Raw genomic sequence first — 72,089 nt, 5'->3', positions numbered from 1 at the left:
GCTCCAGTTGGACTTTCTTATTTTCTTCGCCTTGGTGAGTGTGTTGCATGGGTTGGATTGCATGCATGCGCACAATGACATGCATGATGTTGAATCCCTTGCATGTGATCACCAACACTGCTCACCATGTCTACTCCGTGGTAGCTGATGGGATGGATATTTAACTTGTACGAGCGCATTTTCATCCGTGAGTGCACGATGTGCCCACTACTGTTCATGTTCATATTGTAACTCATTCGTCTGTCTTTGCAACTTCATGTTCTTCTTGAGTTGCTACTTCAACACATGCAACTCCTTCTTTGTTCCATCTTCTGCCTTCACGTGATTTTCATGTCACGCTGTCACTTCATAGCAGAGTCTCCAAAGCTTCTTTCATCATCAATGGACTTGCTTGAGCTTGCAACCTTGTTCCACCTCTGTGTTTTCAACAAACTTCCTCTTGCATTCGTTGCATTCAGTATGTTTCCTTCAACTGTTGTTCATGATGCTTCTATTTGATGTCCTTGTCTACGAACAACTTGATGTCTTTGTGGGTATGCAAGTCCATGGACACTTCATAGACTGCATTCCCAAGTGTGCTCTGAACAATGTCTTCGTCTCTGCTCTCTTGGAAACCATTGTACATGTACTGCTAAGAGGTAGATGAACACCTAGTATACCTAAAGACATGGCAACACTCACGGCAAGCAATATGTCAGTCGATAACCAAAATGAACATGAGAATTGACTTGAAACATACATGGTTACATGATCATGATGGTTGCGCAATTTCGGCCGGGAGGTCAGGAGACCGCTGCCAAGACTGCACAAGGCATAGTCTGGGATGTTGGTAGATTGATTGACTGTTGGAAATACGCAATCCATAGTCCATTATACCTGCTGACTGTTGGGATTGCGCAATGCACAATTCCAGCTGGGAAGGATTGCTTGGCCTAGGGATAGATTTGCACAATTTCTTGGGCCAAGAAGCCACTATCCTCTAGAAATGCAAAGAATAGTCTTGGAGGCCATTGTTGGGAAGGAATGCGTAAATATAGAGAGGAAGGTGAGCCTTCCTTTCCCAGATTGTGCAATGCAGCATTGGTGAAGGCAGAGCCCGGGCCAAGGTTGGTCCGTCTCGTTGACGGGCAACTGAAATCAAGTAATTCAGTGAATGCATGGCAACACTAAGTGGTAGTAGAAGTGATTAACAGTGCATTCAAAACATGAATGAAAGATTCATCAAACAGATCAACATGCATGTGGGTGAGGCAGTTCATCGGTTGGGTGAACGTCTGTGCAAAACAGTTTCATGCATGCGGCAGGGAGATAGCAACGAAAACTAAAACAAAGCTAGGACAAGCTAGTATACATGTAAACGATAGCAAGAATTCAAAGAAATCAATAAAAAATTACTCCCAAAGGTGAAAACACGAAAAGAAACAAAAATACAACATAAGCCATGGGAAGCGGGCTTACCCAAAAATAGCTAAGTTGAATGTGCCAATTGCTCCTAGATGTGATGTGGGATGTCAGAGCTGCAAGGTTGACATGAGGAATGAGCTTTGCAGTGTCTGATTGATGATTTTTAATAACGTCGAGGCTATGACGCGCATGCCACAAATCTAGGGGAAGCGACACTTGGTGGGAGGTTTCAGAATTGCTCCTTGGATGTAACCTCCAACTGCTAAACATAGATCCCTGGAACAAGGGATGCCTTTTCATGCTGCCTTGGGAGAAGCAACCCATGCATGCAAGTCTCTCTTTCTCAATCCTGAAGGAAAGCGGTCAACTCACCTGCACATGCAAGAGACTGCTCGAGAAAAATGCGCATTTCTAGCTGGGAGCTGGGCTGGCTTCCATGGAGATTTGCACAATTACTAGGCAGAACAACCTCCTTTTGGGAAAATTTGCGCAAATATTGTTCGCAAGGTAGGCTGGAAAGATTGCGCAATCGTGGAACCCAGTAGGCTGTTAGAGAGGATTGCACAATTCCTAGAGGGAAGGCTGGTTGCCCTCCAGAAATGCACAATTTTCAAGGGGAAGCTGCTCAGCCTGCAGCTAGACCAAGTCCGGGTAAGCAGCTTGTGAGGAGAATGGATCAACAGCGATTGATAGGCTGCCTTTATGCAAGGAAAACATTGAAGCTTGAGTACTTGACGAAGCAAGACAAAGTGTTTTGTAAGGTTGGTAGGGAGGCTCCAAAACAGGCTAAGGAAACATTTTGGAGGGTGATTGTAGCCGCTACAACACTTCATTTGAAAATGAGATCTTAGATTAATTTTAAGGTATTATAGACTCATGTGCATGGATTTTCCTATACTACTTAGTGCAACGGATCGATAAGATTGCAAATAATATAGACAATGAGCAGTTAGAGAAACATAATAGTCAAACACACATAAATACAACAAGTTTAATATGGGTTTCACCCAAAACTCTTGGGCTACGTCTCCTGGTCTAGCCTTCAGTGGTGACCTCTCTATTATGTCTTCAAGAGCAGATTTTTACAAAGTGTGAGCTCAAATTGAGTCTCAACACAACATATATGAAATAGCAGGAGTTTTGCTTGAATCCCTCAAGCCTCTCTGAGTACATAGTCTCTTTCTCTCACTCTGTGTCTCTGGTTTCTCTCTGTCTCAGCACTGCCTATCTCTGTCTCTGTCATTCTATGGATTTTAAGCCAATCGGAGCTATCTGTTCATTTCCTCTTCTGGGCTCTCTGGCTCTCGGCCTTTGTCCACTCGAATCCCCCTCTGAGTTTTAAGCAATCATTACCAATGTCTTCAGGGATGGTGGCCACCTGTTCTGTAATGGAAGGGACCATCGGTGCCTTTGAAATCCAAAAAATGGTCATTCTCTGATTACACAGAGAAAGACTCTAAAACATGGGAAAATCGACCAATTTTTCGTTTATCAGATCTGAAATATCATTAAATCTGCCCTATATTCCATCGGGTCTGCCTTTAAGTCACGATCGCAAGTCGTATAGGCGCGGGTTCCTTTGTATTTTGGTTTATTGTTAAAAATCCCAAATACAAAGAAAATCCTGAAAAATGGCTCCTATCAGACTTGAAATGTTATATATTCACATCTATAAGTTCCATCGGGTCCGGCTATATCGCATTCGGGCGCATTTCCTTTGTATTTCGTTTATTTAATGAAATTGCGAAATACAAAGAAAAGCCCTATTTCTGGAATTCAAAATATATTAAATTTGGTCCATAACCCCGTTGGGTCTAGCTATCGCAAGTCACATTCATATCGGCGCCACTCCTTTGTATTGCTCTGATGCGATATTGCGATGTGATTCATCGCAATCACATATCGCATAGTCCCCGGGCCGTTGGTAAGCGCTCCCTTGTAATTTGCCGATGCGATATTGCAGGTTAACTTGGGCCTTTAATCTGCGCGCTTAATCGACGGTCCTCAGTGACCCACGTCGATCGTTGTCGCAACATTTGTGTGGTAGCCTCCGATAGCATCCACCGATTGCGATATGCCGATCGGATCTGGACCGTTGATTGGCCAGATCCAACGGCTCCTGTGCATCACTATCCAAGCCTCCGATAACTCTGTTTTTGGCCATTTCTTCATGTTCTTCACTCCCAATAGTGTAATCCGCCTTTTGTGAAGGTTTTCCTTATGCGATAGTTTTTTGGTTTTGAAGACTTAGAGGGTGTTTTGGATCCATTTTGGATCATGCCTTCCCACTGAAAAAGATTTTGGACCACCAAAAGTTGGTTTTTAAGCATCAATCAAGTGAGGATACAACTTCCTCACTTGTCCAATCTCTATCCATCGTGCACTTCTTGGTTTTGAACCTTTGAGTCTGATTCTGAGGTACTCAACATCCCCTTTGTGCATATTTCTCACCTTCCTGTCTAGAACTGTACCTTCCTGCAACTCATTGAGATATTCAGGCAACAGATCATCAAGAGAAGGCAACTGACTTTGCTCTTCGGGATCTTCAATCAATGAAGGTTCAAAGAGTCTCAAGTTCTTTGCATTAACTACTAAATAGATGTGCATGTAAGTTGTAAAATCAAGGCGAAAAGCATTCTCACCAATTTTCTGAAGTATCTTGAAAGGCCCATACCTTATTGGCTTCAGATTCTTACCTTCACCTTGCATTATGTCTTTTTTGATGTATAGCCAGACTTGATCACCAACTTGGAAGCTACGCTCAATTCGATTCTTGTCATGCCTTGCCTTGTACTTGGCTTGGCTCTTTTCCAACTGTTCATGTACTACCTGGTGAATTTCTTGGATCTGTTCAATGAACTTGGTTGCTTTGTCCACATCACTATGTCCATCAACTACTATGTCTTTTCCAAAGACAAAATCCAAGGGAGACTTTGGTGTAAAACCAAAACAAGTCTCAAAAGGAGATCTCTGAGTAGAAGAGTGCTTAGAACAGTTGTAAGCATGTTGCACATAACACAAATGTTCATCCCAAAGCTTGGGATGCTTGCTGCAATAGCCCTTGAGCAACTGGATCACTTTCCTGTTGACCACCTTTGTTTGGCCATCTGTTTGTGGATGAAAAGTTGTGCTCTTCTTCAGTCTGGTGTCCATCAATTCCCACAGACTTGACCAAAACTTCCCAACAAATCAGGAATATCGATCAAATACAATGGAAGTGGGTAACCCAAAATGAACCCATACATGCTGAAAGAACAACTTCGTTATTTGTTCAGCTATAATCTGCTAGTTACAAGGTATTAAAATAGACATTTTGCTGAACCTGTCCACAATAACATATAAATAGTCAAGACCTTTTCTAGATTTTGGCAATCCCCCAACAAAGTCCATGGAAACACTTTCCCAAGGACGAGAAGGAACTTGAAGTGGAGTGTAAAAGCCTATTTTCTATTGTTGGGCTTGGTTTTAGCACACTTGGTACACCCTTTAATATATCTAGAAACTATTTCATGCATTCTTGGCCAATAACAAAACCTTTGCAGTTGTACAATTGTTTTACTTACACCAAAATGACCAGATATAAGAGAAATATGTTCTTCTCGGATTATGTTAACTCTTTCAGTTTGTGGAATGCATAACTTTCCCAAATGATACAAGAGTTGGTCCTTAACATAATAATCCAATTCTTCTACTTGTTTGCCATGACTTAAGGTTGCATATACATCTTTAAAATCTACATCTTGAGCATATTGTTCAATATAGCTTTCATGCATTACTGAGTTATGCTTAAGTATAGTAGATGCATTTATGATTGGTCTGGATAACATATCTGCAACCTTATTGTGTATTCCCTTCTTATATCTGATGACAAGATGAAACTGTTGTAGAAAACCCATCCACCTATAGTGTCTTGATTGCTGCAATTTAGTTTTTGAGTGCAAATATTGAAGTGGCTGATAATCTGTATGGATGATTGTTTCTTTTCCCATTAAGTAATGTTTCCACTTTTTCACACTCTGCACTAATGCATACAATTCTTTATCATATGTGGGATAATTAAGTACTACAGAATTACATGTCTCGGAATGATAGCATATGGGTTTACCGTGTTGCATCAACACTGCTCCCATGGCATAGTCACTGGCATCTGTTTCAATCTCAAATGGTCGTTGAAGATCTGGCAGTGCTAGTAATAGTGTTGTACTAATTTTTTCTTTCAAGGTGTCGAAGGCTTTCTGCTGTTTGCCTCCCCACTGAAATACCTTGTTCAATCGTGTTAAAGCATATAAGGGAGATGCAATCAAGGAAAAGTTAGCAATAAACTTTCTCCAATATTGTGCTGCTCCTAGGAAGCTCCTAACTTCTGTAGCAGAATTTGGTTTAGGCCAGTTCACAATGACTTCAACCTTAGAGGGATCTATCTTCAATTCACCACCCGCTACAATATGACCCAAATAATTTAAATATGTTTTGCCAAATTCACATTTTGATAACTTCACATAGAGATTTTCTCTTTTCAAAACATCTAGAGTCTTCTTTACATGCTTCAAATGTTCTTCCCATGTTTTACTGAAAACAAGAATGTCATCTAAATATACAATTACAAAATCATCAATAAAAGGTCTGAGTACATCATTCATAACTCTCATGAAAGTGGCAAGAGCATTAGTTAAGCTAAAAGGCATAACTAGCCATTCATACAGCCCTTGCTTTGTTTTGAAAGCAGTCTTCCATGCATCTTGTTCTGCTACTCTGACCTGATGATAGCCACTACGCAAGTCCAACTTGGAAAATTAAACTGCTTCTTTCAGCTGATCTAATAGATCATCAATGCGAGGAAGAGGATAACGATTCTTGATTGTTATTTTATTCAGTGCTCTATAATCAATTCACATCCTCCACGAACCATCTTTCTTTCTCACCAACAAGATTGGAGATCCGCATGGTGATGTGCTTAGTATTATAAACCCTTTCTCGAGCAGCTCCTGTACCTGCTTCTTGATCTCTGCATTCTCTAAAGCATATAATCTGTACATTCCGATGTTAGGCAATGGAGCATCTTGCTGCAAATGAATATCATGTACTATTTCCCTTTTGGGTGGCAGACCTTTAGGTTCTTGAAATAGGATATCATATTCTGAAACAACTTTTTCTAAATCAACGTTCTGTTTAGCATCACAGCCCTCAAATACATTGGTTTTATCAGGTTCTTTTCCTTTACAACCATTAGTAAAATTTGCTTGCATGAATTTACAATTATTTTCATTTGCCCTGAGTTTATGAGAGAGTAGTTATTTTTGAGTTTATGAGCTTTTACAGTATATTCTATTCCATCTTTAGTGAGCTGATACTTATTTTCAGCTCTATAGAAAATGGCTTTTCTATCATACAAGTAAGGACTTCCTAAAACAATTCCACATATATCCAAGGGAACTATGTCTAACTCAACCTCATCTACAAATGTTGACCCAATAACAAACCTAAGTTTACATTGTCTATTCACTTGTAGCTTTGCTTTATCACATACCCAACCTAATGGATATGGCTTCTTGTGAGGTGTTGTTAGTAATCCAAACTTTGTCACAATTGCTTCAGAAATCAAGTTTACTTGTGATCCACTATCAAATAAAGTATCTATCTTTTGATGCTTGGAAATAACTCTAATATGAAAAAGCTCATGTCTTTTCCTCTCATTTTCTCCATTATCAATAGATTGTGCAGAATTACTTGTAGATGCTTCAGAATTTTTACCTTTTATACATGTAGCTGTGACTCTTGTTTCATCACCTAAGTCTGACCCCAAATCTTTTTGAATAGCAGCAGCAGTGTTCTTCTTCTTACCACCGAACTTCTTGGGTTTCAGCTCCAGATGCAAAGACCAGCTGTGTTCATCATTGTGTCCATCCTTCTTGCAGTGAGTGCATGAAGGTTTGTCTTTCTGTACAACATTTGTCTTCCTCTCCTTCCATTTTAGCTTCTTCTTTTCCTTGTTCTTGCTTACAGAGGGTTTTGGTGACCCCCCAATCTCTAGGTTCACATTCTTGCCTCTAGCCTCTAGATGTGTAGCCTGAACTGACACATCATCTACGCTGTGGGGTTAAACATGAGAATGGTGTGCCTCAAATAGCTATGCTGACCACCTACATACTTCAGCAATGTTTTAGGCAAGTCTAGAGAATTGCTTAGAGTTAACGCTCCTTTTCTAAATTCCTGGGTATAGCTTTGTACACTTTGCCCCTTTAATTGGCGAAGAGTTTGCCAACTCATCATTTCTTGTTGCATATAAGCTAGTGGATAGAATTTTTTTTTAATGGCAGAAACAAATTCACTCTAGGTAGAAAGAATTTTAACATGCTTCTTCAAATCAGCTTGTGTCCTCCCTTCCCACCACACTAGGGTAGTTCCTCCAAGGCGAAGGCTAGCCAGCTAAATATTTCTCCTTTCCGAATCGATACTCTACACCTTGCAATATACATCAAATGGAGGTGATGGTGGAGGAGGCTTCTCCCCTTTCCCTTTGCCCTCTGGGGCATCTAGAGAAGGTTCTTCTGCTCCTTTATCTTGTTTGGAGGTTGAAGTACTGGAGGTTGGAGGTTTGTTAAGGTTATCTACCTTAAAAAATAAAAAACCAAAGCTCTGATACCACTTGATCTGAAAATGAGATATTATATTACTTTTAAGGTATTATAGACTCATGTGCATGGATTTGCCTATACTACTTAGTGCAACGGATCAATAAGATTGAGAATAATATAGACAATGAGCAGTTAGAGAATCATAATAGACAAACACACATAAACACAACAAACTTAATATGGATTCCACCCAAAACTCTTGGGCTACGTTTCCTGGTCTAGCCTTCAGTGGTGACCTCTCTACTATGTCTTCAAGAGTAGAGTTTTACAAAGTGTGAGCTCAAATTGAGTCTCAACACACCAGATACAAAATAGCAGGAGTTTTTCTTGAATCCATCAAGCCTCTCTGAGTACACAGACTCTTTTTCTCACTCTTTGTCTCTGTTTTCTCTCTATCTCAGCACTGCCTATCTCTATCTCTGTCATTCTGTGGCTTTTAAGCCAATCGACACTGTCCGTTCGTTTCCTCTTCTGGGCTCTCTGGCTCCGAGCCTCTATCCGCTCGAATCCCCCTCTAAGCATTAAGCAATCATTGCCAATGTCTTCAGGGATGGTGGCCACCTGTTCTGTAACGGAAGGGACCATCGGTGCCTTTGAAATCCCAAAAATGGTCGTTCTCTGTTTACATAGAGAAATACTATAAAACACGGGAAAATCCGCCAATTTGTCATTTATCAGATCTGAAATATCATTTAATCTGCCCTATATTCCATCGGGTTTGCCTTTAAGTCATTATCGCAAGTCGCATAGGTGCGGGTTCCTTTGTATTTTGGTTTATTGTTAAAAAACCCAAATACAAAGAAAATCCCAAAAAATGGCTCCTATCGGACTTGAAATGTTATATATTCGCATCTATAAGTTCCATCGGGTACAACTATATCACAATCGGGCACATTTCCTTTGTATTTTGTTTATTTAATGAAATTGCAAAATATAAAGAAAAGCCATGTTTCCGAAATTCAAAATATATTAAATTTGGTCCATAACCTTGTCGGGTCCAGCTATCGCAAGTCGCATTCATATCGGCCTCGCTCCTTTGTATTGCTCCGACGCAATATTGCGATGCGATTCATCGTAATCGCATATCGCATAGTCCCCGGGCCATTGGTAAGCGCTCCCTTGTAATTTGCTGATGCGATATTGTGGGTTAACCTAGGCTGTCGATCTGCACGCTTGTCGACGGTCCTCATTGACCCGCGCTGATTGTTGTCGCAACATTTATGTGGTAGCCTCCGATAGCCTCCGCTGATTGCGATATGCCGATCGGATCTAGACTGTTGATTGGCCAGATCCGATGGCTCCTGTGCATTGCTGTCCAAGCCTCTGATAACTTTGATTTTGGCCATTTCTTCATGTTTTTCATTCCTGATAGTGTAATCCGCCTTTTGTGAAGGTTTTCCTTATGCGATAGTTTTGGTTTTGAAAACTTAGAGGGTGTTTTGGATCCATTTTGGATCAACACTTGACAACACATTGGTAGAACTCTAGCTCTCTGAATGGACCTTAACTCTAGCTCTCTGAATGGACCTTGTTTGTGAAAAGAAAGTCTAACACCTCTGGAAGTATTGTTCAATTTTCAGCTCATCTTGGTTTCACACTAACTTGATTATAAGATGTAGCATCTTCCAAGCCCTTGGTCGATTGACACACATTTCATGCCAAGGCAACACAGTTTCTTCGATTGGGGTTGAGGGTATATAGGTGCACAAGCAGTATAGTCGTTAGAGTCTTAGTTTCATCTCTGGTGTTGCTCCACTACCAGCAGGCCTGGACAATACCCTAGTGCAGTCACATAGGAACACAAGCATGGATCCACTGCCAGCAAACCTGGTCAGTACCTCGACGGAGTCAATTGCATCACCTCCCTTTGCAAGAAGCCTTTCTCTTCTTTTACCTCATTCATTTTTCATTTTGAATTTTTGACTTTTCATTTTTTTTTATTTTTCACTATGCATAGCACTTATTCATTCCAGAGGTGAAAGAGGGATCCTGACTTATTGAGAGCAGAAGAGGTTGTTCCAGGGCAGAATAAGTTAATTGTATCTCTTATGTTCCTGTTAAGTTTTCCTCCTTACCTTACTCTACTTGGCTGAGCTGACAAGGGTTAACCCAAAAACAATTGACTAGAGAAGGTGACACTAGTTAGTGTGCAAGTGTTGTGTTTACACCAAGGTTCACTTCGAACAATACGTACTTTCCTTTGACGTATCATGGAATAAAAGTAACAAGCTCATCATACAGAGGTAAGATGACAGATAACCAAGTAGTGATAGTTGTACAAGCCCTCTTGTACTCTATCCAGCTTGCTTCAAGAGTCATACATGGTTTCATGCAAAACTAACTTATGAATGAAACAAGTGAATGAACTAACAATCAACAAAGCAAAGAAGGAGCAGAAGAAAAATGAAAGTGAAGCAAGTAAACAAACAAGCAAACAAAGCACGTAAGAAAAGAAGCATGCAAGAAAGAAAATGAAAGCAAACACTACTCCTACTCCTACACTAATGGTACATGGGCTTGATCACGTGAAGTGATACTTCCAATGCAGCCACCAGCGCATTGGTAGACCCATGTTGGTGAAGGCTTCGTCAACGAGAAACCCAACTGTGCGAACCAGCAAGAAAGAAAGATATAATAATGAAGACAACCACACTTCGTGATTCAAAGTGCCCATGGGACATAAGTGAGTGCATGTGCATGACGGGCAGTTCACGGACTTATCATGGTGTTGTGTGACACTACGTGCAACTTTGAAGCATAAGCACACTCTTGACTATGACATGCAAGCAAAAAAAAGAAACAAAGATAACTTGTGTCGCGCATGAGTCCTTGCAATGTAAGACTCCTCCAATGCATGAGTAATGGGATCGTTTATTTCGAGAGGAGGAAGTAAAATATGAGTGTTGGATTGATCTTGAGTGCATACAGATGAGTTATGAGGAGCCTTGAGTGTTTGAAAAATTTCTTGATCGAAAGCGAAACCAACCTCAAGACAGCGAGGTCCTGAAATAACCATCAGCTCAGGCTGAAGTGCCTCGGCGGTCTGTGGGTTTCGACTTTGTTGATAGATGGATTTTCGTAGACCAGTGGTTTAGATGGATTAATAATGAGTGAATCAACATCGTGATCGGATGATGAGGTGAAGAGATCATGACAACCAAGATCATAAAATTCAAGATGTTGGTCAACATCCTCATGGCTGGATGAATCACACAGAGGGGTAGATGAAAAGAAAACAAGCTCATCCTCTGTGTTTCCGGAAAAGACAGATGAAGGATCAAGTGGATTTTCAATGAGTAACTTATCCTCTCCGTTTTCGAATGATGGACTAACATTCGGTGAGTGCTGCTAGAGATCAACAATGGGTGCATCCGTGGATGAAGATACACATGCAAAATCATGGATGACAGGTTCACCAAAGAGGTTAGGAAATAACGGAGGGGACTCAAACAGAAGGGAGTCATCCTTCACCGAGTGTTTATGTTCAAGATCCCACTCATGTGCTTCATGAATGACATCGCATGTTGGTTGTGAAACACCAACTCCGTCAGTGGGTTTTTCCTCATTCACAACAAGTGAAGAGTCTGAGTGGATGAACACAAGACAACATCATTCGAAGGAACACCTGAGTGTGAAGCTGGAGTTCGAATATGGGAACTTGAAGGACTCACAACCACATCTGTGCGAAAATTGAGTAGAGTGGTGTTGGGAGAGTGTGGAGGATGAAAAGGTGTACAAACATGATCCTTAGCATCACTAGATGATGGTGGAACTGTTGAATGAGAGGGAGGTGAACATTCCGTTGAGAGAGTGCCTGCTCCCACATGAGATTGCGCGGTTCCATCAACGAAGAAGGTTGAGCGAGGCTTGCTATCAAGCCTTCTCTTGGGACGAGCTGATTTATTAAGATAGTACTCGAATCAGTACCAAAGATAATGAAACTTCATCTGGCTCCTCGGAGCTTGAAACTGCAAGTCACGGGAGCAAAACCAAAAATCAATAACGGATTCATGCGGAGCCCTCCGTTGTTGTAACAGTTTCTGATCAAGATAGTCTGGATCATAATGATAGAACGTGTCTTCAATGAGATCACATAAGTGCTCAAATGAGTGCATGGTTTCAGCCAGTAGGCTGAGCAACCAACGAAATGGAGATTCACGAGGTGTGTATGAAAGCCACAAACCAGCCTGTTCGTCAGAAAACTCATCTTCCTCATAAATCATGAAAAGAAAGTTATATAAGTTCTCAGGCCAGGCCACTTCGCCTTCACCATCATACGTGTGAGTGGATAAGAGATCGAAAAGCTTTCCCAAGATAGAGACATCTTCACGATTCAAAAAACACCTTGGGGGAAGAAGAGTGCAAGACTCCATGAAACATATGGAAAGATTCAAAACTGGATGAGAGGACATTGCTTGCCATCAGGCCCTCCTTCTAGCGCCAGAAATATTGACGGTGTTGGACCCGCCAACATGTCAAGGGGATCTCCTCGGTAAGAATTCCCAATTAGACTTCAGCCTGTTTGTTGTAGGAGTCCCAACAGTGGGCCGTAAGGTAATGTCGCACAGAGGCAAGTAGAACAACTCTGTCAGCAACAAGGGTGTGACTCATGCAGTGAGTCAAGGAAGGTGTATGAGAGGTTCCAACACTTCGAAACGGGAAGGAGGTGAAAGTGAGTTCCAGGTTGAAAGGGATCAGTCCCAACTCGGCTAGGAACACACAACACAAAGGACATACACAACTTCCACGGAGCAGTCCACTCGGATGTGACAATCACATCATACAAGGTAAGATAGCATGTACAACATTCACGGATCAGTCTGAGACGAGTGTGACTATTGTTATATCAAGGTTCAAGTGAAAGGTTTGTCTTATGTGCAACAAAGCAGTTGACACGAATGGTGACAACATTAACAACATATGCAACACATTAACAACAAGATTCATATAATTGGATGTGAATCAGTTCATACAGAAGTATGTAAGTTAAACAACACATATCATTAAAGCAACCAGAGGAGTCCAACTAGAATAACAACATATGCATGAAAATGTGTTGGCTATTATTATATAAAGAAATGTAAGTGACAATCATATAATACATCCATGTAAACCTGCTAGCCCCAACATTGGAACGTTACAACCACATCTGCCTACCCATCCAAAGAGATGTACTATCTCCCTGCAGTGGAGAAGCCAAGGCGTGTTACAATACTGTCCATGCCTTCTTCAAAATAGTCTTAGTAGAAGCTTGGCTGACCAAAAGCCTATACAATGAGTTATAAGGGAATATTTATAGAAAAGGGTGGGGTGACCCTTGACATTCCCCTTTGTGACAGTTGAACTACCCTCATGACTCTTCACCTACTCTAGGATTGTTACATCCAACCATTGACACTTGACTTACACTTGACATGACTCAACATTACAATGCACATGTAGTCATGTGAGACATCATGGCTTGAGCAAGCCTTGCGAAACATCACTGACACTCGGCCGTTGTGGTGAGACCAACTCTTTGACATGCCTGTGATGGTGAAGCTGGTGAGTTGATGCCAAGCTTGGTCGTCCGTGATGGTGTGTATGCACCTCATGGTGACATCTTGCTTAAGCGAACTCTTGCCTTTGTTGCAACCGATGCATTGGTTTGGCCCCTTCATCCAACTCCTCTGCTAACATGTGCATGGTCTTCTTGGGTGCAGCTGAACCGGCAACACACTGATGTATATTTCTGTGCCGATCTTCAACTCTGTGCTGGTGGTCATGCGCATCAACTTGTCGAAGTACATGTTCAGCTCTAGTTGGACTTGCTTCTTGTCTTCGCCTTGGTGAGTGTTACAGATCCATTTGGGCACATCAATCCCATCATCCAGATGAGTGTTTTAGGGCTCATCAAACCCTAATTTCAGTTGCTACATGCCCTAAACAAGTCAACCTATTGAATGCCTCCTTCCCAGAGAGTTTCATGGCCTGAAGACATCCTAAAATGACTCCTTGAAGGACCAGTGTTGGTAGGCCTATGTAAGGGTGCTATGCAGAGCACTTAGGCCCATGCAAGGGTGCTCTGTAGAGCACTTAGCCCCACTTTTACCTACGTAGGGTGAGATTCAGCGAAATTTGCATAGGGTTCTCGGAATATTCCTTGGTTCTAGATCATTCTAAAAGGATCCCACCTCTTATCCCCTCCTATGAGCTCAAAGTTGGATAGGCTAAGGATCCATTAACCTCCTATCCTCTCATCCCTTCCTCCATGGAAACTAACTCTATGTTTGGAAGGCCATTCAATGCCCTCATTTATGACAAACCTCCTCCATCTTCCTATAAGTTGAGCACTCATATAAGTGACCAAGGGGCTAGACTTTGATGATTGTAAGGAGAACATGTTAGTTTGAGAATTGAGACTACTGTAAGTGTCATTATGTTGCTAGATTGTCATGCTTATGATGTGATGTGGATGGAACCAAAGCTGGAGGAGTGACTTTGAACTAGGCTTCATGGTTGTAATTCCTTCTTCTATTTCAATAAGTATTTGAACCTTTTTCCATATGCTTATCTTGTTATATGATGCTTATATGTGTGAATGTATCTAATTCCATTTACTTGTATTCAATAGATCTTTTGCTTTGATCGGTTCTTTGTCTTATGTTCGGGTTTGCTGGTACTTCTCAAGCATGTTAAGTATGGGAAGGAGCGACAGGATCGATACAAGGGAGACAAGAGGAAAGAGGAACTACAAGTAGGTCTTCTCATCTTCTTTGTCTTATCTATTGCTTATAGGAAAAGGCTAAAGTGCTTTAAACTGTTGTTCTAGATATGGCTACTTATCTAGGGAATTAGTATTTATCCGTAGATACCAAATTCTCCAAAACAAATTGGCGACTCCGCTAGGGAACGATCATTGTTCCAAGTAGCTTATCCACATTCTAGGACACTCTAGCAGACCTTACTTCCTTTCATTGATTGTATTTCAGCCTTGTTGAAGTGTTATTTGGTCAAAAATTGAGGTTGGATGACTCTTGAGTAGCTTCTCAAGTATCAGCACAGGCTTGGTCAGGGGACAGTGCTCTGCAAAGCACCCTTGAGTGAGAGATAATTCTCTGAAGTGCAGTTAGGCCCTCTTTGACTTGCGCTGATCCACCTTAGGGAAAATTTTCACCTTTGGATTGGGTTTTTTCTCCAAATTTCCTTCTGTTTATGCTTGCTGAAAGATCAATGATTGTAGTATGTCTCTGAAATCAACTTGTATTTCCTCTTTCCAGCCCTACTTTGACTTGATTGATTAATGTTTCTTAAATGTTTTCTTTGTCATTATCAATCCATAGTCAAAGTTAGATTATAGTCGATTAATCTTTGTTCGAAAGAAAGTGTCGTAAAAGTCTTCTTTTCCTTCGAAACAGAATTGTCGTAAAGTCTTCATTCTTGTTAAAGGTTGATTGATTGTATGTGCATTAGTTTCCTTTTTTGTTCATCATAACATTAAGGGAATCGAAAAGAAAAACTTGCATCATTCATATTGTAGTTTGTGAATGCTTGAAAAGAATAGTTAGGGAAATTGCATTGGATGTGCTCTTTGCTCTTTGTCAAAGATCTGATTGCTCTATCCCTACTAGCTAAGGTTTCATTGTTCAATTGAATAAAAATAATGCTTATCATATTAGTTTCATTTTAGGAATTGCAAACATACATCACGTGGTGAACCTTGAAAGGAAAATTCTAAAGAAGATCAACTTAAAATTTATCTGAATTTACCTAATGGAGCATTGTCACCTAACGAATAACATTTAGTGGTTCTAGGCTAGAGACGTGTTCCAGCGTCGTAAAACAAAGCAGTTGCCACTAACTTGTCTGCAATACATCTCGAGTATGATACCTCATTCCATGTACGTGACAAGGGTCTATGAGGACAGTTCTTGGTCTTGTGTCAACCTCGTTAAAAAAGGAAAAAGGTTATATGAGGATATTTCTTTTACTGTGTCGACCTCATTAAAAAATTAAACAAGGAATCTGAGCAGAGTTCCTTGTCTTGTATCAAGCTCATTAAAAAATGAAACAAGGTCCCCTAGAGCAAAGTTCCAAGTCGATTATTTGAGTAGATCTTGTAAAATCTTAGTCGAGTCTTTCACTTGATCTCGTATATGAACCTTTATTCCATCCACCTGATAGCTGCAATAAGTCTACTTAGGTGAATGTAATGAATCTTGGGGGGCATGCACCTAATGGTAAAGTTAAGTTTCCCTGTAGGTTATGTGAAGGGAATCACCCCATTCACCTTTGTCCCTATCTGGACGAAGCCAAAAAGGTCTTGGATAATCATCTTGCTTCACCGTAGCGACTTCCATCTAGTTACAGGAGACTCTCCCTTTCATCATGCTAGGGGCATGTAAACCAATCTCAAGCATAGTTCTTCGTTTCAAGCTTGTGTAAAAACAAAACTAAATTTAAGCATAGTTTTTTGTTTCAAGCTTGTGAAAAAATGAAACTGAATCCAAACATAGTTTGTCGTTTCAAGCTTGTGTAAACATGAAACTGAATCCAAGCATAGTTCCCTATGGTTCAAGATTGTGTAAAAATGAACCCATCTCCATTTTAACCCTCATGATTTCCATTCTATCAGCCTTTTCCGTCAAATGAGCTTTGGTTTTTATCCTTCCATCGTCACTATCTGCTTGGCTAATCATACGCTTTCACTTGGTTGTTTTACCCTTCTTGAGGAACAATTGCAATGAGTGGTCTTATTAGCCAGCCTCTTCACATAAATCAACATGTTTTGAGAAGTTCCAACATCACTGAAACCAGTTGCTATCCTAGACACCACTCGTTCCTCAAAGTGGAGTCCTCTTTAAGCTCTTTTCAAACTCTCGAAATATGAAAAAAATGCTGAGCACTTGTCCTTTTCAGCTCGTTAACGGATTGGAAATGACATCTACTTAGTATAAGTTTAACCCTTTTCTGGACTGAGATAGATTACTTATGAAAAATGAATACGTTGATTGAACATGGTCAATAGGTTCTGTCTCGTATTGTTTTACGATTTTTTGAGCTTAAGAGGAAAATCTACGAAAAAGAACTTGTGGAGTTTTCTTTTTGTCCCTTTTCAAACTCTCTAAATATGAAAAGGACCGAGTTACATTTGTCGTTAAACTCATTAAAACATCAAATAGCGACAAACTTTTCCATCTAGATAAGACCGAGTTTCACCTTCGCTAGACTCGTTAAAACATCACATAGCGATGGATTCACCCGAAGGGTGAAATTATACAACAAGCATATGTTATCGTCCTCAAGCTTGATAAAAATAAAGAGGTACTGGTCAGCAATGACTGGGGAAAATGGGAAAAAGGGAAAAACCACTTTATGGTAGTAGGTCGCTCTTAAACATGACACTTTCACTTCATCTCCGTGACTATTTGGGTTGGGTTATCTGCTTGACATTTATCATAACTATGGTCTATCACACCATCCATCACTTTTGGTTTTGGGTCAATTCTGCCAATTCATTCAGACTATTTGGGTTGGGTTATCTTCTTGATGGTTATCATACTTATGGTCTATCACACCATCCATTACTTTGGTTTTGGGTCAATGCTGCTAATTCATTCAGTGTCACTGATATGTTCAACAGAAGTCATTAAGTTAAAATTCATCCTTTGCAATACTCATAAACCTTCATTTTCACGACCGCCATTCTTGAACCTTGTGTCATCAGTCAAATTCCATCTCCAAAATCATTACACTCGTTTCGTGTCGTTGATGTGGGATACATCAAGGCCCTCTTGTGATTAGTCGCTTCTTGTCGACATCAGCTCATTATCCAAGAAGTTGACTTAGAAACACCCTTCCAGTACCTTGACGCTTGCATACATCAATGGCAGGTTTCTTTCTTCCGACGATAGGTTGACATCAATGGCCTTCGACCGAAAGACTTTGTATGGTGCTCGACATCAAATCATCCATTCACACCATGCAGAATGTACTGTAGTACCTTGAGGATCATTATCATTATCGGTGATTTCTCTCACATCTGTTAATGGCTTACATCATTGGATGGTAATCAGATGGTGTCTTCCCAAGTTCGAATTCAGATCACATATTCGCATTGTTAGACTTGTACTTGAGCGAACGATTGAACGAGATAGAAGACCCCAGATCTAGTTTCATCCATCTGGGTTGCGATTTTAGGAAATGTACCAATTCATCCGTACAATGGCTTTACATTGATGGTCATTCTGATCATGGGTCTATATCTGTAGATGACTATCTATGTACTTGTAATGAAAGTTTATATGTTTTCCCTCAGAAATCCATGAGAAAAAATCAAAATATCATGATATTATGTATTGTAATCAATGCAGGTCACCAAGCACTTCAGAACCTCCTCATCACATCGTAAAGCATTTCACTCGTCATTACATTTTCGACTTCATGCTTTAGGGGGCAACTGTTATAGATCCATTTGGGAACATCACTCCCATCATCTAGATCAGTGTTTTAGAGCTCATCAAACCCTAATTTCAGTTGTTACATGCCCTAAACAAGTCAACCTATTGAATGCCTCCTTCCCAGACAGTTTCACGACCTGCAAACATCCTGAAATGAATCCTTGAAGGACTAGTGTAGGTAGGCCCATGTAATGGTGCTCTGTAGATCACTTATGCCCATGCAAGGGTGCTCTATAGAGCACTTAGGCCCACTTTGACATGCGTTGGGTGATATTGAGTGAAATTTGCATAGGGTTCTGGGAATATTCTTTGGCTCTAAATCATTCTAGAAGGATCCCACCTCTTATCCCCTCCTATGAGCTCAAAATTGGATAGGCTAAGGATCCATTAACCTCCTATCCTCTCATCCCTTCCTCCATGGAAACTAACTCTAAGTTTGGAAGGCCATTCAATACCCTCATTTATGACAAAACCTCCTCCATCTTCCTATAAATTGAGCACTCATCTAAGTGATCAAGGGGATGGAATTTGATGATTTTAAGGAGATAATGCTAGTTTGAGAATTGAGACTATTGTAAGTGTCGCTATTTTACCGGATTGTCATGCTTATGATGTGATGTGGATGGAACCAAAGGTGGAGGAGTGACTTTGAGTCAGGCTTCATGGTTGTAATTCCTTCTTCTATTTCAATAAAGTATTTGAACCTTTTTACATATGCTTATCTTGTTAGATGATGCTTATATGTGTGAATTTATCTGATTTCATTTACTTGTATTCAACAGATCTTTTGCTTTGATCGGTTCTTTGTCTTCTGTTTGTGTTTACAGATAATTCTCAACCGTGTTAAGCAGGGGAAGGAGAGACAGGATCGATAGAAGGGAGACAAGAGGAAAGCGGAACTACAAGTAGGTCTTCTAATCTTCTTTGTCTTATCTATTTCTTATAGGAAAAGGCTAAAGTGCTTTAAACTGTTGTTCTAGATATGGATACTTATCTAGGGAATTAGTATTTATCCATAGAGACCAAATTCTCCAAAATAGTGAGTGTGTTGGATGGGTTGGATTGCATGTGTGCGCACAATGACATGCATGCTTTTGAATCCCTTGCATGTGATCACCAAAACTACTCACGATGTATATTCTGTGTTAGCTGCTGGGATGGATCTTTAACTTCTACAGGTGCAATTTCATCCGTGAGTGCACGATGTGCCCACTGTTGTTCCTACTCCTGTTGTAACTCATTTGTTTATCTGTGCAACTTCATGTTCTTCCTGAGTTGTTTCTTCAGCACATGCAACTCCTTCTTTGTTCCATATTCTACCTTCACACTATTTTCATGTCGCGTCGTCACTTTATAGCTGCAGTCTCAAAAGTTTCTTTCATCATCAATGGACCTGCTTGAGCTTGCAACCTTGTTCTACCTCCGTGTTGTCAACAACCTTCCTCTTGCATTCTCTATGTTTACTACATTCGATATGCTGCCTTTAGTTGTTGTTCATGATGCTGTTGTCTATGATGCTGCTACTTTATGTCCTTGTATATGAACAACTTGATGTCTTTGTGGGTAGGAAAGTCCACAGACACTTGATCGATTGCATCCCCAAGTGTGCTCCGAATGGCGTCTTCATCTCTGCTCTCCTATAAACCATTTTACCTATACTAATGAGAGGTAGATGAAAACATGGGATACTTGAAGACATGGAAACACTCATGGTAAGAAAACTGTCAGTCGAAAACCAAAATGAACATGAGAACTAACTTGCAACATAATTGGGTGCATGATCATGAAGGTTGCGGCCGGTAGGTAGGGAGAGCGACTGCCAAGACTACACAAGGCATAGTCTGGGCTGCTAGGAGACTGACTGACTATTGGAACTGCACAATGCATAGTCGAGTCTGGTTGCTGACTACTGGGATTGCACAATGTGCAATTCTAGTTGGGAAGGATTGCTTGGCCTAGGGACAGAATTGCGCAATTTCTTGGGCGAAGCAGCCATTGTACTCTAGAAATGTGCAAAATGGTCTTGGAGGTAGTGCTGGGCAAGAATGCGAAAATCTGGAGAGGAAGGTGAGCCTTCCTTTCCCATATTGCGCAATGCAACCTTGGTGAAGGCAGAGCTCGGGCCAAGGTTGGCCCGACTCGCCAACAGGCAACTGAAAGCAAGTAAGTCAGTGAATGCATGGCGACACTAAGTGATAGCAGAAGTGATTAACAATGCATTCAAAACATGAATGAAAGATTCAACAAACATATCAACATGCATGTGGGTGAGGCAGTTTTCCAGTTGGGTGAACGTCTGTGCAAAACAGTTTCATGCATGCAACAACAGTGAGATAGCAACGAAAACTGAAATAGAGCTAGGAAAATCTAGTATACATGTAAATGATAGCAAGCATTGAAACAAATCAAGTAAACAGTACTCCCACAGGGGAAAACATGAAAAGCGACAGAAATGCAACACAAGGCATGGGAAGCGGGCTTACCCCAAAACAGCTGAGCTGAATGTGCCGACTTCTCTTAGATGTGATGTGGGATGTTAGAGATGCAAGGTTGATGTGAGGAATAAGCTCTATAGCATCTGATTGGTGATTTTTGATAACATCGAGGTTGTGATGCGCATGCAACTAATCTAGGGGAAGCGACACTTGGTGGGAGGTTTTGGAATTTCTCCTTACATGTAACCTCCAACTGCTAAACATAGATCCCTTAAACAAGGGATGCCTTTGCATGCTGCCTTGGGAGAAGCAGCCCATGCATGCAAGTCTGTCTTGCTTAGCCCCGGAGGGAACCAGTCGACTCAACTTCACATGCAAGAGACTGCTCGACCGCTGGAGAAAAATGCGCATTTCTAGCTGGGAGCTGGGCTGGCTGCCCAGGAGATTTGTGTAATTTCTAGGTAGAGCAACTGATTTCTGCCCAAATTTGCACAAATCCTGGGCTTAATAGCTTGCTGCTAGGAAAATTTGTGCAAATCCTGCTGGTAGGGTTGGCTGGGAGGATTACGCAATCCTCGAGCCCAACAGGTTGTTAGAGAGGATTGCGCAATTCCTGGAGGGAAGGTTGGTTCCCCTCTAGAAATGTACAATTTTCAAGGGGAATTTTCTTAGCCTATAGTTGGACCAAGTCTGGGTGAGTAGCTAGTGAGGAGAATGGATCAACTGTGATCGACAGACTACCTTTGTGCGAGGAAAACACTAAAGCTTGAGTACTTTATGAAGCAAGACAAAGTGTTGTGTAAGGTTGGTAGGGAGGCTCCAAAACAGGCTAAGGAAAAATTTTGGAGGGTGGTTGTAGCTGTTTCAACACCTGTGTTCCACTCGGTTTGCAGATGTTGTTAAGCCATTACATTGGTTTTGCTGATGGTGCTTGTCGTGGCACACATAACTTTTCTTCCATAGCATGGGTACTCTATGACCCTAATGGTGAGTTGATTAACTTGCAAGGTATATGCCTTGGGCGAACAACCAATAATATTGTTGAATATAGTGAAGTTATTGAACTCTTGTCAGAAGCAGTTGCTCTTGGCATTAGGGATTTAGTTGTCAAGTTGGATTCACAGCTTGTTGTGTTATAGTTAAACAATCATTACTCAATGATAAATCCACAAATATTGCGTATGTATCTACGTGTTAGATTATTGGAAAGAAATTTTGATTTCATCACATATCAACATATTCCACGTAATTTAAATACATTAATAGATGCATTAGAAAATTTTGTTCTTGATAGGCATTTGCGTCATTTATAAAATTGATCATATTATGGAAACATAAGTAGAAAATAAAACATGCATATATATATATATATATATATATATATATATATATATATATATATATATTGCGTTTGTTAGAGTGTTTACATCAGGATATAAAAAAATAGAGTGTTCTGGGACACTTGGCTTTCAAAGCCTACAAAATGTGTAAAAGAGATAGAAAGGCTATCAACCTGCACGGTGCTCATGATAGCATGAGACCGCTCTGATCACTCAGCCTAATATCTGACGCAGTCTCATAGATACTACCACTATGTGTCTCTTCCAACGCAGTGGGACATCATCAATAGTGTCATACTCTGGGACTCCTTGAGTTATCATCTCCAAATTATGCTCAAGGTATGTCGCTTCATCATAGTCTGTGCCCACTATCTGATGAGAAACTCGCCTTGCTATTGGCAACATGCTTGGTGATCTCTCTAGTCCCACATCTGCACATTTATCAAAAGTTGAGTCTCAGTTTACACTCGTACAAAAATTCATAAAACTTGAAAAAATCCAAGCAACAAGTTTTTACCTACATCGGTCCACTGTTCTCCTCGTGGCAGAGGTATATATGGATCCCACTTGAAATTCATGCCAGTGTAAGCATAGTCGTCTACCACGAGTAGTTGGCATTCTATCCAAGCAAAGAATTGTGGTGGGTAATGCATATGCTGACCTGTTCCTCCTTGAGGCATGAGTTGACTCCATCTCACGAGTCTCGGATCTCGTGGGGCAGGATTTGGTACCTCTGCCCATTGATATCAGAATAAGGGTACTTGCTCTAAAAAGAAGGTCACTAGTATCGATCTGAACCCAAATTGCTTCAGGTGTCCATGCCTCCCCTTGGTCAGTTTCCTTTTCATATTTGAAAGAAGGCCTCCACAACAGTTAAATATGGTGGGAGTCAAACATGCAATAGCATACTGGAACTGGGATTTTGAAGCCTCGTGTAAGGCTTGTGTGTCGGATACACGCACCATAGTGAACAAGATTGTTCTCAATATGAGGTTGTTGGTGATTGTTGCTGTCTTCACCTTCTCTCCATTGGTCATTTCAACACCTTAACAATGCCTCTCGACTAGAGTCCTTGTACTTTCACCTCCCTGGCGAGATCCAAAGATTTAGATTGCTTCCCCTCGTAGATATCCATCTCCTAAAGTTCTAGTTCCTATCCTTTTATGATGATATCGCGATATATATCCTAGATACTAATCAAGTAAGGCAGCAATTCCATCTGGGCCATTAACACTGTGGTCCTGAAGAAATTTAGCAACCCACAATTCCTTAGAGCATTTAGGATTTTGAGGTGCTTGGTGGTCTTGGGCCTCATGGCCTCTTTATTTCCATTCCAAGACCATGATCTCCTACAAAACATCATTTAACACCAATTAATCTTTTTTTCATGGATTAAAATCATAATTTTTTTCTTGAAAAGAGGGTTTTCCTTCCAAAACATCTGCCTCAGTGCCATCACGCTTGTTTTTACAAATAGAGCGATGGCATCACAAGAGCCTTTGGGCTCGAGTGTGATCATCATGGGTTTGATGACCATACCCGCGATGATCACTGATGCCCTAAAAATTAAAAATCCTCCTTTATAGCATATAAATTACCATTTAAAATGCATAAAAAGTGATAAAATGCAAGAGTAGGGATGGGCCTCTTACCTATTGCAGAAAGTTCGCAAAATAGCACCCTAGATCTCCCGTAACGACCACTTGAAAATCGAGGAAATTCGGGCACAAATTCACTTTCATAGCTTACTATGGTAAAATAGTAAAAAATAAAATTACTTTTGGTTATTTATAGGTCATTTTGTTGATATTTTCGTAATATTTTAATATTTTTTCTCGATATCAGTGATGGGTGCGTTTCTTTGTGCAGTTACAAGTACCTTCAAGTGAACAATGATTATTATTGACTGATTCTTGCGAGTTTTATTTTATCTCTTTTTCGGACTCATTAAATAAACGAAAAAGGAACTCCCCTAGAGTCATCTTTGAGCTCTTTTCTGACTCTCGAAAAATGAAAAGATTTCTGAGTACTTATCGTTTTGAACTCGTTAAAGTAAATGAATCGACGTTACCTCAGTATACGTTTACCCCTTTTTTGGGCTGAGATTGATTATTTACGAAAAAGGTACACCTTGATCGACATGGTCAAGAGGTTCTCTCGAATATTGTTTTCTACATTTTGGGATTCGAGAGACAAATTAGGAAAAGGGATATGATGGAGTTTTCTTTTTTCTCTCGTTTTCAAAATCTCTAAATATGAAAAATATACTGAGTTATTCTTATGCCAAACTCGTTAAAACTTTACAATGAAAGACTCGTCACCATGATGAGACCAAGCTTCTCCTTCCTAGGGCTTGTAAAACTTACTAGGATGGATTCATTCGAAGAATGAACTTACATGACAAGCATATGCTATCCCCTTCAAGCTTGTGATAAAAATAATTGGGGTACTTGCTAGAAATAGCGGGGGGGAAATGAAGATGAAACATCCTTTGTATAGGCAGCATGTCGCTCTTGAACATGACACTCTTCTACTCTCGTGTCGGGTTTGGGATATCCTCTCTTAGTCGCTTGTCCTCGTGGGTTTGGGTGATCCATTTTTCCTCTCATTTGACTATTCCATTTTCTCATCATGACCTTTAGTCCTATGTCGAGTCAGATGCTTCCACACTCTGGAGTCATGTCGCTTATGTTCAAGAGAAGTCCAATATGCAATTATTTACCTAAAAATTGTTTCAGTCGCTATTACAATGTTGAAAATTATTCCACCTTATTCCTTGTTTCGTGTCGATGATGGGGGATTCATCTTTTCCCTCCTTCGACGGGTCGCTTCCTGTCAAATTTAGCTCATTATAAAGGGAGATGACTTAGAAACTCCCTTTCAGTACCTTAGAGTTGGCATGCCCTAATGGCCAGTTCTTCGCATCCGACCACAGGTCTTCATCATTGACTTTCAATCAGGTGATTCCACGAGTGTTCGACCTCCGATTCATTATCACATTCACGGATTTTATTGTTGTATATTGAGAGCCATGGTCATTATTGGTGGTTTCTCTCGTACCTGTTAATGGTCCACATCATTGGCCGAAATCATGTGGTTTTCTAACATGTTCGACTTCAACACATTTATTCGCATGTTAGGATTCGTACGTTGATCGGGTCGGGATGGAGCACAAGACCCTGAGTCTTGTCTGTTATGACTAAGACTGCATGGAGTTATATGTCATTCATGATTGTACACATATTCATACTATACAGATGGTTGTGACCATACCGTGGGACTTTATATTGATGATGATCCTTGTTATTTGGATGGTTGCGGCCATACCATGGATCTTTTCATATAGTCTTCATCATTTGGATGGTTACGTCCATACAGTGGATTTGTGTCTTGATCTCATATATGTATATCTATATGTGTCCTTGATTTTCAGGTCTCCTAACAGTGCGTGTCCTCGTCCTTGCAAGAGCTCGTAAAGCATCTCAGCCATCACTCCTCATTCTGCCTTCATGATTTAGGGGGCATCTGTTACACAATATTTTTTCACGCCTCCTGCACTTCCATGTGACATACCCTGAAGTGCCTAAAACATGACCATTATATATTATACTCATCCATGTATACAACTCAGATTCCTCCTAAGACTTTGTTTGGAAAATTCCTTGAGCTTTCCTTGAAGAAATACCTCTTAAAACCCTAAAATGAGGATCGTCACTCTTATAAGGCTTAAAACAGTGATGGCCGCCTGTTGCACTATGCTTGACCAATGATGACATCGCTCTATTCCCTTTCATACCTGCGATGATCCCAAAAGGGTAATTTTCCCAAAGAGGATGAGAAACTTCGTGATCTAGAAGCTTATAGAGCGGCAATCTGGAGGTTGTTTCGCATAGATGAGGTCGAATCCTCTCATATTGGCCTCTTTGTCTTATCCCTATGAGATACCTCCTCGAGATCAGGGCCTAATCATATCTTTGGAGAAGTCCTAACTCCTTCTCCTAGCCTATAAATTCATCTTCTCCCATTCCCAAATGGTTAGTCTATGTCTATTTACACCGTTATGCCAAGCTTGTGCCTAGAGGCTATTCATTAGACTTGGAGAAGGAGTGCATGGAGATTTATTGGCTTGGACTTAGATTACCACTCAAGGAGAAATTTTCAACATCAAGGCTTTGGTTGTAAGCTTCCCTTTATTTCTTAATAATATACAATTGTTGGTTCATCTTCCCAAAATATATATGTTCATGTATTATTTAGCTTGACATTCCTTGATGAGTTAAGTAGGTTTTTATTGGATTTGCTATTGGTTTTGGATTTCTTTGTTGCCTCTTGATCACTTGTGTAGGTACATAAACACTGAGAGAAGCAAGAATATGTCTGTGACACAAGCGATTCGAGGCCTTCAACAAAGGAAATCAGAATAGCATCAGAACAAGGTAGGCCATCTCTTTCGTTCTTCTTTTCAATTATAACCTAGGAAAATGTCTAGTTGATTGTCACTTCAGTTGCTAGACCCACTAATTGGGATAGAGGGATCATCTCTGTTCACAGAGAGGATTAACCTGGTCAACAATACCTTACAAAACTAACCCTCCATTTTTTTTTACATATCATACTATAACAAGTTTATAATGTAGTCCTTCATAACAGTGTAATGCCAATCCATTTAGCTCTAATAAATAGGGGAAGGCCTGACTCATCCATTTAACTTTACATATCTCAATATTAATTTACACCCTTCATTAGCACATAAGTATGCATATTTATTGAGATCACAAAGAACACAGAAATGTAATATTGAAGAGAACCCCTCCGCTACTTTCCTATTTCCTTTTGTAAGAGTTTTCTAATGTTTGGTCCCTTCGAGAGGAGCCCTTCAACGAATGTTCAATAAGGAGGGAGTCTCCAAAAACAATGAGAGACGTTACATGTTTTCCTTTGGATAATAAATCCTTTAGTAGAGGGCATACACTTCATCTTTATTGTTTGACATGCATCCTAAGCCCCATGGATACTTTGCAATTTTAACTTCCTCGAGGCCGTAGAGAAGCTCTAAAATAAATTTAAAAGTGGGTTTATTACTTCATTAATGTCGAGGATATGTTTTCTTGGACCTATATATAATCAAGTCCATGATTGGGATCAAGGATCTAAGCATATTAATTTTTAATAATGAAGGAAAATATGATATTTGCATCTGATTCTTAGATCAAAACTTCAATATTTAATAATATCACTTTGTCAATAGTGAAGGGGATTTGTGATTTAAATTCACATTGATAAGAACAATGAGGTTTAAGCTAATATTAGCCAATATAATGGGAATGGAAGGGATATATTTTCACCTATATCTATAATCAAAATCCCAAATTGAATTCAATTTCAAACATACATAATTATATGAATTCTCATTAGCAAGATTGATCACTGTTTAAAGGTATATTTTTCCGTCGTTAAACACACACATGGCAACAACAATATAGGAAAGATAAACGAGAGAGTACACTTATTATTAACAAATGATATACATTTATAGTACATTGTGTGACCATTTGGTTCCACATCCCAAGGTCTCTTGGACTTCCTTAGTATATTCAGCTTCCACACTAAGCCATAGAGGATTAGGTGTCCAACATTCCCCCCCTTAATCTGAAGGGTTATGTATGAGTCCAAGAAGAGAGCTGTAATACAAAATGTACAAAAGGGCATGGCAGCACTAAGCTGAATGTGCTCTCTGAAATGTTGGTATAAAGGGTGGTGGTTTAATGATGACCACCAACACTAGAATGCTTAGTGCAATTCCTAGAACTCTTCCGAAACTGGCAAGAAGTTGAAGTCTTCTGCTAGAGGAAGTGCTCCTATTGTTTTGAAGAGGGAAACCTTCAACCATGAAAGGGAGGTCTCACCCCGCATAAAAGGGAGAACTTCAACATGAAAAGGGAAGTATCGACCTGTGATGGTTTAAGGATGACCAACAACTCTGGAATGCTTAATGCAATTCCTGGAACTCTTCCAAAACTGGCAAGAAACTGAAGTCTTCTGCTAGAGGAAGTGTCCCCAATTCTTTGAAGAGGTGTCACAAACTAAAGGCATGCTCACGGGCATCTTTGTCTCTGGCTACAACTATGAATCTCGTGTGGCAGGTTGTGTCTTAGGCTCGCTTGGTGTGGCTTTGAAGCTTGTAGATGACCATCATGTCCCCCCCTGTCAGATACAAGGTGAGATGATGGAGAAAACTCAACTGCAAGACTGTTCAATACTCTAGAACAAGTTCGGACATATGACTGGAATATCTTCTTGGCTGTTGATGCCCATTACCAAGAAGCGATCCATCCAAGATGAATCTTTATTCTTGCAGGAGGTTTATTTTTGAAGAATCTGTTTGAAGAATGACTCGTTTTATGACAATGCTTACATGGATGAAGATCAAAACAATGATCTTTCATATGGCCATCTTGGTCACAGTGTTGGCATTTCACAATCTGTTGTTGTTGCTATTTCTTTGGAGGATGGGCAGAATGTGGAGCAGTTGAATGTGAACTATCATGAGGAGCAGGTGAAGATGAACCGTCCTGAAGAAATCCAGCACTTTGAAATTCGATTGGTTTGGAGTAGTCTGGATATGAAAGGACACGTCCTTGTCATATCCAAGACGAGTTCTGTGCTTGTTGTGGACAAGCTCTTCCTAAGGTCTGATGACCGACTTGGGAAGTGCAGACTGAATTTCTGCATCTACATGTACAACTGCTGCTTTATTGGGCACTAGATCTGAATGAATTTGTTTCTCATGGGAGTCTGTTCCAATGTTTTGAATAGAAACAAGCTCAAAATGATGACTCCACTGCTGTAATTCTTCTTGTTGGAATTGATATTCTAGTTACAAAAACTCTATATTTTCCTGTGCATTATGCAGGCAAGTCTAAATGTCACAGAGAGTGTCTTTGTTGATGTTCAATATATCATGATCAGTAGAATGCATCAATTTTTTCAAGAATTCTAATACTTCAGTAATTTGAGCCATATTATTCATCATTGTCAAAATTACACCTTTTAAAAACTGATCGTGCAACTATGACCCAATGTGGAAAAGTAACACCCACTCATAGTACAAAGACACAACAATATCCTCTATAAATGTGCACCAATTGACCAGTGTGCAATAAGAAGCAACAGGTATAATTCAAAAAAGTTGCAACTGGATCAACTTGAATTGCTTTTACAGGAGCCCAAGAGAGTCTTGAAGCATACCAGGAAGCAGCTTAAGTATTCATTCAACACTATAATTCTTTCTTTCTCAAAATTTGCAAGGAGCCAACAAACTAGACAATGCAGATTGGTTCTTATTGAAAACTTTTATATCTCAACACCTATTGCAAACAAAAATAAAAGAATGCCAAAATACCAATATGCGTTCCCACTGGAATATCTTTTTATTTGCTGACTTCACTCTTTGAATGGCATAAATTTGTTCAAACTCAGAGCTGCTCCTACAACTGTGACTCTTCTACTGACATAATTTGTCTTCAATGCACATATAAAATTTATTGAAACCAAATCACATATTTAAGTTCAAAGTATAACCAACGCACATATAGTCATATAATCTCAACTAATCCAATGTATGCCATCTTATGAATCAACAACATATATGTAATTAAAGGCATATATGTTCACCACATTCAATTCAATATATATCGTTGAGAACACACAGCCAATTCAATGCTTTGAATTGACCAGTGTCAACAAACAACGCATAAATAAGTAAAGGGTGCACCAACTCTAATCCTCATATGTTGCACCACTCTAAAGTAGGCATACATTTTTCAACAAAGCTCACACATATTACACATCTCGCAAAACCAATAGGTCCATCTAAGCTCAGCGTTCAATATAGTGAAATATATTTGCAACTCTAAAGTGAAATCATTAAACCTGCAAATAGAAAACCAGAGAGAGCTCGACTGAATTTGACAAGCGCAGTGCAAATTCCCTTTTGAGATTTCCTCCTGCCTCAACCGTATTCTGAGTCTTTCAATCGAAAAATTCAGTTCTGGTCAATGCGGTATGAAGGGAGCATTGTAGGCCCAATCCTTCAGTGCCAGAGCATAATATGGAAAAATTGAAGGATCTTTCGGCACATTTACCTGTGTGTATTTTCATAAAGGCATCACAAATTCCGTGTGCATTTATTCAACCTTCTCCTGAAATGAAACTTGTGATCGGCTTCGATTGTGAGGGTGTTCAACTATCTCAACATGGTCGCCTTTGTCTCATGCAACTTGCATTTGAGGATGGTGTGTATCTGGTTGATGCAGTTGAGGGTGGAAACTTACTAATGGAGGCCTGCAAACCCGCTCTAGAATCTGTTCATGTTACAAAAGTCGTTCATGATTGCAAACGTGACAGTGAGGCATTGTATTTCTAGCATGGGATCAAATTAAATAATGTATTTGACACCCATATTGCATATTCACTTATTTTGCAACAAGAAGGAGCAGCGACAGTGTGGGATACACTTTGGTAAGCGTAGTGGAGAGGCCTAAGGTCTGCGTAAGCGTAGTGGAGAGGAAACAGAGGCTGACTGTGTGTGGGAGCTTGAGATTGGAGGAGGATCTGAGCACAAGCCACCGAAAGGATCTGCTAAGTGAAAGTCCCTTCTTGCCAATGGAATAGATTCGAATGTCAAGGTCGAGCTTGAGTGGTATAAAGGAGAAATTAAAAGGCTTCAAATGCTGAAGCTGAAATTCAGGCGATTGCGGTCTTGGTCAGCGTGATAATGCAGATTCAAAACTAGGAATCACACCTCCTTGCAGTGTTTCCACAATAAATCAATATATACCAAACCTCCGATGCGTACCTCCAGGAAATGCATAGTCAGACTCAAGTGATGGACATTAAATGTATGGCCATTTACCAGCAGCAACAACAATGATGGATAGCCATAACTCCTTCTAATGTAGGAATGTCAATCGACACCTATGTTAGATGTAGTAGACAAGCTTCGTAGCTTTTGTGATCATCTTCAGTCAATGTGCAATGATCTCAAGGTTTCCATGCAGCACCCACCACTGGTAAAGAGCCAGGGGAGATATTGCGATTGGAGTGCCTGCAAATTGACCTGATCACTGGCACCAAAACCCGAATCACCTTCACCCCGAACACTTCCCGCGCTATAAACGAGCTGTTTTTCAATGGCCATGCCTGCATTTAGCACGGCCTGCTTGTCCTCATCATTGGCAGTTACTCAACCTCAGCCATCGACGGCATTCACATCTTCAACACGGCCACCGGGCAATGGATTCCAGGAATTCCATTAAGCACACAGATTGAACTTGAATCAGCAGGCCAATTCAACTTGAATCTTCAGGAAGATTCTTGTTGGTGCGAAAAGCATTGTTGGTATTAAGACCCCATATTTACTAGACGGACATTTTGATCTGGAAGCTTACGATTCTCTTTTAAATATGCAAATAGTAAATGGTGTCGAGGGTGTTATAGAATGTGTAGGAAATGACCGTATTAATGAGTACACAGATAATGGTATGGCTGTCAGGAGTAGTGTTACTATGGAGCAGTGTTCAACCTGGAGTAGCTGTCATGAGTAGTGTTACCAGCAAAAAGGTACACAGAGGAGAGGCAGCGGATTTCTGATAGACAATAAATTAATGGAGTGTTACAGATAGTGGGCAGAAATGGGATGTAATGCACACGCTAAAAAGAGGGTAGATGGGTCAGGTTTCAAACCAGAGGAGCGCCCAAGTGGAGCATATTAACATCATTTCTATAGTTGGATGACTTACCAAATAGAGAAATGACAGACAAATTCTGGAAAATCTGAAAATGCCCAGGCCTAAACTTGGCTCACAGTAATTATGCAGGGCAGGAATACGCCTGTTGCTCTGATACCATGTTAAACACACACATGGCAGCAACAATATAGGAAAGATAGACACGAGAGTACACTTATTATTAACAAATGATATACATTTATAGTGCATTGTGTGACCGTTGGGTTCCACCTCCCAAGGTCTCTTGGACTTCCTTAGTCTATTCGGCTTCCACACTAACCCATAGAGGATTAGGTGTCCAACAATTTGCTAACTAGAAAGGGGATGAATGGTTTCCATGACTCTAACAAGTGTGATCAGGTTAAGTAAATGAATGAAAAGAAATGTCCTATTTTGGTGTTTCTCAATGGATCACATGAGCGATAACACATGCATTTTTAGTCCATCAAACATGAGTAAAGTTGAAAAATATTTGAGAACGGAAATCATTTTTTTATGTTAAGCCCTCACTCTAGTAAGTAATAAATAGAGTACAGATATTCGTTTAGGTTGTAATTTTTAGGTTAGGATTAAGGCTACTCTCAAGGCATAACCACTCAGTCATTAAGTCATGAAAGAAAAAAATTAAGCTCATATTAAGGGTTATACCATGAATGAGAGCATCCCAATTTCCGTATTGAGATATTGTATTTTTAATTGCAAAGGAACTACAAAAGGATTCATTGGAAAGTTCACAATAACAATTAGGATTTTAGTACAAGGTTTGAGGTTCCAAGTTGTATGCTACTCTATCCCACTATTTATTTGCAAGTGGAGGGTTTCATTCACATTTAGGTTTAAAATCATGACCATACCATTCCATAAAAATTCTTTCCTATCTCATAACATTTCCATGTTTAATGAAAAGGAGGAGATCATGCACACCCTTAAGATTTTGTTTAGGGTTGTCTAAAAGAAAATAGGAAGAATAAGGTCCATTTCTCTACCACCGAAAAAGGAGTCCCATTTATACTCATTTTTATAAATGCAATTAATGATTGTATTTAATTTACCTTGTTGATCTCATTATGGATCATGAAGCAAGAAGAATCACTTCCATTAATAATTATGACCACTAATAGAGCCATTTAAGAGGAAAGAACAAACCATTTTTATGTACATTCAGGATCAAACAAAACTTATCCAAAACCCATGTTGGTCACCTTTAAGGAGTAATTATAAAGCACGATATATTATATAGCTATTTCAATAGTTGAGCAACGAATTGCATTTCATTTCAGCATCAAGCTAGGAGAGTTTCTTTGGTTGATAGTTACGCTCGATCCTCCCTTGGGTGTAACCTTCCTTTGCATTCTTGACCTAGATGTTATTGTTCTCTACATACATACAAACAACAAAAATTTGGTTGTAGTCATTCACCATGATAACATTAGAGGATGAAATGTGTTCCTACCCACTGTATATATTTTATACATGCCTAAGTCACCCCCAGGTGTGAACATTATTTGTGCATGATTTCAAATTGGTAAGTAATGTTGAAATATTCCATGACTATGAGAGAATATGTCCGGAATCATGAATCTAAAGAAGGAAAATATGTTAAATAGGAAAGCAATGAAAGAAATAATGATGCTATTTAAATTAGTCACGTGCATAATGAGCATTGATCACAACACTTTTGTCCCATACAATGACACATTCGGAAACCTATTTAAAATTTATAAATTCCAATAATAGAGTCACATATTTCCCCTAGTAATGAAGTCATTAATCACATAGAGTAGTCTCAATTTCATAAAATTAGGGTATGGTATAAATGTTCACATAGCCTTGACATGGTAAGCTGATAGATTATGTAGGCCAATACCAAGGAATGTAGTATATCATAGGACATGGGAAGTGGATTGGTTGATATGCACTTAAAACCCTAGTAGTAATATAAGTGAATCCATGAACTTGTGTTGTGTTTTTTGGAAAGGGAGGCAAGTGATGATTACATATGTGGGCCCTTGATCAAGATAAGTTTCATGCACACCATCAAGGTTTTAGAAAAATGTGACATTCCTTATGCATGGCATGATATTTCCTTGTTGTTATGTTCAATTTAGATGGTTGCAAGAGGTGACGTTTTAGAACCATTGTCCCTTGGTGGTTCATTTAGAATTTGATTATTCCTTATGATTATGTAATGATGGCATGGAAATAATGTGATTCATGTGTTTTACTGCTACTCACAAATGAAGGGCATTAATGTCATATATATTTATTACAATTGATATTATATATTTTTATTTGTATACATGAAAAAACTTATGATAGATTGATATATCAACAATGGATAGGGTAATCATATACAAGGATAGGGTTGATGCTTTAAAGAGGAAAACCACCTTAAGCTAGCATCAAGGTACCTTAGGGAGGGGAAGAGAATTGAAAAGGAACACTGAAGTAAACTGAGATGAAATAGATGAAAGATACAAAATGAATAGATTGTAATTTAATTTTACCTTCCGTGGGGAACTTGTAAATTCTCTTACAATCATAATTTAACCTTATATGAGTTAGTTTGAGAAAGGGGACAACGGTTATGCTTGATAACACTTGACATTAGATTTAGGAAAGGGAAATCTCCTTTTAGAAGGTGGCCTTAAAGGGGAACTATGCCAACTTATGTATTGGAAATGAGATATTGACTCATACACGTGAACCTAACATCTTCGCATTACTTTTAATAGGCCTTGGGATATCACTATTAAGAGGAATTTTCTAAGGATATGAAAGTGGTAGTAAGATCCTTCTTGAACAAGAGAGCTACCACAACTAAGGTGTATTTTACTAGGGATCTATAAAGTGGTAATAAGATACAAATTGAACTAATTGTTATATGATGTATATCTTATTCTCAGTGAAACTTGACATTTACTCAAAGAACACTTATCTACCTCTAAATTGTTTCAATATTCAAAGAAATATATTTACTTTATATGTAAATTTTTTACTATCAATTATTATATATATAGATATATATAATTATAATTTTACTAATAAAAAATTATAATAATAAAAAAATCAAATTATTTCATAAATATATTGCTATAAAATAAAACCACTCATTATATAAATTCAATTTGCATCTCAAAAAGTACCTTTATTTAACCGCAACAATTTATAAATATAATTTGAGATACACCAATTTTAACCTTTTTATCAAAATGTTCTCAATTGTTGGTATTTACATAAAATAAACCCTTGTTTTTTTAATGTATACCTGAAGAAAAACATTAAATCCAATATAAATAGCCTTAAGAAAAGTATACAAAACCACCCTCTTACATTCATTCATTGTTATGAATGAAGTGCTAAAGGTTAAGCAAAGTTGACCATTCGCATTCCACACATCGGTTGAAGACCAAAAACTGCAGAGGCAAAACTAGTAACTAGTTTTCTTAGTTGAAATCCAATTTGATTCTATCATGGTGGATATATATATAATTTAGACAATAAATTAGATACATTAAATATGACCTTTTTTAAACATTCCAATTTAATAACTCAAATTGCAATTAATTTATTTTAAATATTAAAACATATAAATTTGCTAAAGGTAAAATTAGTTTTCTTAGTTGAAATCCCATTTGATTCTATCATGGACGTGGTATATATATATAAACACTCTTTTAAACGCTCCAATTTAATAACCCAAATTGCAATTAATTTATCTTAAATATGGAAACATACAAATTTGCTAAAGGTAAAATTAGTTTTCTTAGTTGAAATTCAATTTGATTATATCATGACAGTGGCATATATATATATATATATACACAAAGGCTCTTTTAAATACTCCAATTTAATAACCCAAATTGCAATTAATTTATTTTGAATATTGAAACATACAAATTTGTTAGAGGTAAAACTAGTTTTCTTAACGGAATTCAATTTGATTTTATCATACCGTTATATATATATATATATATATATATATATATATATATATATATATATTTTGAGAGAGAAAACCATCATAGATTATATTAAGAAAATATAATACTCTGAATACATAGAAAGAAGTCAGCAGATTTCTGATACTGTTAAGTTTTAGGTGTGTCCAGGCAACTGATTATTAGATACCAAAGAAAGTATTTTCCTCTCAGTCCAATTACTTACAGATTTTTCATTTTCAAATCAAACACATATTCCTTGATACACTGAGATAATTTCAAAGATTTTGACTCCCACAAAAAACAAAAACAAAGCAAACTAGGAGACTCATATTGAGCGACCAAGGACTGAAATCAGCCAATAAGGTCGAGATTTGCCGATATGTGAAATAGAATAGAGTCCACAGGCACCCTTGAATCTTGAAAAATATGAGCATTCGTCCCTTTCCATAAGAACCAACAGACAAGGACAAACAAGGTTCGCCAAGATGAACTTTTCTTGCTCCGCTATTTGAAACCATCCTCTAAGTAAAAGCTGCATGGAGACTCTATCACCTGGTTAGACGACGCTGAAGGGGGCAAGATGGTTGCTCGCTGAACAAGGCTCTCCCGTGATTCCACTACATCAATATTTTATTTGTCATGCATGGGAAAAAAACTTAAATAAATGTAAAAAATATATATGATAACTACAATGTGAAGAATACTCCTACTACACGATAGCGAGTAAACATCATAATATAAAATATATATATATAAAATATATATATATATATATATATATAAAATATATATATATATATATATTTCAGAGAGGTCGTGATATATATATATATATATATATATATATATATATATATATATATATATATATATATATATATATATATATACTCCAATTTAATAACCTAAATTGCAATTAATTTATTTTAAATATTGAAACATACAAATTTACTAAAGGAAAAACTAGTTTTCTCTTAGCTGAAATCCAATTTGATTTTATCATGGCAGTGGCATATATATATGAACACTCTTTTAAACACTCCAATTTAATAACCCAAATTGCAATTAATTTATTTTAAATATCGAAACATACAAATTTGCTAAAGGCAAAACTAGTTTTCTTAGTTCAAATCCAATTTGATTCTATCATAACAGATATATATAAAAACTAGATACATTAAACATGAACGCTCTTTTAAACCCTCCAATTTAATAACCCAAATTGCAATGATTTTATTTTAAATATTGAAACATACCAATTTGCTAAAGATGATTTTGAAACATTTATCGAACATGACATAATTAATTTGAAAGAAGGTTTCTCAGATAAAATATAAGAGGTGGAGTTTGAATATTAACGATGTCTCAAACATGACATAACTAATTTCAAATTAGTTAGATTATGTGACGTCATTTTCGATGCTCTGGCGTCACAGCATACTTCATTAGGTTTTGGCGTTTTGTCTCACGGCAGAAACTTTCAATCGATAGATGATGCCACCGCATAGATAATTAGATTTTGACGGTACGAGGTTTTGGCGGCATCGTGGAAATCATTAGACTTTGACAACATCATAGTTTCTATGGCGTCACAGAATACGTCATTACTTCTTGACGGTAGAAGTTTTGATAGAAACTTGTGTAGCACGCCTGGGAGTGTTTTCCATCTACACGCAATATATTTGGCTTAACGCCCATCTCAGTCAACTTCATTAATGGTTACAAATATGCACCCACGTCAGAGCAGCCACTCAATTCTTCACGATACGCCCACTATCTGCTTCTCTGATAGAAAGGAAGGAGCGCAGGTTGAAAGAAGATACGAGTAAAATGCAAAAAGCGTGGTTCTATAACGTACATGGACCCGTAGATGTCCTACAATTTGGGGAATTCCCTGTGCCAAAGCCGGGGCCAGGCCAGATTTTACTGAGTCCGAGATGCCGCGCTGAATCCCGTCGATTTCAAGAAACGGGAAGGCTTTTTCAAAGCCAACGATTCCGACTTTCCGGTATTCACTTTTTTTATTTTGGTTTAACACAAGTTATTTAACCAAACCAATTTTTAGTGTAATTTTTTTTTGGAAGTTTTTTAAGTGAATTTTTCAGGTTTAATTTTATTAAAATCGGATAGGAATTTATTGAAAGCATAAGTTTGATAAGTAATCTTAGTACAATTCGAAGTGCTTTAAGAGTAACCCTAGTACAATTCGAAGTGCCTTGAAAATTTTTCCATTTGCTGAATCTATATATACAGTCTAAAAACCACTTTAAATAACATAAATCAAGATTTCACTTCAAAAATTAAAAAAAAACAAATCTAAAAAATCACATAAAAACAACTCCTATATCTATTTACCTACCTATACCTATCGGTTATCGGTTGTTTATTCCTTTGTGTAATTTGCCGTGCTTCGTTTGTTCTATGCAGACTGTTCCGGGTTGTGATGCAGCTGGAGTGGTAGTGGAAGTTGGCGATGGCGTTTCCAAGTTCAAGAATGGTGACGACGTCTACATCGACGTTCAGGACTTCACAGTGGGCAAGCCAAAGCAATTGGGGACACTTGCTCAGTACACCCTAGTGGAGAAGCATCTAGTGGCGCCTAAACCCACAAATTTATCGTTCGAGGAAGCAGCGAGTTTGCCGCTTGCGGTACTGACTGCTCAGCAGGCGTTCGACATCGCTAAATTTGAAAAGGGGCAGAGCGTGTTCATAGTGGGAGGAGCGGGCGGAGTGTTAGAAATTAATGGAGAATAGGTTAGTAGTTATGATTTGCTCCTTATTTGACATTCAGTTCCTATTAATTAGGAATCTGTTTTATGCCTATGTATCTATTTAATTCCTGATGATTAATGAATAAGTGAAGCGAATGCATTTGCTGGAGGGAGCTCCTGGTGATCTGCACCTGTGAGCTCCCGTGTGTTTGTCCAAACTTCTGTCTTCTGCATTTTTTATCATGGTATCAGAGCTTCAGGGTTGCTGATATTGTAAGCTGAGTGATGGCAGTGACTGTCTCCGTGATTGTGGAGATCTGGTGTGAAGGAGGCCATAGTTGAGGCCGGTTTTATTGTGTTGATCGGAGGAGATACGGAAGTCGGATCATCAGGAGGTGCGGAGGCTAGGAGCGAGTGAATCATTGTTGAATCGCGCCGACCGTGAAAGGTGAAGGGACGGCGAGCAATTTGAAGAGCTCGGAGCTGCGTGAGGAGCTCGGTGGTCGGCGTTCTTGAGCTCACAGTCGATCCGTGATTGTTGCTCGCGTGAAATCCGTGGAGAAGGGTGGATCGAACAACGTTGAAGCTGCTCCTCGGCCTATGCATATTCTGCAGTGGGTATTGGCATAGCGATTGGGGTTTCTGTATTGGGCACTGCCTGGGGCATATATACAACAGGAAGTAGTATTATCGGTGTGACAATTAAGGCTCCGCGTATTACATCCAAAAATCTTATCAGTGTAATTTTCTGTGAAGCTGTGGCCATATATGGTGTTATTGTGGCAATCATTCTACAGACAAAGCTAGAGAGTGTTCCATCTACGAACATATTTGCACCAGAGGCAATGAGAGCAGGATTTGCCATATTTGCATCTGGAATCATCGTGGGTTTTGCCAATCTAGTTTGCGGGGTTTGTGTTGGCATAATCGGAAGTAGCTGTGCACTTGCAGATGCCCAAAATTCTTCACTGTTTGTGAAAATTTTAGTTATTGAAATTTTTGGGAGTGCACTGGGGCTGTTTGGCGTGATTGTTGGCATTATAATGTCAGCCCAAGCTGCTCCTCGGCATACGATCCAGCCCTGATCGGAAAGGTGACCCTCTGCGCTTTGGGTTGCTCGTGGAAATCGATATTCTTGAATCGATATTTTGTGTGATACCAGATCATTCGAGGGCTTTCTTCCCATCTTCTGGAAGTTTCCGGTTCGACCTCACCTTTCACAACTTCTCCTTCTTCTGTCTCCTTTTGATGCGTGCTCTGCGCAGCGTAGAGAAACCCAAATCAGACTGATCTCCAGAGGCAATTGCCCTTTGCAGCATACGAGGTCAGAAGCAACTTTTCAGTCATCCATTACATAATCTTGACTGCAGGAAAGCCAAGGTTTGGAAGGCACAATTGGGTTTCTGACAACTCGTTTCAGAGTCTGAAAGCTAAAGGAATTTCTGGAACTTTGTTAGTCTACAGTACAGAGGATTATATATTCATATCCAGGATCGAGGATTCCAGTTCGAGGATCGATCATGGGGAAACCAGAAGGGCAGCTAGAGGTGCTAAATGCGCTAGACAAGGCCAAAACGCAATGATGTCATTAAGAGTTTCGCCAAACCAGAGAAGCCGAAGAGCTACAGCCTGTTGAGATTGTTAGTGAATGTGTTGTTGCCGTCATTGTTTGTCGAGATCGCTAGAGGATCGCTACTCCATGCAAAGAGAGGCGGTCGGGGACTGTTGAGGAGGCCGCAGGAAGCCGGATCTGTTTTTTTAAGTTGCCGGGGTAACCTGTTTTTTCAAGATGAATTCTCAGATGGCAGATTATTTAAATGAAAGCAGCAAATTGGATGGTTCCAATTACATAAATTGGAAATTTAAGCTTCAGACTTTGCTTGAAGGTCAGAATACCTACAGCATTTTCATCGGTGATGAAGGTAAGCCAACTGTTGCAAATGGTGGAACGAATGCAACAATTCAAGAATGGGAGAAAAGGGAGCTGAAGGCAAAGGTCCTACTAAAATTGTCAGTTAAAGATTGCATCATCCCTCATATTCGAGATTGCAAGACAGCAAATGAGATTTGGACAACTCTCAAAGACATGTATGAAATCAAGAACACCAGCCGAACCTTGTTCCTCAGGAAGAAGATCCTCTCAATCAAGATGGAGGAGAATGAGTCTGTTTCGTCATTCTTATCTCGGATAAAGGAAGTTAAAGATAAACTATCTGATATCGGTCAAACCGTGGCAAATGATGATTTGGTGACAATCACCATGAACGGCATGACAGATGACTATCAGATGTTTATAACTGGATTGAATGCAAGGGAAAAGCCTCCAAGTTTTGAAGAGCTTACTGGAATTTTTCTACATGAAGAGGAAAGGAGGTCGTCTCTCAAGCCTCAAGATCCAGATCTTGCATTGATAACAAAGTTCAAGCCAAAAGGGAGAGCGATGGCTGATCAGAGGAGGGGCAACACATCAGAAATGACACCACAAGGTATGACCTCGTATAGAAATGACTCTGCTCCTGAATGTTTTTATTGTGGTAAGATAGGCCATATTGCTAAATTTTGTCGCAAGAAGAAGGCAAATCAAGAGAGGTACAATCAGAAAAGGCATGCAGGTCATTTGGCAGATGCAGACTCAGATACAGACCCAGATCAGAATCTGGATGTTAAACTATTTATGGCCGAGGGTGACACTGCTACTGAGGAGGATGAATCAGATATTTGGATTGTGGATTCTGGAGCCTCCTCGCATATGTCAGGTAAAAAGCAATGGTTCAGAAATTTTAAAGAATCCAACACTGGAGTAAAAGTCTATCTTGGAGATAATAGTGGGTACGAGATCAAGGGACATGGAGATGTCCTTGTTACTCTTCCTGATGGTAAGATCAGGAATATATCTGATGTGTGGTATGTTCCTGGCATTAAGAAGAACCTGATTTCTGTGTCCAAGATTACAGATCAGGACCTCAAGGTAGAATTTTTAAAATCTTATTGCATTATTAAAGATTTGTTGGATCAGATGAAGCCCATTGCTACAGGTATTCGCATAGGAGGACTCTACAAGTTGAATGTGAAAAGTACGCCTCAGCAAGCCTTGATCACGTCAAATAAGTCTGCTGAAAATCTGTTACGGGACAACAGGTATCCATCATCAATGGTACCTGCTGAGAAGGTAATTGGAGCGCTTCACACCCGAGCTCCAGAGCTCCAATCTCTGTTGGATCCAACACCCAACGAATTCGATTCCTTTGAAGACATTGTGAAGCTCTACTCCAATGGGATAAAGATGCCCGACAACCCAGTTCTGGACGCTATCACGAGTCTCATTCCTCCTGAGCTCATCAAGTTCCTCACAACAGATGGCCAACAATTGCTCAAGCAGTTTCTCACAACAGACGGCGAAAAGTTGCTCAAGTATCCGCGTCCTCAAGTTACTGCCACTGACGAATTTGCGTGGAGAACAGACAGTCATGAACACCCCCGAGCCACTGTTGTCCAGAGCCGTAAACAGCAGGGTACTACCATACCAAGAGCTTCAGAGTCGTCTCCTGGAGCTGGACGACATGAGAAACAAGATATGAACAATCAGCAAGCGCCAATAGAGATTCCAAAGAGACAGAATCCACAGGGACATTCTCAGCCATTCTCAAATCAAAAACCTCAGGAGTTTTATCAACCAAAGGCTGGTTCAGTGTCTGGTGATAATGAAAAACACGAGATAAGGCATACCACTGCCTCACGCAGTGGCTCTTCCTGGACTGGCGACCACAGAAGCAATCATCAGTATCGTGATAGAGATCACAATAGTGAGAGACGGGGTCGCTCTGGTGGAAGAAATGGTGGAGGGGCCTTTGTTGCAAAAAGAAATGAATCAGAAAGTAAAATTGAACGTCTATCTAACCAGTGTTTAGTAGTTGATGCCACAGGAGTTTTTAGGAGTATTTTGAAACATATTGCTGACTGGCATTTCTGGCTCGCCAAATTCTTATAAATGGCGAAGGCATTTTTGAAAGAACCGTGTTTCCTGGAAAGTATGCCATGGAGATGTCCGCGGTAGCATACAAGGACTGGAGTATAACAAGTTCTACGAGAATTTTTCTACTGCTTTAAAGGACATTGTGTGGACATCTGAGGTGGACGTGACAGAAGAATAGCTGGAACTACAATTCACTAAGCCACTAGGAAGACTGAAGTTTGATTTGTTTAGGGACATTTTAGGTGTGTTTAAAAATCCCTTTCTCCATTAAGGGGGGATGTTAGAAATTAATGGAGAATAGGTTAGTAGTTATGATTTTCTCCTTATTTGACATTCAATTCCTATTAATTAGGAATTTTTTTTATGCCTATGTATCTATTTAATTCCTGATGATTAATGAATAAGTGAAGCGAATGCATTTGCTAGAGGGAGCTCCTAGTGATCTGCACCTATGAGCTCCCATGTGTTTGTCCAAACTTCTGTCTTCTGCATTTTTTATCACGGAGTAGGCAGCCTCGCTATTCAGTTGGCGAAGCATGTGTATGGGGCTTCCAAGATTGTTTCCACGGCTAGCACTCGGAAGCTTGACTTCGTCAAAAGCCTGGGGGCAGATTTGGTCATCAATTATACAAAGCAGAGTTACGATCAGATCTCCGAGAAATTCGATTTCGTATTCGACACCATAGGTCAGTTGCTCACTTATTTTGCTTTGCTTGGCTTTTAATGCACATATATGACGTAATCTAATGCGAGTTTTTAATTTCATTTGCAGGGGAGTCGAGCAAGTCTCATGTTGTGGCCAAAGAGGAAGCCAAAGTTGTGGACATAGCTTTGGTTCCGCCTCATCCCAGGGCTGAATCCTTCCTGTTAACACCCAGCGGCCATAACCTGGAGAAGCTACAGCCGCACATAGAAAGTGGGAAACTAAAACCAGTGATCGATCCAAAGAGCCCATATTCATTCTCTGATGTTATAGAGGCCTTCAGACATCAGGAAAGCGGGTGAGCCAGAGGAAAGATCGTCATTTCGCCCATCGATTAAGAGGAAAGTTGTTTATATGGTTAAGGGAGTTGTTTATATGGTTTTTTTTTTGGTTATAGATGGATTTTTGTTGGAATTTGTGAAAAAAATTGCCGTGAAATTTTAATTTGTTTGATTTAAATAGATTTTTTATTACAAATATAAATTCAGCATCCAAAGAAATACTTATTACTTTGAATACCCACCAAATTTATAATTTCAATCTATCCCTACCAAATTTATAATTGCAAACCCTAAAGCAACTTTTATGTAAAACAAACTATTATTTCAATCTACCCCTACCAAATTTATAATTGCAAACACCAAAGCAACTTTTATGTTAAAACAAACTATAAAATAGTGTAGTTTAACTTTTCTGCGCAAAAATAAACAAAAAAAATAGCGATCCAGAGATACAAAATGCAAACCCGAAGGCAACTTTTGTGTTAAAAAAAACTATAAAACGGTGCAGTTTAACTTTTCTGCGCAAAAATAAATAAAAAGCAGCGATCGATCCAGAGAAACAAAATGCAAACCTCAATGTATTTGCATTTGCAAAAACGAGGGCTTCTTTTTTTCAAAACAGAGTAGAGTAAGACAAAATTCTTATAGGGATTATTTTTTTTATATTACTGGGTGAACCGGGTAATTATCAAAGCTTAATTTAAGGGAGATCTAGGATCAATCCTTGTCCCTGTCACTAAAACACTAAGAATATATTCAACAACTTGTAAGTCAGATATACTAATTTCTTATAATTTTGGTAAGAGCCTAGAGTCTCGCTAGGGGAGCTGCCACTATAACACCAAGAGTACATCCAACCACCTGCAAGCCATATATATAAATTTCTTATAATTTTGGCGGGACGCTGTCACTATAACACCGAGAGTACATCTGACAACTTCTGCCACTATAACACCAAGAGTACATCCAACGACCTGCAAGCCCTATATACTAATTTATTATAGGGAAGCTGCGAGTATACACCAAGAGTACATCCAACGACCTGCAAGCCCTATATACTAATTTCTTATAGGGAAGCTGCGAGTATAACACCAAGAGTACATCCAACAACCTGCAAGCCAGATATACTAATTTCTTATAATTTGGCAAGAACCGAGACTCGCTAGGGGGAGTGTGTCTACGCCTTGAGACTCGCTAGGGAAGTGTGTCTATTTGGCAAGAACTAAGATTCGCTAGGAGGGGTGTGTCTACTCCTTCAGGCTCGCTAAGGGGTGTTTGTCTATTTGGCAAGAACCGAGACTCACTAGGAGGAGTCTGTCTACTCCTTGAACCACACACCCTAGCAGGATACTATCTATGTGAGACTCGCTAGAGGAGCTTCTCTTCTCTGAGTCACACACCATAACAAGATACTATACTCTATGTTATTTGAACAATGCCACTATAACACAAAGAGTACATCCAACAACTTCTGCCACTATAACACCAAGAGTACATCCAACAACCTACAAGCGAGATATACTAATTTCTTATAGGGAAGCTGCCACTATAACACCAAGAGTACATCCAACAACTTGCAAGCTAGATATACTAATTTCTTATAATTTTGGCAAGAATCGAGACTTGCTAGGGGGAGTGTGTCTACTCCTTAAGACTCGCTAGGGGAGTCTGTCTATTTGGCAAGAACCAAGACTCGCTAGGAGGAGTGTGTCTACTCCTTGAGACTCGCTAGGGGGAATCTGTCTATTTGGAAAGAACTGAGACTCGCTAGGGGGAGTCTGTCTACTCCTTGAACCACACACCGTAGCAGGATACTATCTATGTGAGACTCGCTAGAGGAGAGTCTCTCTACTCTTTGAGTCACACACCTGTTGATGCCCCAAAATTCGTTGCAACAACATCGGGGAAACCACCCGGTCCGGAACTTAGTGCAGCTCCTTTTCCGTTTGGAATAGTGGCTTTGACTGGGGATAATGGGACCAGTTTCCCAAAGATTATAAGTAAACGGGATGGATGAATGATCTACGATATAAGGTGATAACAAATAAATAACTAAACTACAAGAGAAATATAATAACTATAAGCTAATCCCGGGACTTATCGATTCGTAGAATGCAGCGTTTGATAATCTATGCTTAATGACAGGCATATAGATGACACTAACAATAAGCATAAATGTTTAAATCATTTGAGATTGCTCTGCATAAGTAGTTATGCAGAGCGATAATAGCGAATTACTGCACTCAGTGATTTATATCATTGTTACACGCATGAGTAAAAGAGATAACAAATCACAAAACATTCAATAGTGATATGAAATGCAGACTTGCTGTTATATTGCATACATGTAATCAACAATAGCAAAAATAATAACACAGCAATTCATATAATAGAAAAGAGAACAGATACAGATAATAGTACCATGCAAGCTGTTTGATCAATCCACTATATTAATCGCTATGTCGCGGTCCTTCCTTCAAACCAGAAAGCATTCCAAGCAAACGACAGTAGTGCACAATTTACTTAAAACAGCCTTCTAAGAAAAATTAAGAACCAGTGGTCGAGTTTCAAAAAGAATATAGACTGAAGCACAATAGTGCAAACTTCAGCTTTTAAGTCTTTTACAAAATTTTACGACCCTTTCCAAAACAATGAAAGGGTCTATAAACACTATGCTAATCTAAATATCTAAATATCTACAACTGAAAAGCTACTAAATCGGCATTAACAAACATCATCTTGCATTTTGGTGATTCGGCAGTCGGCGGTGATGCTTCATTCAGAGGTCTCTTTGCCTTTACTCCTTCGCTGACATATCGCCAGCATTGGCTCTACTTCTGGTGGAGTATTGAGGCGTGAAGTCAGCTGTGCATCATATGTGGCATCTTGAATGTCGGCAATCAGGTATCGGAGAGCATCTGTTAGACAGTTAAGATCCGACCTTTGAGAATGTTGTTTAATCAGAAAAAGCCAGTATGCATCGGCGGTTAAAGTATTTATTTCGGCGATTAACCGCCCTTGTTTCTCCAGATCAGGGTAATTCCTGTGCTCCAGCATGCTTGCCGTTGTTATGTTTCCAGGTGTGCATTGGGAAATCATGTTTGCCAGATACAATGTATCATTGACTAGATTGATCATGTTGCTGGCAATCATTTTGCATCTTGAGGCTGCCCTTTCTGCTTTCATCACCTGTGTGTTCCATTCCATGAAGAGTATGTCCTTGTATGTTACATGGATTCGGGACAAGTTTGCTGCTTTCCCTTCTGGAGTGTCTTGCCATTCAATATATTCTGTTATATCATCTTCAGCTTGATCTAGCTTGTTCCTGGCTTTCTCTATTTGTTCACACACTGCTGTAGATGTTTCACACAGTGATTCAGCGTCAACAAGTTGTTGGCACAAGATCCTGATTTGAGATATCAATGCGCTGTTTATTCGAGTTGCCTCTGCTCTGAAATCATCAATACTCTTGGTGCCCTTGATACCTTCGAGCTGAGCTGATAGCTGAATTATTTGCTCGTCTTTAGCTTTTATCATCAACTCATTTGATGCTTTTAACTGGGATAACGCCTCTGACAATTCTTTTGCTTTCTGAATGTCACTTTGGTCTATCCTCAGTTTTTCAATTTGCTGGGTTAACAAGTTATTTTCTTGCTGTTGGGCCAGCAATTGTTCCTCTACCTGCGCTACCTTATTTCTTGCCTCAATCACTTCTGCCTGCAATGCATATATCTCATGCTCTTTAGTTTTCAAAAGAAGACTTACTTCTGAGGCTTTGTCAATAGTTTCCGCTGAATAAGCTCCCGCAAATTGCGATAGCTTTGTCAGATCTTCAGAAGGATCTAATTCTCCCTTCCAGACCACATTGCCCGTGACTGTTTGCTCAGGTGAAATAGAAGGTTGATCAAGCCTTCGTCTTTTCCTAGAGCGCCTTACAACGGCTCTATGCTTTGGGCTGTAGAAAATGTCTAGGGGAGGAATTTCCTCCACCTGAAGATCAATTTGATCGGATGGGTCTTGAGTGATTACCTCAACATTCTGTACCATGGGTGGGCCGCTGGTTCCTTCTAGAACCGGAGAAGAAGTGGTATCGGGAGCTTTATTTGTTTTAGAGGCATCTGAGTCTTTGGAGGCTTCCTTACCACTTATAATGGAATCGAATTGGTTCCATTCTTTAATCAATTCAGGATCAGTAGAGATTTGCTCACTTTGTTCTGTGTGAGCTTTACTCTGTTCTTTCTCTCTTTCAATCCTCTGCTGTTCCTCGAATGTCTTCCGCTGTTCTTCCTCTCGTGCTCTTTGCTGCTGTTCCTCCAATTCCTTTCTTTGCCTATCTTCTAGTTCTTTCTTTGCTTTCTCTTCTTCTTCTCTTTTCCTCTGTTCTTCTAACTCCTTTTGTTTTCTTAGCTCTTGATCCTTTTGTGCCTTTTGTTGCCTTTCTATCTGCTCCCTTCTATGCCTCTCTGCTTGCAGCTTGTTTTGCCTTTCCTCCTGTTGTCTATCATATTCTTTAGTTGTAACAGGAGATAGGTGTATTTGCTGCTGACCAGGCTCGCTTGAGGAGGATGTTGGGGCTGTGGATAATAAATCTAGAGGCAAAGTTTGCAACCTTTGCTTTCTAAGTTTATTAAATTCAGTTAACTCCTCATCTTCATAACTCAATCTAGCAAGTTGTCTGACTTGGCTTATTGAATCGGCACTCATGAACAGGTCGTCAAACTGGTCTTCTTGATGAACAACCTTTGACAGTTTGGCCTGTTCCAAGGCAATGAAAGCAGTCTTTTTTGGATCATAGAGTCTATTTGGAATAGAAGCTAGGGACATCATTTGGAGTTTTGTTGCTTCCTTTTCTGCATGCTTGTAATTCAGCAGCGTATAAACTCCAATTCTTAAAGGAAAAGAGGGCCATCCTCTCTTTTTCTCCTCTTTGAGAGTTTGTGTGACACCCTCAGACATAATCTGGTAGGAGATTTCCCCGGCTAACAATTTATCTGGGACGTACAGGGGGAGGACATGTGGCCTAGCCTTGCTTCCAAAAATTCTAATATAGGTAAAATGTTCTTCGCCGAACCAATGGGCTACGGCTGGTAGGTCAAAAGAAGCTTCATAGGAAATTCTTGGGATAGGTCTGTCAAAAATAGAATAGTGAACGGGCACCATGAAACCATTGCAGATTTGATACAAATGGTCTTTGTGAGAGGGTTTCCACAATTTACGATGGTACAAGTGAATGGGTGTTGGGTCATGGGTTGTCCATCTCCAACCAAGGACAGGAAATTTAGAATTAAAACAAAGGGTATCCATAATGTAGGCAGAGTAATAGAAGGGTGGGATTTTCCTCTCGGTGACTCTGGTTTTGGCCCTAAACTCACGAATAGCTATGACCAATTTATCAGACAGAATAGTGGCCCAATCCATGATTGTACTATTGACGGCCGCTTCCATTAAGGGAACCATATCAATACTGATATTAGCAGAGTCATGTAATCCCCACAATCTACACATCATAATCCCAGCATAGCAATAAGGTGAAGCCAAAGAAGCATTGGAGTACTTACCCGACATATCATGCTTGTGTTTAGCTGGATTCTGCCTCCAATCTCGGAGAGGTTCGGATGGTGATTCATTCTCCTTCGCGAACTTCTCCACAAAGGCTCTGTTATAGACTAGCTCAGGTTCAGGCAAATCATACATTCATCTCAAGTCATGAGGCTTGAAGGAACCGAAAATCCTTCCATCCTTTGTATGAAAGGTTCTATCAGTGAGGGTAATTTCCTCAATTGCCCAGCGTACCACATCAGTATAGGGCAGGACTTGTTCTCTGGCTGCTATTCTGTGCAGAAAGGAGTCGGCCAAATCTTTGAGAGTTGCCTCGGACCTCCTTAATTCATCCACACTAGCCTCAGTCACTGTCTTTTCTGGTTGCTCTGCCTCTAGCAAATTGTATGTACCTTGCCATGTAGTGCTAGGAAGACCAGTGCATGTAGTGTCTGAGATTAAGCCTTTCTTTGAAAACATAGTAGCTTGGCCTGAGACAGGTGTCGTAGTAGAACCTGCCACCTTCTTGAACTTCTTTCCCATCATATTCAGACTTCTCTCGGCGGTTGAATTCTACACAAATGCAAGAGAAATCGTAACAAGGAAATAACAATGACGATCCATAACGGGATATATATATTACTTGAAGTGTGGTGAGATTAATTCTAAAAGTGGCTGCGAATCTAATGATTTGAGAAGGCACCGCAGATGCAATGATGGTGATTTTACAGCCTGCAGCTCCATAAATGACCATTACTTAAGTTATTAAACCGAATGACCCCTTAAAGCGTGCAATAGATTTTTTCAAAGGTCTAATCGTAATTGTTCGTTAATTCGAAGGGGCAAAGCTTTAAATACGCATGCATTACCTTATCCCTTTAATTAACGGCATTTTGAAATCTGTGCTTTTGTCAAATCGGATTTAAATATAACTTTAATGCTTTGAAATAATCACCTTTTAGGAGTTCTGATCATCATTAAGCGTCATTGCATCGCATCGGGAGTGTGAGTGACATTATCATTTGGGAAAGGTCTTGGCGAATGCCGATTGCGACATTGCATCATATTTAGCGTGCGAACATAATCCCTAAATGTATATCAATTGATTTACAGACTACCGATAGCGATATCTCATCGCATCGGGAAAAGATCTGAACGTCTTATGAAGATGTATGGGATTCTGCCGACTACCGATAGCGATATCGCATCGGGTCGAAGCTTAAAACACTTTTCATAAGAAGTAGCGCCGATAGTTGATCACCGATATCGTGTCGCATCGGGGAAAAGGCATGTGCTTTTTGTGTGTGATGTATTGGCTATCGCCGATGGCCGATAGCGATATCGCATCGGAAAGAACCAAGGTAGTAAATGATCTTGCGATTGCTTTTCGGACTTAACCAAAAATTGCTTATTATTTGTTCAAAAAGGCTTTTATGCACAAATTCATTTGATTATCATACCTCTTCTGAACAAATTCATTAATGCCAATTAAAATTTTAAAAGGGACCCATTTCATATGTTAATTGTTTGTGATAAAAATGTTATGAAATGGGGGGTTGTTGTAGGGCACAACAATTGGCGATTCGTTGGTAGAACCAGTTATCTCTGGACTAATAAATATACTTACACCTTTTCAAATAGAATCTTTATAAAGGAAAGGAAATTTCTAATATAACTAGATGTCTATTGATTCTGAATAAAACAGGTTTCTTCATTTGACTTCCTCTTTTTATAAAGAAAATAAATGCACTTTAAGTTTTAAACAAGTCTTCATTGGTTCATAAAGGTAAAATAGAAAACTTTTCCATATCAGCTTTTTAAAATAAACTCCTCTGTCACAGGTAGAGCCTCTGCTGCCAGCAAACGTTCATAGTCTCGGCAGGGTTACCTTTTAACCATGTTGTTGTCCATTGTTCCATTCACTTAAGAGTGTGACTAAACAAAATGAATTCAAAAGATATTTTCGTATTTTTTTGAATTTCACTTTCTTCTTTGCTTAAGATAAAAGCCATTGTCCTGGTTTGGTGGCCAGATAACAACAATGCCATTCACGGGTAGTAATCAAACTGAACAAGCTGGCTCGTGATGAGACCTCTTGTCTTGAAATTTCAAGCCATTACCTTGTTTGGTATGCAGTTTTGGTAATGTCAGTTAAATTATTTTCCCATGAACATGGTAAGCAGGCTTGTAATAAGACCTCTTATCTTCAATCTTTTATATTTTAGAATTACACTCTGAGTAATCATAAACTTTTGGTGAATGGGATGAACAACTATCTTCTTAAGAGTAAATGGATGACAGGTTTAAGAGTTAAAGATGCTGAAGATGAATTAGCTCCTTTTTTAATATAGATAACCTTTGGAGACTAATTTTGAAAACCCAAGATGACTCATAGATCTTCGTTCAGAGTGAAGTTTACAAAGGTTAGACTGTGATGTTCAGAATAAAAAGGTATCTAATTTCCTAGAAATGATCTCTCTTGGTTTAAGACGCTATTATCCAAAAGTAAATACTAATAGTGTCATGGTGAGACAACTTTTAATTACAGTGAAAGGTCAATGGAAGATGTCCCACATTCTTATTTCTACAAATCCTACAAACTATATAAAAAAAACTATCAAACTAGAAAGAGAAGGGGTTACCTCCTCAATTAAAGAATTTCTTCAAGATCAGACCATTAACAGGGAGAGAATCCCTCACCCCTGATAGATTTTGCAGTATAAAAGTGGAATGGCCTACTTTTTCACAGATCTGAAATGGTCCAAGCCACAGTTTTTGAAATTTAGAGTGTTTACCTTTGTCTTCATGGGCTTTGTCCCATTTCAGGACTAGATCTCCGACTTGGAATTGTCTAGGACTAGATGAGGCTAGATCAAAAGCTGCTTTAATGACTTGCTGATGTTTTGCGTGTGTAACCTTGGCTTTTTCCCTTTCTTCTTCAAGTTTGAGAATTTGATCATACCTAAACTGGATAGAGGAAGAAGGAGTTTCGTCAATAAATTGCACTAGGGCTAGAGATGGAAGAAGAAGATTGGTTGGTACGATTGCTTCTTTTTCGTAGACAAGATTAAACGGAGAGGTCCCTATGGAAGCTTTCTGTGTTATCCTATCTGCCCATAATGCAAATACCAAGGATTTATGCCAGTTCTTGTGATTCTCTTTGATTGTTCGCTTAATGATTTTGATTAGATTTTTATTAGTTGATTCTGCTAGGCCATTACCCTGAGGATAGTAATTAGCAGAATATTTTAATTTAAATCCCCTTTTGATAGCGAAATCAATCATTGCATTGCCTGAGAAGTAAGAAGCATTATCAAAGACAAGAGCGTTTGGAACACCAAACCTGGTAATGATGAACTGATCTATAAATTCAATGATCGCCTCAGAGTTTGTTGTTTTTAACGGAACTGCTTCTACCCACTTTGTAAAGTAATCAGTTGATGTAAGGATATATTTGTGCTGCTTGGAAGAAGATGGATTAATTTCTCCAATGATGTCCAATCCCCATTGTTCAAAAGGCTGTTCAATGTTGATTGGTTGTAAAGGGAAAGCTGGTTTTTGTTGTCTTCCACTGGCAGTTTGGCATTTGATGCATTTCCTTACATATTCGTGAGCATCCTTAAACAAGGTAGGCCAATAGTATCTAGCATGAATGACTTTATGAGCTGTTGTATCAGCTCCGAAATGTCCTCTTGCTGGTCCGTCGTGTAGCTCCTGCAAACCTTTTGAGCCTCAGGTTTCTCAAGGCATCTTAATAGGACAGAATCATAGTTTCTTCTGAAGAGCACATCATTAATAATGGAAAAACTCTTAGCTTTCAATCTAATGGATCTTTTGTTCTTGTAGGACAAATTGGTAGGTGCATAACCATTCTTTAAATAAAAGATCAGATCTGCATATTGAGATTCGGAATCGGGAATACTTAGCTGATTAACTTCTTGGGTTTGCTCTGTATCACTTGATTCCAGAATGTTCGATGCTCCTGCTAATATCCTGCAAAAACCTTGACCTTTAACAAAGTTTGCTGGCTTTATTTCTAGATCATATTCTTGGAGAGCTGCGACCCAATTTGCTCTCTTTTCACCCAATTCCTTTTGGATTAATAGTTGCCTAACTGCTGAAAAAGGAACTATCACTTTAGTATGGGTTTTTAAGAGAAAGGGTCAATAATGTTGGACTGCTTTAAAGACAGCAAAACCTTGTTTCTCAATATCGGAATAGTTCAATTCGGTGCCTTGAAAATTTGAACTGAAGAACGAGATGGGGGCTTCCAAATTGTCATCATTCAACTGGGTGAGCACTGCCGCGTAAGATAAGTCGGATGCAATGGTATATAATGTAAAATGATTAGAAAGATTTGGAGTATTCAGAGCTGGGACATTGATTATTGATTGCTTAATGTCATTAAAAGCTTGCTTTTCTTCTAATCCCCATCTGAAGGTTGAATTCTTTTTAATCATCGTTTGTAGTGGTAGTACAATCTGCGAAAAATCTGGAACAAATCATTTAACGAAATTAATATGTCCTAAAAACGACTGCATCGATTTTTTGTTGTGTGGAAAAGGAATTTCAGAAATTTCCTTAATTCGATCAGGATCTACATAAATGCCATCCTTAGATACAAAAAACCCTAAAAGCTTACCCTGGTTGAGAGCAAAGAAAGACTTTTTCGGGTTAAGAGAGATACCATATGTTTTGCATCGTTGAAAAATCTGATTTAAATCATGCAAGTGATTATATCTCTTCTTAGAATATACAGTAATATCATCGAGGTAGACGACTACTATTCGATTGATTAACCCTCTAAAGGCTGTATCCATAGCTCTTTGGAATGTTGCTCCTGCATTTATGAGTCCAAAAGGCATCTTTTGATATGCATAAGTCCCCCATTTTGTTCTGAATGTGGTTTTTAGTTGGTCATCAGGATGAACCAGCACTTGATTATATCCTGAGAAACCGTCGAGAAAGGACATCAATTCAGATCCTGCTACCGATTGGAGGATTTGTTCCATGGTAGGCAGTGGGAAATTATCTTTCAAGCTTGCCTTATTCAAGTTTCTGAAATCAATACAGATTCGGATGTCGCCGTTTTTCTTCCTGACTGGTACCATATTAGAGACCCAGTTTGAGTGTCGGACAGGGAAGATAATCTTAGCTTTTAAAAGCTTATTAAGTTCCGATTTTATCTGGCTCTCCAAATTCGGGTGTATCTTTCTTAACTTCTGCTGGATTGGTTTTTGATTAGGAAGCATAGGAATAGTATGTTGTATGATAGATGTATCATATGTCTTGAGGTCATCATACTTCCAAGCAAAAACTTGTTTGTTTTTTCTCAAGAGTTTGATAAATGCTTCCTTTTCTTCTAGAGAAAGTCCTAGTCCTAAGTTGATATTTTGAGGAGCTTGATCTGTTCCCAAATTAATCAATTCAAACCTAAGAGTAGAGCTTTGGAGTTTTGCATTAATTACAGGTTTGAACCTATCTTTAATGTCATAAAGGTCTTCGAGCTTTACTACGGGCTTAGGAATCGCGTTATCTTGAGATGTTTCTTTCATTTGAGAATCATGGTCATGCTCTTCAATGATTTGATTGTCATAGGACTTTTCAGAGGTTAAGAATTGCAAGATGTCCTCGTCATGGTTGAAAACCCTCCAGTTGGTGATATTATCAGGAACTGAAGGCCTAAAAATTAATTCTATAGAAAATCTATCAAGACTATAGTCTTCGGAAGGGAGAAGTTTGGAAGCTACATTGGCTAGTAAATCGGCTGCTGAGTTCTGTGATCTAGGAATTGAAGAAATGTTGAATGCTGAGAAATGCGAAGTAAGATCTTGCACTAGCGATTGATAATGCTTAAGGTGGCTTGAAAGGCAATGAATTGTATTTCTTACCTGCTTAACAATGATCTCACTATCGCCGAATACTTTAATATATTGGACTTTAAGGTCGATTGCCTTATATAATCCCTGCACTAAAGCTTCGTATTCGGCCGTGTTATTGGTGCATTCAAATTCTAATCTACAGGAAAGCATCGTCTTTTCGCCTTGCGGGCTAACCAAAATGCAACCTGCTCCTGAGCCCTCGCTGGACTTAGAGCCATCAAAATACAAAGACCAAAATAAAGGAGAATCAACAAAAATATTTACATCCTTTTGATTTTCATTGAAGCATTTGGATAAATTGGTTTGTGAAAAATTTTCTACCTGAGATGTACAATGGTTAACTGAAAAAGGGGAAGATTGGGCAACAAAGTTGCCAAAGAATGATTCTGAGGAATAATTTCTCAAAATGTTGTTGTTGAAGGCCACAGGCTGGTTTTCTTGTTCGAAATCGGTTACTGTGTGGGTCATGTGTTTCTCACGGTCGATCCTTATTTGATTTGGCTTACCCTTGTAGGGGAGCCACATATGTGACCAATCCGTGGAAATGTATCCATGCAGTTTTTCAGACCAATCTCTGCTCAAAATTAAGCCATAGAATTCAGGTATGTCAGCTATCAAAATATCTATTCTCTGTACTATTCTGGGATCAGCAGACAACCTGATAGTCACGGAGTTAATTTCTCCTATAACCTGCACTTTGGTTCTGTCTAACTGTACAATGTGAATGGCGGACTTCTGGGGTTCTATGTTCAGTTTAGAACAAATTGAAGCTGGCATAATATTAGATGAAGCCCCTGAATCAATTAAACAGTTATGCAGATTTCGATTATAGATTTCATAGGTGAGCAAGAAAGGTGGTGTATGAGAATTGGATCTATCCCCGATCAGAACCGAATCGGTAGCTTCGACCATATCTGGAGGGGGTCGTCCTGAATCATTAGCAGCTTTTGAACTGGGAAGAGGAGAAGAGGGGACAGCATTAAATTCTCTTAGGAGTAATTTCTGCTGATGTTTTAACTTACTTAGTTCAAACATGGTTATGTTTGCCTTAGTCTTTTTCATATCATCAACAATATTATACTCCATGGAGTCAGATACTACTAATGTCTTAGATGTCGAAGGAGAATTAGAAATTGGAGGCTGGTTTTGAGGGGCTGCTACTGGAGACTTTTTTGGAAGAACTTTTTCTTTTGGTGTGGCAGCACCTGCACTCCTCTTTTTTGTAGTTGTTTGAGTAGGTTCAGAAGCAATTTTACTTCTTGTAGTGACAGGAAATGCTTCTTCTTGATTCTCATTGTCAGAGTTTGGGAGTATAAAATCCCACATGCCGTGGCATTCAACTACTTCTTCTTCATCATCTGTTTGAGAAGTTGATTCCTCTTCCTCTTCATCCTGTTCTGAGTCTGCATTAGATATAACATTGGGTGGCTTTGTTTCAGTTTTCTTGAAAGTTCTAAATGGTCTTTTGTTTGAAGTTTCAGCCACCTGTTTTTTAATCTCAACCATTTCATTAGAAAATGTTTTGAGGACTTTTTGTAAACCCTCCATGTCGTATGGGTCCTTTGGGGTCTTTTTCTTCGAATCTTCTTTAAATGAAACTTTTTTGGATTTTCTATCCTCTAAGGCCGCTTTCTTCTCTAGAGCATTAATACGCTTTTCAACGGCAAGTGCTTCCTTCATATTTTCAGCTAAGGTAGGTTTGCCAGCCCTGTCAACAAAAATGGCTATGTTGGAAGGGAGGGCAGTAATATACCATTCGCTCCTAATTTGTTCACTTGGTTTCGAAGCGGTAGGGATTTTATTTAGGAGTTTGTTGAATCGAGCATTAAACTCCTTTATTGGTTCCCTATGCTCTATTCTCAAATTGGAGAGGTCATTTATTAAAGTTGCTAGAGACCTGTCATCTCCATATTTGGTGAGGAACTGTTCTTGGCATGTGGTCCAGCTGGTAATAGAACCAGAAGGTAAAGAGAAGTACCAGGATCCTGCCGATCCTTGCAGGGTATAAGGGAAAAGCCTGACAACAACATCTTGTTCTGTCACTCCTTTTAAATTAACTGCTAACATGAAATTGTTAATATGTTCTTCAGCTTGTGTTCCGTTATCTGGATTAAATTTAGGCAACCATTTTTCGGGAGCATCAGGTAGATCATGTAGTGGTCCGGGCATATTGACTGCACCTGGCGTAGTCCATGGATCTGCCATTATGCTGGCGATAATAGTTGTTACTACCGTTTGGATTCCAGATGACTGAGGAGGAGAGGTTGTTGAAGAGTGAGTAGTTTGAGATGCTGTAGTACTTATTCCCTGATGAACAACAGTGTGTAACGGAGGAGTGGATGGTTGACTTCGCAGAGGAGGGGTTGAGATGGAGGATATGGAAGAAAGATCTTCACTATCAGATACTTCAGTAATCTTCTTAGCCTTTTTCCTTTTCGGTAAAGGGAACTCAGTAGGTTCAATACCGAGTTTTTCGCTCTGAAGTCTGGTAAGTGGATGGGATAAGTTTAACTGCAAGGTCACACTGCTTTGTGATACTTCAGATTTCTGAGGCGAAATCGAGAAGTTCTGAAGTTTTTGGATAAGAGACTGAACTTCAGGGGATTCAAGACTTAAATGTTCTGAAATATGATGGGTATGAGCAGTGGTGGTTGATTCCTCTTCTTCTCGATTGTGTGCCGGAGAACCAGCGTGTGATTGAGAAGGGGGAGAGGATTTGGAGGGAGAATTACTCTTAGAATGGTTTGTAGATGTGGACCTACTTGCCATTCACAGTCGATGGCCCTCCTTCTAGCGCCAAAAATGTTGATGCCCCGAAATTCGTTGCAACAACATCGGGGAAACCACCCGGTTCGGAACTTAGTGCAGCTCCTTTTCCTTTTGGAATAGTGGCTTCGACTGGGGATAATGGGACCAGTTTCCCAAAGATTATAAGTAAATGGGATGGATGAATGATCTACGATATAAGGTGATAACAAATGAATAACTAAACTACAAGAGAAATATAATAACTATAAGCTAATCCCGGGACTTATCGATTCGTAGAATGCAGCGTTTGATAATCTATGCTTAATGATAGGCATATAGATGACACTAACAATAAGCATAAATGTTTAAATCATTTGAGATTGCTCTGCATAAGTAGTTATGCAGAGCGATAATAGCGAATTACTGCACTCAGTCATTTATATCATTGTTACACGCATGAGTAAAAGAGATAACAAATCACAAAACATTCAATAGTGATATGAAATGCAGACTTGCTGTTATATTGCATACATGTAATCAACAATAGCAAAAATAATAACACAGCAATTCATATAATAGAAAAGAGAACAGATACAGATAATAGTACCATGCAAGCTGTTTGATCAATCCACTATATTAATCGCTATGTCGCGGTCCTTCCTTCAAACCAGAAAGCATTCCAAGCAAACGACAGTAGTGCACAATTTACTTAAAACAACCTTCTAAGCAAAATTAAGAACCAGTGGTCGAGTTTCAAAAAGAATATAGACTGAAGCACAATAGTGCAAACTTCAGCTTTTAAGTCTTTTACAAAATTTTACGACCCTTTCCAAAACAATGAAAGGGTCTATAAATACTATGCTAATCTAAATATCTAAATATCTACAACTGAAAAGCTACTAAATCGGCATTAACAAACATCATCTTGCATTTTGGTGATTCGGCAGTCGGCGGTGATGCTTCATTCAGAGGTCTCTTTGCCTTTACTCCTTCGCTGACATATCGCCAGCATTGGCTCTACTTCTGGTGGAGTATTGAGGCGTGAAGTCAGCTGTGCATCATATGTGGCATCTTGAATGTCGGCAATCAGGTATCGGAGAGCATCTGTTAGACAGTTAAGAGCCGACCTTTGAGAATGTGGTTTAATCAGAAAAAGCCAGTATGCATCGGCGGTTAAAGTATTTATTCCGGCGATTAACCGCCCTTGTTTCTCCAGATCAGGGTAATTCCTGTGCTCCAGCATGCTTGCCGTTGTTATGTTTCCAGGTGTGCATTGGGAAATCATGTTTGCCAGATACAATGTATCATTGACTAGATTGATCATGTTGCTGGCAATCATTTTGCATCTTGAGGCTGCCCTTTCTGCTTTCATCACCTGTGTGTTCCATTCCATGAAGAGTATGTCCTTGTATGTTACATGGATTCGGGACAAGTTTGCTGCTTTCCCTTCTGGAGTGTCTTGCCATTCAATATATTCTGTTATATCATCTTCAGCTTGATCTAGCTTGTTCCTGGCTTTCTCTATTTGTTCACACACTGCTGTAGATGTTTCACACAGTGATTCAGCGTCAACAAGTTGTTGGCACAAGATCCTGATTTGAGATATCAATGCGTTGTTTATTCGAGTTGCCTCTGCTCTGAAATCATCAATACTCTTGGTGCCCTTGATACCTTCGAGCTGAGCTGATAGCTGAATTATTTGCTCGTCTTTAGCTTTTATCATCAGCTCATTTGATGCTTTTAACTGGGATAACGCCTCTGACAATTCTTTTGCTTTCTGAATGTCACTTTGGTCTATCCTCAGTTTTTCAATTTGCTGGGTTAACAAGTTATTTTCTTGCTGTTGGGCCAGCAATTGTTCCTCTACCTGCGCTACCTTTTTCTTGCCTCAATCACTTCTGCCTGCAATGCATATATCTCATGCTCTTTAGTTTTCAAAAGAAGACTTACTTCTGAGGCTTTGTCAATAGTTTCCGCTGAATAAGCTCCCGCAAATTGTGATAGCTTTGTCAGATCTTCAGAAGGATCTAATTCTCCCTTCCAGACCACATTGCCCGTGACTGTTTGCTCAGGTGAAATAGAAGGTTGATCAAGCCTTCGTCTTTTCCTAGAGCGCCTTACAATGGCTCTATGCTTTGGGCTGTAGAAAATGTCTAGGGGAGGAATTTCCTCCACCTGAAGATCAATTTGATCGGATGGGTCTTGAGTGATTACCTCAACATTCTGTACCATGGGTGGGCCACTGGTTCCTTCTAGAACCGGAGAAGAAGTGGTATCGGGAGCTTTATTTGTTTTAGAGGCATCTGAGTCTTTGGAGGCTTCCTTACCACTTATAATGGAATCGAATTGGTTCCATTCTTTAATCAATTCAGGATCAGTAGAGATTTGCTCACTTTGTTCTTTGTGAGCTTTACTCTGTTCTTTCTCTCTTTCAATCCTCTGTTGTTCCTCGAATGCCTTCCGCTGTTCTTCCTCTCGTGCTCTTTGCTGCTGTTCCTCCAATTCCTTTCTCTGCCTATCTTCCAGTTCTTTCTTTGCTTTCTCTTCTTCTTCTCTTTTCCTCTGTTCTTCTAACTCCTTTTGTTTTCTTAGCTCTTGATCCTTTTGTGCCTTTTGTTGCCTTTCTATCTGCTCCCTTCTATGCCTCTCTGCTTGCAGCTTGTTTTGCCTTTCCTCCTGTTGTCTATCATATTCTTTAGTTGTAACAGGAGATAGGTGTATTTGCTGCTGACCAGGCTCGCTTGAGGAGGATGTTGGGGCTGTGGATAATAAATCTAGAGGCAAAGTTTGCAACCTTTGCTTTCTAAGTTTATTAAATTCAGTTAACTCCTCATCTTCATAACTCAATCTAGCAAGTTGTCTGACTTGGCTTATTGAATCGGCACTCATGAACAGGTCGTCAAACTGGTCTTCTTGATGAACAACCTTTGACAGTTTGGCCTGTTCCAAGGCAATGAAAGCAGTCTTTTTTGGATCATAGAGTCTATTTGGAATAGAAGCTAGGGACATCATTTGGAGTTTTGCTGCTTCCTTTTCTGCATGCTTGTAATTCAGCAGCGTATAAACTCCAATTCTTAAAGGAAAAGAGGGCCATCCTCTCTTTTTCTCCTCTTTGAGAGTTTGTGTGACACCCTCAGACATAATCTGGTAGGAGATTTCCCGGGCTAACAATTTATCTGGGACGTACAGGGGGAGGACATGTGGCCTAGCCTTGCTTCCAAAAACTCTAATATAGGTAAAATTTTCTTCGCCGAACCAATGGGCTACGGCTGGTAGGTCAAAAGAAGCTTCATAGGAAATTCTTGGGATAGGTCTGTCAAAAATAGAATAGTGAACGGGCACCATGAAACCATTGCAGATTTGATACAAATGGTCTTTGTGAGAGGGTTTCCACAATTTACGATGGTACAAGTGAATGGGTGTTGGGTCATGGGTTGTCCATCTCCAACCAAGGACAGGAAATTCAGAATTAAAACAAAGGGTATCCATAATGTAGGCAGAGTAATAGAAGGGTGGGATTTTCCTCTCGGTGACTCTGGTTTTGGCCCTAAACTCACGGATAGCTATGACCAATTTATCAGACAGAATAGTGGCCCAATCCATGATTGTACTATTGACGGCCGCTTCCATTAAGGGAACCATATCAATACTGATATTAGCAGAGTCATGTAATCCCCACAATCTACACATCATAATCCCAGCATAGCAATAAGGTGAAGCCAAAGAAGCATTGGAGTACTTACCCGACATATCATGCTTGTGTTTAGCTGGATTCTGCCTCCAATCTCGGAGAGGTTCGGATGGTGATTCATTCTCCTTTGCGAACTTCTCCACAAAGGCTCTGTTATAGACTAGCTCAGGTTCAGGAAAATGATACATTCGTCTCAAGTCATCAGGCTTGAAGGAACCGAAAATCCTTCCATCCTTTGTATGAAAGGTTCTATCAGTGAGGGTAATTTCCTCAATTGCCCAGCTTACCACATCAGTATAGGGCAGGACTTGTTCTCTGGCTGCTATTCTGTGCAGAAAGGAGTCGGCCAAATCTTTGAGAGTTGCCTCGGACCTCCTTAATTCATCCACACTAGCCTCAGTCACTGTCTTTTCTGGTTGCTCTGCCTCTAGCAAATTGTATGTACCTTGCCATGTAGTGCTAGGAAGACCAGTGCATGTAGTGTCTGAGATTAAGCCTTTCTTTGAAAACATAGTAGCTTGGCCTGAGACAGGTGTCGTAGTAGAACCTGCCACCTTCTTGAACTTCTTTCCCATCATATTCAGACTTCTCTCGGTGGTTGAATTCTACACAAATGCAAGAGAAATCGTAACAAGGAAATAACAATGACGATCCATAACGGGATAGATATATTACTTGAAGTGTGGTGAGATTAATTCTAAAAGTGGCTGCGAATCTAATGATTTGAGAAGGCACCGCAGATGCAATGATGGTGATTTTACAGCCTGCAGCTCCATAAATGACCATTACTTAAGTTATTAAACCGAATGACCCCTTAAAGCGTGCAATAGATTTTTTCAAAGGTCTAATTGTAATTGTTCGTTAATTCGAAGGGGCAAAGCTTTAAATACGCATGCATTACCTTATCCCTTTAATTAACGGCATTTTGAAATCTGTGCTTTTGTCAAATCGGATTTAAATATAACTTTAATGCTTTGAAATAATCACCTTTTAGGAGTTATGATCATCATTAAGCGTCATTGCATCGCATCGGGAGTGTGAGTGACATTATCATTTGGGAAAGGTCTTGGCGAATGCCGATTGCGACATTGCATCATATTTAGCGTGCGATCATAATCCCTAAATGTATATCAATTGATTTACAGACTACCGATAGCGACATCTCATCGCATCGGGAAAAGATCTGAACGTCTTATGAAGATGTATGGGATTCTGCCGACTATCGATTGCGATATCGCATCGGGTCGAAGCTTAAAACACTTTTCATAAGAAGTAGCGCCGATAGTTGATCACCGATATCGTGTCGCATCGGGGAAAAGGCATGTGCTTTTTGTGTGTGATGTATTGGCTATCGCCGATGGCCGATAGCGATATCGCATCGGAAAGAACCAAGGTAGTAAATGATCTTGCGATTGCTTTTCGGACTTAACCAAAAATTGCTTATTATTTGTTCAAAAAGGCTTTTATGCACAAATTCATTTGATTATCATACCTCTTCTGAACAAATTCATTAATGCCAATTAAAATTTTAAAAGGGACCCATTTCATATGTTAATTGTTTGTGATAAAAATGTTATGAAATGGGGGGTTGTTGTAGGGCACAACAACACCATAACAAGATACTATACTCTGTGTGATTTGAACACTGCCACTATAACACCAAGAGTACATCCAACAACTTCTGCCACTATAACACCAAGATTACATCAAACAACCTGCAAGTGAGATATACTAATTTCTTATAAGGAAGCTGCCACTATAACACCAAGAGTACATCCAACAACCTGCAAGACAGATATACTAATTTCTTATAATTTTGGCAAGAACCGAGACTCGCTAGGGAGTCTGTCTATTTGGCAAGAACCGAGACTCGCTAGGAGGAGTGTGTCTACTCCTTGAGACTCACTAGGGGGAGTCTATCTATTTCGCAAGAACCGAGACTCGCTAGAGGGAGTCTGTCTACTCCTTGAACCACACACCCTATCATGATACTATCTATGTGAGACTCGCTAGAGGAGAGTCTCTCTACTATTTGAGTCGCACACCATAACAATATACTATACTCTGTGTGATTTGAAAACTGCCACTATAACACCAAGAGTACATCCAACAATCTGCAAGCCAGATATACTAATTTCTTATAGGGAAGCTGCCACTATAACACCAAGAGTACATCCAACAACCTGCAAGCCAGATATACTAATTTCTTATAATTTTGGCAAGAACCGAGACTCGCTAGGGGGAGTGTGTCTACTCCTTGAGACTCACTAGGGGAGTTTGTCTATTTGGCAAGAATCGAGACTCGTTAGGAGTGTGTCTACTCCTTAAGACTCGCTAGGGGGAGTCTGTCTATTTGGAAAGAACCGAGACTCGCTAGGGGGAGTCTGTCTATTTGGCAAGAACCGAGACTCGCTAGGGGGAGTCTGTCTACTCCTTGAACTGCACACCCTAGCAGGATACTATCTATGTGAGACTCACTAGAGGAGAGTCTCTCTACTCTTTGAGTCGCACACCATAACAAGATACTATACTTTGTGTGATTTGAACACTGCCACTATAACACCAAGTGTACATCCAACAACTTCTGCCACTATAACACCAAGAGTACATCCAACAACTTGCAAGCCAGAAATACTAATTTCCTATAGGGAAGCTGCCACTATAACACCAAGAGTACATCTAACAACCTGCAAGCAAGATATACTAATTTCTTATAATTTTGGCAAGAATCGAGACTTACTAGAGGGAGTGTGTCTACTCCTTGAGACTCGCTAAGGGAGTCTGTCTATTTGGCAAGGACCAAGACTCGCTAGGAGGAGTGTGTCTACTCCTTGAGACTCACTAGGAGGAGTCTGTCTATTTAGCAAGAACTGAGACTTGCTAGAGGGAGTGTGTCTACTCCTTAAGTCGCACACCTTAACAGGATACTATCTATATGAGACTCGCTAAAGGAGATTCTCTCTACTCTTTAAATCGCACACCAGAACAAAATACTATACTCTATGTGATTTGAACACAGGTCTCACAAGTTTCACCCTACCACCACCCTACAGACCTGACCGTAAAGCCACACGTCACTGTATCATATAAGAGACGGCACTCTATCATATAGGAGTATTATGATATCTTAAGACAAAATTCATATAGGAGTATTATGATAGCTTAAAGTATCTTCTATTTTTTAGATACAATATTAATTTTTCCCTTGCATTTTTTATTATTTAGAAATTTGGTATTAATGATTCTCTAATCTATTAACTACTAAAATAATTTTCTTATACGATCTTCCACCTACCTTAAAGCGATCTTCCACCTTCCCAAATACAATATTAAACTTTCCACTGGCATATTTTATTATCTCCAAATTTGGTGTTAGGGAATCTTCGCTGTATTACTTATTAATATTGTCCCTCGAGATCCACATCTGTATCATCTCTAAATTGGTATTAATGCATTTTTAAGTAGACAATCCTCACATCCTTCGCATATATAACTTTGTTAGAATATTGTCAAGAGATATGATTTTCAGCATCTGCTATAATTTTATTCAAAGGTTACTTTCATATTTTTATATATCTAACATAATGTTAGCATGTTACGTTGCATTTACTTACTTTAGCATATCTAAGTCATTGGTGACTTATGCAGATAAAGTGGAAGTGTACGCAGTAAGAAGAGCGATTGTGGACGCTGTTTTATGACGACATGAAAATAGATAGAAGTGATAAAAGGGACTATTGTAATTGTTTTTTTGCTTTTCATTAGCAAATATATAGAAACCAAAGTTAATTAACTCAATGTTCATATAAGCATCTTTTCTTCAACCTATCAGGTTCTTATAACAGTTATTGAACCCATACACAATTTAGAGGTCGTATTTGACCTCACATCGAGGCAAGATGTATTGAAGTCTAAATAATATGCACTTTGTACCATGCATTTAATATTTTGTATGTTAAAATATATATCTACTAAATTTTTAATATTTAATACACTTCTAATATTTAATAAATGTAATGTACCATGCATTTAATATTTTGTATGTTAAAATATATATCTACTAAATTTTTAAATACTTTTTACACTTTTAATATCTAATAACTGTATTGTTGATAAGTGTATATTAATTACAAAATATCCATTTCAAAATTTTCACCAAAATAATTGATAAGAATCATACTAATAATAAAACTTTGCAATTTATGTTATTTCATACAAAGCATTCAATTTATACAAGTAATTTATTCGAGCTTTAATATTAATAACTATGAATATATGTCATTTTGAATATTACTATCATGAAATATATATTAGTGGAATTATATGAAAATACTCCTATATATTTTAGATTTTAAATTACAAAAGTTCAATATAATTTTAAAATATTTATTATTATTATTATTTTTCTATATGGTTTAGAGATCTATGAGATTGTGGATGGTTACATTTTAATAATATTTATATAAGGGAAATTCACTTAAAGGGATTACTAATTTAGATTTTAAATTGTAAAAGTTGAATATAATCATAAAATATATTATTGTTATTATTATTTTTCTCTATGGTTTAGAGATTTAGGAGATTGAGGATTGCTACATTTTTATAATATTTATATCATGTAAATTCATTCAAAGAGATTACTAATTTAGATTTTAATTGCAAAAGTTAAATATAATCATCAAATATATTATTATTATTATTTTCCTATATGGTTTAGAGATTTAGGAGATTGAGGAATGTTACATTTCTATAATATTTATACCAGGTAAATTCACTCAAGGGGATCACTAATATTTTTACTAGGCAGATCCACCCAAAAAGTGTCTAGAGTGTCTAGAGAATCCAACATGTGACCTCTCAATACCAAAAGTGCTTTGATGACAAGGACTTGACAATTCAGCTAACCCTCGGGGCTAAATACTATTATTATTATTATTAATTATAAAATAAGTTAATATATAAGTTAAACATATATATAATTAAGATTCAACATGTAATGATATTCTCAATCATGAAGATTTACTCTTATTTTATTATGGAGATTCTTAATTTATAAATAAGCTTTGTTACAATACCAAGTGTCTATATATATATATATATATATATATATATATATATATATATATATATATATATATATATATATATATTTCTTAGTGTTTTTGTTAATTAAATTGAAAAGGCAAAAGGGTATAATTTATAATTACTTTTAAAGTAAATCTCAAACTTTTATTCTAAATTATTAAACATATTCTATTGATACTTTATAAAGATTAAACTCCTATCATATATCTATTTGTAATGCAAGCCCCCGGCCCCTCCCCCCACACATTTCTAAAGGACATATTATCATCTGTTTATCAATTCTATTCTTAAAGGTTCTTCTTTTAAGTTCCTCAATTAATAAATTGATTGATATTGGCATATTATATCATTTTCCCCTCATTAGGTTATGCTTATTATAAATTTTACTTTGATATTATGTATTGTTGAAAATCATATTTAACTCAAGACTGTATCTACCAACTCTAATAAACCTTTCCCAGACATGGTATATGAATTATATTTGTTTGAATTCATGTATAAAGTGTTTTGGATTTTGTTCATCAAATGTATGTGGTATTTACATGCATGTCTATAACCTTAACTAGGTGCTTCTTCAACCTTCGACATACTTTGATCTTCTCCACGTGTTAAGCAATTGATGTGCCACGTTGATAGATGGAAACCCTGAGATCTATAGTGGAAATCTATCCGGACTTGATCAATGACTCATAACAGTTAGGGTTATTGTGTGAACCTAATGACTACCCTCATCTATCATTTTCGTTAGTCATTCACTCATTTCATCTTTGCGTCGACAAGGCTTTGTAAGCTTTGTAAGGATCATATTATTCACTATGTTTTTTGAAAACATCTAAAGCTATATATGATAAGTTGGTAAAATTGTGCTCCGTAAGTACATCAAGTTAGAAGATATCCTTGAGGAATCAATTATATAGAATAAGGAAGTCAAAGGATCAAGACATCGACACTTATCTTATGAAGGTTTCACAAATAAGAGACCTGTTGGAAGGGCTTGGGGAAGTTATTTCCAATTCATAAATGACTTCTTGTGCTTTAAATTCTTTGCCATAAGACTGGAGCAGTTTTACAACAAGTGTCTACTAAAAAAAGAATACTACTCATTTTGATGAGTTGTGGGCTCAATGTATCTTGGAAGAAACTAGGATAAAGGAAAAGGATTCCACTTAATCAAATGAAAAGTCTCAAGCCTTTATTGCAAATTCCAAGAAGAAGAAGAAAGGGAAGTTTGGAAATTCCAAAGGAAAACCATATATGTAAAATATTTTGGATGCAATGAGTATGGACATTTTAAGAGGGATTCTCCAAACAAGAAGAACAACTAAAGGAAGGAAAGAAGTAAAGCTCACATAGAGGAGGAAAAGGGAGAACTTGAGAAGAAACTGAAAGGAGAAGACCCCAAGGATCTTTACTATTGAAGGAATCTCCTTCTCCAACAAGTTCATTATGCAATTTATCTTTCTTTTATTAAGTAGAAAGTAGAGTAACATGCATTGGCGCATTCTCTAGAAGAGTCTTGGTTTGTATAAAAAGCATGACATCATATAAGGAAGCACATGATAGTAGAAGAATTAGAGCCTACGTGATCAAGTTGCTTTGATAGGAATCATCTAACTTTCAAGAATGAGAAGATTGGGACAATATTGCATGTTATAGTTCATCCAAGCATTTTCTAACATAATGTTAGAGATAATCATTTTGAAAAAGAGGGATAATCAAGATCCAATAGTAACCGTCATTTAGGAAGGTTCTTGGAAGAAGCATTATGACTTGAATATGTATTATATCTAGTATAGAAGCAGTAGCCTTGAAGGATGAAGGCATGCACATGGTCAAATGGAAGTTTAAAAGAAGTATTTCTTCTCCTGAGAAAGGAAAACTTATCTTCAATAAGACTGAAAGAAAGCTCATTCAAATAAAGTATGGCTATACGATTATATTGAGGTAAAGGTATGCATATTTTATTTTTTCATTAGGGTAGGGTTCCTATCTACAAGAATCTTGTGGAAAGAATTAGTTATAAAAGGTATGCTCGGTAATTCTTCCATATGGTTACACGATGCTTCAAAGAAGAAGTTTGATATTCTTTAAAATGGCTAAAGATCAAGACTCTATCAAAATATATCATTGCATAAACATAAAAAAATTTGATCAACATCAAGTATGGTCTCTGGAAAAAAGAAAGGAAGTTAATAATGACAACTCCTAGAAATATATTGTAGCTTGCGAATTAAGTTCGATCCATGGGCTCTGTGATTAAAAGTGAATGCATGGAGAAGGAATCTTGTGAAGATGGATCACGTGGAAGGATGTTGATCTCAAATGATTCAAGTAAGAAATACTTTGATAAAAGGACCATCATGAAAAGGTAATTCTAAAATTACTATTTTGGTATTGGTTATCTGGTTGATATCTAGTTTTTCTACTTAGAAGAATACTACAGAAATGCATAATGAAAATTGAGGCAAGTTCAATTGTTGGTGTTGAACTCAATTCAAAGAATATATGGATTTAAAAAATGATTTTATAAATCCTTAAAGGATTATGTAGTTAAGATGTTTTGGAATTGAAGGCTACCAGCATTAGAAGATAACCTAATGATTATATTTCTATAACAATGAAGATCGCTTCCATGTTTAGAGGGAGCGATGATAGGCTCAATATACTTCATTCATTGATGATAACTATAGGAAATTGATGTGTAAGGTTGATGGATTGAACCTTGTCACAAGATTAAAGGAACAAGATGGATCCATAATATCCAAGAACAATGAAGCTCAATACGATTAAAAAGAAAGGAGGAGCCATGCAACTACTACTTGAAGATACCCATGAAGAAATAGTAGAAGGTATATTTATGAAGACAAGCTAAATAGCTTGTGGTTATAATTTCCCAACTGAAAGGAAGATAAGAATCTCATCTATATTTGAGAAGGAATAATAAGTCTCCTCAAACACTTGTGAAGGAGAAAGGATCTATTCCGTAAATGAGTGGGAATGAGGATCTCGTCTCTAAGTTGAGAGGAAGCAATGTTAAAACATAATATTCTCCAGGTGTCATGCACTAGACCAGGACTAACCATTTTAAGTCTTAGTGAAGGCACTAGGAAGGAGAATGGAGGATTGGATAAGCATATGAGATTAATATTCCTTATGGATAATGAATCCAAGATAGGAAGTATTCTTGTTGACCGACTTTACAGGGAAAAGTGTCTATACAACACTGCTAATCCCACTAAGGCGGGTAGCTACCTTAGAAACAAACAAAGTAAAACTACTTTCGTTTTCCTTTATGAAAGATAGATGAGAGAAGAATAAAGGAGACCAACCTATGTCTTGCGCTTGGTTCCTTGCTCGATTCCTCTCTCTTCTGATAGTCCTTTGCTACTTGCTTTCTTGTATACCCAACTTCACAGAGTACCTGTAGAATCAAAGCAGCATAACACTATACAAGAACATGGAACTACTATCATAAAAAATCTAGGATCAGATGTAAATTGACCATACAAATGCATAAAACATAAATGACACAAGAGTATGGAGGAAAACATGAATAGCTTTATTGATAATCAAGAAAGAGCCAAGAGAGTTACAACCAGTTGTTCTGACCTAGCATCATCCTCTCAGCAAGTAAGCCCTTCTTCACCTCATGCAAAGCTTAGATCACCCAACACTATGATGTTGCCTTAAGAAACCAACAACAATTCCTTACAAGATGCAAAATTCCAGCCTCTGGATCTCTGGGATGAGGGATCCATATATAGATGTCTGTAAGGGAGATGAGTCAACTTGTGATTTGATTAGCGTCTTCCCTCTGATAGTTCTTGCTTCCACTTGGAGATTGATGATCTATTACTCATCCTTGGTCGAATTCAGAGAGGCAAGTGTCACAGGAGAAGTTTCTAGAAGATTCCATGCTTCTCCAACTCGCGGATTGACACTGCCATTTGTCTCTTCTCGCCCATCGCACCCCATAGAAGGGATTTTTGAAATGCAACGCACCCACTGAGTGTACTTAGGTGAGATGCAACGCACTTTGCCTATGGAGCAGGTGAAATGATCCTGTTTTGACCAGTTCTGAGTAGTTTTTCATGGAGAACTTCTAGGAGAAGCCGTAATCAGTTGACCTTGCTCCTTTAGGGGTTGGAACAACACTTTTAGGGACTTAGGAGCCCTTGGTTTATGGACATTTTATTCTTGGGGTTGTAGTGCCCAAAAATGTCTATAACACCGACACTCTTTGAGGATTGGACATGTATCAAATACAAGGGTAGTTGAAAAGGACCGATATTATTTAAGGATTGGGAATCGAAAATAAGAATAGTCCTAAAATGACATACCTTGTGAACATCCAGATGTGGTATGTACCTTGAGAGGTAGTGTGGTATCTCTTGTAAAGCCTCCCAACCTTATGTTATGATATAAGAAGAGCTTGTCAATTAAGACCTTACTAGACAATTTTGGTCATGATGTTGATGCTTAAAGATGGCTTATCAGTGTGACTCTTCTTATGAGAACTCTTCAATTCGAGAATATATTTGTACCGGTTGTAAAAATATGAATACCTCCCTAGTTAAGGGGGAGTGTTAGAAAATGTAAGTAGTGTTGGCCTTCATAATTTTCATTGTACTCATGTCATTATGTACATCTTACATTACAAGAAAAGAAAGAAAATTATTATTTTAAGCATGGGTTTTAGTCTTCATTTTATTTGTCAACTAGTTCAAGCATGAATTTCATGCTCCTAGGGTTTGTCAAGTTAATATAATAATTTTCTTGAGTCAAGGGAGTCATTTTCATTTGTATAAAACCCTAATGGGGTTTTTTTCACATGTAAAAGATATTAATTATGAGTCTATAAAGTCAAATAGGTCTCCAAGCTCAAGTCATCCCTATTTGTGAGAATTCATCCTAAAGAGGCCTAATTCGACCACAAGAGAAGCATATATATAGAAGGGACTTCGACATAATTGATACACACTTCTACAGTTAGATCTCAAGCAAGAAGAAAGCAAAAAGAAGAGAAATGGTATAGAAGGAAGTATTTCAAGAAGAAATAAAAAATATGAAGTTTCTGACCATCTTCTCCCATGCGTGTGAAGAATTAGAGTTTCTGCAACTACTAGAAGGTCAAACATTATAGGTCCAAATTGCAGGTCTAATATAGAGGGCCAAAACTATGATTTTACCTAGTTTGAATTTTGTTGACTTTGAAGAACTTGATTTTCTTGAGGAAGAATCTCTTGGAAGGTTGAAACATGCAAGAAGGCTAGGGTTTTTGATGTATACAAGAGACCAAAGTTTCATTTTTGAAGTAGAGGATCAAATATGGTAATTAAAGAAGTTTAAGGAAGGTTTGACTCTCGTTGACCTTGAGGGATCTTACTAGCTTGAAGAAGGATTTATCGAACGTATGACTTGGTGCTAGGATGAGGTCTTGAATTTGGTATTTGGGTCTTGGTTTTATCATTTTCACTGATTCTATAAGAAGA

At 38.7% G+C, this 72,089-nt stretch overlaps 2 pseudogenes across 1 annotated transcript; both read left to right on the top strand.

Annotated features, from left to right (window-relative positions):
* The first annotated feature begins 37,760 nt into the window (after window positions 1-37,760).
* On the top strand, window positions 37,761-43,710 carry LOC149200229 (2-methylene-furan-3-one reductase-like; annotated as a pseudogene). Its single transcript, XR_016253345.1, has 5 exons — window positions 37,761-37,993; window positions 38,413-38,715; window position 38,957; window positions 43,176-43,355; window positions 43,442-43,710. The product of XR_016253345.1 is annotated as a 2-methylene-furan-3-one reductase-like (transcript).
* LOC149200230 (V-type proton ATPase subunit c''2 pseudogene) lies at window positions 39,281-39,781 on the top strand (annotated as a pseudogene).
* Window positions 43,711-72,089: the final 28,379 nt, after the last annotated feature.

The sequence above is a fragment of the Pinus tabuliformis genome, chromosome 2_1 (genome assembly GCF_031772625.1).
Source record: "Pinus tabuliformis cultivar Carrire ecotype Pingquan chromosome 2_1, CPIR1, whole genome shotgun sequence".
NCBI classification, from domain to species: domain Eukaryota; kingdom Viridiplantae; phylum Streptophyta; class Pinopsida; order Pinales; family Pinaceae; genus Pinus; species Pinus tabuliformis.
Note: the sequence above shows the minus strand (reverse complement) of the source record. Positions and strands in the feature narration are given on the sequence as shown.